The sequence below is a fragment of the Podarcis vaucheri genome (assembly GCF_965113315.1).
Source record: "Podarcis vaucheri genome assembly, chromosome: 14".
NCBI classification, from domain to species: Eukaryota; Metazoa; Chordata; class Lepidosauria; order Squamata; family Lacertidae; genus Podarcis; species Podarcis vaucheri.
Window position 1 is genome coordinate 19,636,256 of NC_138752.1, and position 60,948 is coordinate 19,697,203.

The 60,948-nt window shown below is 45.4% G+C and overlaps 1 protein-coding gene and 2 long non-coding RNA genes across 9 annotated transcripts; 1 reads left to right on the forward strand and 2 right to left on the reverse strand.

Annotated features, from left to right (window-relative positions):
- Positions 1 to 24,303: 24,303 nt before the first annotated feature.
- On the reverse strand, positions 24,304 to 32,932 carry LOC309518604. The gene is made up of 3 exons (XR_014213547.1): positions 32,415 to 32,932; positions 27,176 to 27,322; positions 24,304 to 24,671 (listed from the first exon to the last, which is right to left on the reverse strand). It is a non-coding gene; the product is annotated as an uncharacterized lncRNA (long non-coding RNA).
- DET1 (DET1 partner of COP1 E3 ubiquitin ligase) lies at positions 32,011 to 56,527 on the forward strand. Of its 7 annotated transcripts, none has more exons than XM_082198546.1 (5): positions 32,011 to 32,263; positions 36,010 to 37,184; positions 42,323 to 42,513; positions 46,766 to 46,957; positions 50,857 to 51,220. In XM_082198546.1, exons 2-5 carry the CDS (start codon positions 36,102 to 36,104, stop codon positions 51,077 to 51,079), a joined length of 1,689 nt encoding a protein of 562 aa, XP_082054672.1. In that variant the 5' UTR covers positions 32,011 to 32,263; positions 36,010 to 36,101; the 3' UTR covers positions 51,080 to 51,220. The 7 variants fall into 7 exon arrangements, with proteins under 7 accessions (XP_082054672.1, XP_082054671.1, XP_082054670.1 ...); XM_082198545.1 differs by lacking the exon at positions 32,011 to 32,263 and adding an exon at positions 33,746 to 33,904; XM_082198544.1 differs by lacking the exon at positions 32,011 to 32,263 and adding an exon at positions 33,962 to 34,048.
- Positions 51,066 to 53,376, reverse strand: LOC309518611. Its single transcript, XR_014213554.1, has 2 exons — positions 53,247 to 53,376; positions 51,066 to 52,546 (listed from the first exon to the last, which is right to left on the reverse strand). It is a non-coding gene; the product is annotated as an uncharacterized lncRNA (long non-coding RNA).
- Positions 56,528 to 60,948: the final 4,421 nt, after the last annotated feature.

A 60,948-nucleotide genomic window follows, 5' to 3' on the forward strand; every position in this document is an offset into this window, starting at 1 on the left:
TCCAATACTCTAGATTCTTATGGTCCGTGCACACTTGCACCTTCTGTTGTGCACCAATTAGTAGGTGCCTCCATCTCCGGAAGGCCTCATAAATTGCAAGAAGTTCCCGGTCGTACACCGTGTAGTTCCTCTCAGACTTGTTCAGCTTTCGCGAAAAGAAGGCACACGGTCGCCACTCTGACCCCTCCTTCCCCGGCTGCAGAAGAAGCACCGCCCCTATGGCTCTGTCCGACGCGTCTGTTTCGACCCTCAGCTTTTTTTGTAAATCCACATGTAGAAGTTGTTCGTCAGAGGCGAAGGCCCTTTTCAGTTCCTCAAACGCTCGCTCCGCCTCCCCCGTCCAAACAAACTTCTTTTTGCTGCTGAGACAGTCCGTGATGGGCGCCGTCAGGTGGGCGAAGTTTCGGATGAACTTACGATAAAAGTTTCCAAACCCTAGGAACCTCTGCACATCCTTCTTGGTCTTGGGTGTTTTCCATTCCAGCACCGCTTGAACCTTGCCGGGGTCCATGGCCAACCCCTTATCTGACAAGCGGTACCCCAGGAATTCCACCTCCTTGGTATGAAACTGACACTTCTCCAGTTTCACCCACAGTCTGTTGGCTTGCAGCCTGCTCAACACTTCTCTGACGTCTCTCACATGTTGCTCCTCATTCTCCGAATACACCAACACGTCATCTAAGAAGGCCACGCAATTCTTGTAGAGCAAAGGCCCCAGTACGTGGTTCATGAAAGCTTGAAAACACGCGGAGCCTGTTTGTAATCCAAAAGGCATAACTAAGTATTCAAATGCCCCCAAAGGGGTGAACATGGTGGTCTTCCATTCATCCCCTTTCCTTATACGTATCAGGTTGTACGCCCCCCTTAGGTCCAGCTTTGTAAAAATCTTTCCCTTCCGCACCCTGGTCAAAATATCATCAATCCTGGGCATAGGAAAAGCCGCCGGCTCGGTCACTGCATTTAAGGCCCGAAAGTCACATACCAGCCTCGGCTTGTCCGTGTGTTTTTTGTCCACAAAAAACACTGGGCTACCCCCCGCTGCCTTGGACTCTCTGATGAAGCCTCTCTTCAGGTTCTTGTCAATGAACGCTCGCAACTCCTGCATTTCCCTGTCTGACATGGCATACAACTTGCCTACAGGAAGCTGTGCTCCAGGGAGTAAATTGATCTGGCAATCAAAGGGCCTATGCGGGGGTAGTTGGTCAGCTTCCTTCTCGCTGAACACGTCGCTGAGATCAGCATACTGTGGTGGCACCTTCCCCTTCTCCATTACTTCAGTCCCTGCCAGGGTGGCTTGGGCCCCTGCTGACCCCTTTTCCCCCCTGCAGTGTTCTAAGCAATGTGCGGAACCGAAGGAAACCACTCTTTGATGCCAGCCCACCAGCGGATCATGTAGGGCTAGCCAGCTCATTCCCAAAATAATGGGAGCACCTCCCAAGGTGGCCACATTAAACGCTATCAGTTCTGTGTGCCTTGCCACCCTCATTATCATTGGGATGGTCTGCAAGCTGACTCCTCCTCCCAACAGTTCCCTGCCATCGATCGTGGTCACCTGCAGGGGGTTGCTTAAAGGGATAGTCTGTATCTGGTGTTCAGCAGCAAACTCCTTGCTCATAAAATTGCAGGAGCTGCCTGAGTCCAACAGTGCCTTTATTTTTAGGGGGTGTCCATTTTGCAGCTTTAGCGACACTTCAATCACTAGAGCAGGTCGCGGAGCTTCTGGCACTGGCACTTGGGGAAGGGGCACTTTCACTGCTCTTTGGCCTGGCTGCAGTGCCCTGATGGCAACCAGGCGTTGGCTTTTACCTGCTCCGTTTCTCCCTGCTCTTCCCCCTCAACAGCTCCCACCATTCCTTGCCATTCCTTCCTCTGGGGGCAGACTCTGGCAAAGTGGCCTGGCTGTTGGCAGAGATAGCATTTCCGGGCTCCCTTTCCCTCCTTCTTCGCCCCCTCACTGGGCTTTGAAACTGCGCGCGCGCGGGCTGTTCCGATTTCCATCGGCTCTGCCGGCGGGAAAGCTGGCTCAGGAATGTCTGGAATGCGTAACTCCTTCCAACGTTCCCCTCTCCCTTCCCGCCTCTCCAAGGCTCTTGCCTCCTGGCGCGCTCCAATGGTCAGCGCAGATTTGGTCAGCTGATCCATAGACACCGCCCTGGGGCTCCTGGCCAGCTCGTCTTTCACAGCTGAAGAAAGACCTTCTTCAAATAGCATCTGAATGGGTGCTGCCGATAAATCCCACCCCAATCTGTGAATCAGCATGGTAAATTCAGTCCAGTACTCACGGACAGATCTGCTTCCCTGCTTGCAAGCCATTAACTGTCTGCGCACCACCCCTTCCTCAATGTCGCTGGAAAACATGATATCCATTGCACGAAAGAATTTCATAGTGTCCTTTAGGATATCGTTGTGCGTTGCCATCAGGGGTCGAACCCAGTCTCGCGCGCCCTTCTCCAGATGCCCAATTACAAAAGCAACTCGAGATTCCTCATCAGGGAACTCATCAAACTGGACATTCAGGGCATATTGCATTTCAGTCCTAAAGGCATGGTAATCCTTGGGGTCCCCCCCAAACTTCTGCACCAATCCTGGTACCTTTCTGGGGAACTGAGTGGTTCTCCCCTTCTTGTCTGCATCTTGAGCCCTCCTCTCCTCGAGCCTCGCCGTCTGCAGCGCCAGTTGGACCTCCAATGCTCGGTATCTTTCTTCCAAGCTTGGATCAGCTCCTCCCCCTGCTACTCCGGCTCCGGCTGGGTCGCTCATGATGCTTTCTCCTGCACAGGCAGCGTACAGAGACTGTCGGACTGCTATCAGGGGATGATTAGCTGCTTGTGCTTAAAATGGTGCCCCTTCAGAGTTTGTGCGGCCCCACAAACCTCTGTGTGTGACAGAGCTCCTCAGACATGTCTGCTCTAGTCACTATTAGAGTCCGACAGTGGCTGTTTGCGGAAACGCCTCCAACAAAGAAGTTCCTTAACGGAAACACGTCTCCTGGACTCACGACGTGACAGCTTCCGACGAAGCATGGGTCTCCCTGCAGTTGCTTCTGACACCTCCCCACTATTTTCGCTGGACGTGTCTCTCACCCCTTTCTCTCCCCTGCTTCCTGCCTGCGTTGCTGCGTCTCTCTCAGTATTACTGAGATCCTCCTCCAGAGACCCCGCGCTCCCCCTGCTGGTCCCTGCTTTGGCTGTTGAGTCTCTCCCCGTCTCTGGGAGCCCTATCACCTCCTTTCCCTCTGATGTCAGTTCCCTGACAGTAATGTAATAACAGAATACTATGCAATATGGAAAGGATTTGCTGCGATAATTATTAACCAGGATACAAAAAAGGGGGGGAGGAGGAGTAGGTCAAAGAAAGAAGGTAATGAGAGTTGAGGATTTGAAAAAGATGGCTTTATTTTTGTCTGTTTGCAGTGTATTTTTGTTTTTTGAATTTGTATTGTTTGATGTGGTGTTTTTGTTCTTTTTCTTTTTCTGCTTTGATTTTTCTCTGTAATTCAAAAATTTTCTTTTTTTAAAAAAATGCATTTTTATTAAAGTTATACACAAAAAACAGACATATATGAAAATACAGAGAAAAAATTACAAAAAAGAAAAAAAAGAAAAACCACACATCCGAAAAAACAACAACACACAATCTGAACTTCCCTCCATCCTTTTGATAAGTATCAAATATCTCCTTCCATTACGTATTTGATTTTCAATCTATAGTCTTAAATTCACTCGCTGGTTGTATTGTTCTAACCCCGTCAATTCACTTTAAGCATTTATTCCAATATATTTCCAAAATTTACTCCAATTTTTCAGAAATTTCTGTTCATCCTGATCTCTTATTTTACATGTTAGTTTGTCAAGCTCAGCATAGTTTACCATTCTAATCTGCCAGTCCTTTATGTTGGGGATGGTTTCCACTTTCCAATATTGTGCCAACATAATTCTCGCTGCTGTGGTGGCGTAGAGGAATATCATCCTATCTTCCTTTTTAATTTCTTTATCCATCATTCCCAACAGGAAGGCTTCAGGCCTTTTGGGAAAGGTATACTTAAATATTTTTTTAAGTTCATTATAAATTAATTCCCAAAAGCCTTTCACCTTTTTACATGTCCACCATAAATGATATAGGTCACCCTCCACCTCGCCACATTTCCAGCATCTCTTATCTTTTAATCTATACATTTTGGCCAATTTCACAGGAGTGTGGTACCATCTATATAGCATTTTCCAGATGTTTTCTCTCAATGCCATACATGCTGTGAACTTTATGTTACAATTCCAAACTTCTATCCACCTTTCAAAATCAATATTATAACCAAAGTCAATTGCCCATTTAATCATTGCCTCCTTCACCTCCTCATCTTTTGTGTACCACTCTAGTAATATATCATAAATTCTAGACAGGGTTTTATTATTGCCTTCTATTACTTCTATATTAAATTTTGATTTTTTATCATCAAAACCCGCCTTCCTCTTATCCTCTTTTAACAAATCATTCACCTGGTGGTATTGCAGCCAACCAGTGAATAATTTTTTTATTTCTTCATAAGGTCTGAGTTTGGGCCCTTGGTCAGTTTTTCTTAACATTTCTTCATAGGTGGCGTTTATCTCCTCCATATTTATTTTCTTAATCGTTAAGACCTCTATTGGTGAAATCCACCATGGGGTTTTTCTTTCAAGGAGGTTTTTGTTCCTTTCCCATGCTTGATATAATGGTCCCCTAAAAATATGGTCTAAGAAACTCTTATGAACTTTCACTTTCCCATACCAAAGGTACGAATGCCATCCGTACCAATTATTAAAGCCTTCCAGATCCAGTAGCTCTCTATTCTCCAGTTTTATCCAATATTTTACCCAATATATACAAGCCGCTTCATAGTATAAGCTTAGGTCCGGGAGAGAAAAACCCCCTCTTTCTTTTTTGTCTATCAAAATTTTCATTTTTATCCGTGGCCTTTTCCCCTGCCAGATATACTTTGCCAAGGCTCTCTGCCACTCTTTACATTGTTTTAGGCCTTTAAGTATGGGGATGGTTTGGAATAAGAATAACATTCTAGGCAGAATGTTCATTTTAACAACAGCTATCCTCCCCAAAAAGGAGAGTTTCATCCTCCTCCAAATTTCCATGTCTTTCTTTATACTCCTCCAGGTGGCATCGTAATTATCCTTGTATAAATTTATGTTCTTAGCTGTAACCCAGATCCCAAGATATTTCACTTTCTTAGCTACCGCAATTTTGGTCTTTCTTTCTAGATCTATCACTTCTTCCTTTGTTAAATTTTTAACTAACATTTTGGTTTTGTTTTTATTTACCTTAAGTCCTGCCACGGCTCCAAATTTGTCAATTTTTTGTAAAGCTTCTTTTACGCTGTTTTTTGGGTCTTCTAAGGTTAGTACAATGTCATCTGCGAAGGCCTTGATTTTGTATTCCCTCTTTCCTACCCTGACTCCTGTGACTTCTGTTGCCCCCCTCAGTCTCTCGTTTAATATTTCTAATACTGTTATAAACAATAGAGGGGACAGGGGGCAGCCTTGTCTAGTTCCTTTATATATACTAAAATATTCTGTTGTGGTGTTGTTTATTACCAATTTTGCCTTCTGTTCCTTATATATAGCTTCTATACCTTTTCTAAATTTCTCTCCCATTCCCATCATTTCCAAACTTTTCTTCAAGAAATCCCACGAGATGTTATCAAACGCTTTCTCAGCATCAATGAATACCAAGGCTGCTTGTCTATCTATGCTCATATCCAAATATTCAATAATGTCTATCAGGTTCCTTACATTGTCCCTTAGTTGTCTCCCTGGGAGGAAGCCCGTTTGATCTTTATGTATTCTGTTGTTCAAAACCTTTTTTAATCTTTCTGCCATTATATCTGCAAATAGCTTATAATCATTATTTAGTAGTGAAATTGGCCTATAGTTTTTCACTTCTAAAGTATCTGCCTCTTTTTTGGGAATCAAAGTAATATATGCTTCCTTCCAGGTATTCGGGATCCTTCCTTCCTTTAATATATTATTCATCACTTCACCTAACACTGGGGATATTTGGTTACTTAGTGTTTTATAATATTTGGCTGAGAGCCCATCTGGGCCTGGCACTTTCCCGTTTTTCATCTTTTTAATAGCCTTCTTTATCTCTTCTTGGGTAATTTCCTGGTCTAATATCTCTTTTTCTTCTTTTGGGATTTGTTTTAAATGATGTTCTTGCAAAAACTGCTCTATTTCTTGTTTTGTTTCATTTCCTCTTTTATATAAGTCCTTATAATATTTTTGAAATATCTTCCTTATTTCTTTTGGCTCTTCCACAATCCTTTCTCCTTCCCTTATCTTACTAATCGTGTTTTGTTTTCTTCTTTCTCTTATTTGCCACACCAAATATTTGCCTATCTTGTTTGCGGATTCAAATGTCCTCTGGTTCATCATTTTAATTTTCCATTCTACCTCTTGATCAATTATTGTAGAAAGTTTAGCTTGTAATATCTTTATGTTCTGTTTTGCAATCTCCTCACTGGGGTTGATGGTTAATTTTTTTTCATTTTCCATAATCTGTGTTAGGATCTGTTCCTTCTTTGACTCTTTTTCTTTTCTTACTTGGCTATTTTTCTGTATTAAAAAGCCCCTCATAACTGCCTTTCCTGCGTCCCACACCGTCTCTATAGCAGTTTCCCCGTTTAAATTCCATTTAAGGTAATCTTCTATTGTCTCTATTGCCTTATTTACGATCTTCTGATCATTAAATAGAAATTCATTCATTCTCCATCTAGTTGTTTTAATATCCTTGCCTTTCAGCTCACTGTAAACCGCATTATGGTCAGATATAATTCTTGGGAGAATTTCTGATTTAATTAAATTCTGAGTTAATTCCTTCGAGATCCAAATGCTATCTATTCGCCCCCAGCTCTGATTTGGGTTTGAGAAATAAGTGAATTGTTTTGTAGTGGGGTTTTTGAGTCTCCATGCATCAATTAATCCCAGATTATTTACCATGTCAAAAAAAGATCGTGGTAATTTACCTTCCTTCTTTTCTTGTTTTTTTGTTAGCTTATCTAAATTTGGAGACACCACCCCATTAAAGTCACCCATTAAAATCATTTTTTGATCCATCCATTCCATCAATTTATCTCTTAATTCAGAATAGAAGGCAGATTTTTTATCGTTTGGAGCATATATTCCAATGACGATTATTTTTTCTCCCTGAAACACCATCTGAACAATGATTACTCTCCCTTGATCATCTTTATATAATAGTTGTGGCTCATATTTTTCCTTAATATATAGTACCACCCCTCTTTTCTTCACTCTATCTGATGTCACAAAGTCTACTCCCAGTCTCTTATTGCATAATAGTCTCTTATGCTTATTTATTATATGCGTCTCTTGGAGGCATATTAAGTCATAATTCTTTTTCAATAATACATGTGTAATCTGGTTCCTTTTGTTTTTATTGTTCAGTCCATTCACATTCCAATTTAGTATTTTTAATGTCATCTGTTCTGTAATATAAATTAACTTATCAAACCTATGCGCAATCTACTGTTCTTTGTCTCCTTTCTCTAGTTCTTCTCCTTCTCCTTTTGAGCTCTCCTCTCTTTCTTCTTCTTCACTCCCCCCATTTTCTTCCCCCTGCTGGGGGAAATTTTCAATAAATATCATATTTTAAAAAAAGAACTTTGCTTCAGGATGAGAACAGAAATTGTGCTCCGGTGGTAGCAGGAGGCCCCCATTAGCGAAAGTGGTGCTTCGGGTTAAGAACAGATCTCCGGAATGAATTAAGTACTTAACCCAAGGTACCACTATATATGACATAAGTTGTGGGGGCAGGGGCTGGCCTGTCTGATTTATTTATTGCATTTGTAGCCCACCTTTTTCTCCAAGGAGCTCAAGGTGGAGCACATAATTCTCCACTACCCATGCATAGCGTATGGCTCAGTTGGTTGGAGTGTGGTGCTGTTAACGCCAAGGTTGCAGGTTCGATCCCCGTATGGGAGAGATGCATATTCCTGCATTGCAAGGGGGTAAACTGGATTACCCTTGTGATCCCTTCCAACTCTTCAGTTTTATGATTCTGGGTCAAGTGGGGATTTGAATCCTGCTCTCCCAGGTCCTAGCATGACACCCTAACCCATGGGTAGGCAAACTAAGGCCTGGGGGCTGGATCTGGCCCAATCGCCTTCTCAGTCCGGTCCACTGACGGTCCAGGATTCAGCGTGTTTTTACATGAGTAGAATGTGCCCTTTTATTTAAAATGCATCTCTGGGTTATTTGTGGGGCATAGGAATTCGTTCATTATTTTTTCCAAAATATAGTCCAGCCCCCCACAAGATCTGAGGGACAGTGGACCGGCCCCCTGCTGAAAAAGTTTGCTAACCCCTGCCCTAACCAGTACACACACTGGTACCCTTGGGATCACTGCTGTGATCACACCCGCTGCTGTGATTCTTGGCTCTTAAGTTGTCCTTGAGTAGAGATAGTGGTATGGGTTATCTGGAGGCAATGCTTCTAATGGCCTGTAGGTGTTGTATTTTTAATGATTGATAACCCTTGACATTCAAACAATGTGTCTCAATAGGAGCTAAGGTACCCCAAGAAAAGCAGAGCAGATGAACAGAGATGACTTATTCCCCTACGCCCAGCAGCTAGTGGGAGGGCCAGCCTGGAAGCTATGGAACAGAGTGCAAAGCAGACAGCCCACAATTGTTTCAAAGCAGGTGTGGAGAAACCTGTGACCCTCTCGATGTGTTTTAAATGGACTGTGAATGTAGCTGAGTTCTGTTACTGAAAGCAATTTCCTAGGCTTAGCATGTGCTCAGAGCCTCTGTTCTTCAAATCTATCAGTGTCTCTCTCGCTTGTAGTTTCTGGAGTTCTAATAAAACCCAAAGCAGGGCCATGTTTGCACCTTACATTTAAAGCAGTAAGATGCCATTTTAACAGTCATGGCTTGCCCCAAAGCATCCTGGGAGCTGTAGCTTCTATAGGGTGCTGAGAGTTGTTCGGAGACCCCTCCCCCCCTCCCAAAGCTACAATTTTCAGATTGGTTTAATGATCAATCCCTCCTCACAAGGAACTCTGAATTGTACCTCTGAGGTTATCTGAAGCCTCTTGAGATCTAGAGCCCTTTCTCTCTCTTGGGTCCTGCAGCCTTCCTGATGAGTGGAGAGCCTTAAAAGGGCAGCCCGTCCAAGTCTGGAGCCAAACACTCCATCCTCCCTCTGTTAGCATCTGCTCTGGGCCCTGCCTGTACTGGCAAGCAGGCCCTGGAGTCCCCAGATTCTTTGAAGGGGTGGAATGTGTGCCTAAGGCTCAAGGGACTCTTGCCTAGCAGGCTCAGTGTTGGGTGAGGCACTTTGCAACCCCATGGCTTGCACCTCCAGATCCAGGGCTTATCCATACTTCCTCTTGATCTATTGCTTTCCTGTGGGGAAAACAGCTCTTTAGCACTCAATCAGAGCAATCAGCAATGTGCTTTTTCTCCAGATTGATGTTTGCTCCAATTTAGCACTAAAGAGCAGGTTTTCCCTGGGAAAGGAGCAGGGCAGGTGGGACACCCAGACCCTCCAGGTGTCCCTATTTTCCAGGGACAGAAGACATCCCAGTTTCTGATTGGATCCTGGAAGGTCCCGTTTTCCCTTAGGACATCCCTATTTTCAATGGAGAAATATTGGATGGTATATGGAGTTACATGACCCCCAAACCAAGGAGATAAGTAGCTATACAACTTCTAGAAGACATCTGAAGGCAGCCCTGAATAGAGAAGTTTGTTTAATGTTTAATGTTTTATATATAAAAAAATATTTGTTGAAAGCTGCCCAGAGTGACTGGGGCAACCCAGTAAGATGGATAAAAGGTAAAAGTAAAGAACCCCTGGATGGTTACGTCCAATCAAAGGTGACTAGGGGGTTGTAGCGCTCATCTCACTTTCAGGTCAAGGGAACCAGCGTTTGTCCACAGACAGTTTTCCGGGTCATGTGGCCAGCATGACTAAACTGCTTCTGGCACGACAGAACACTGTGATGGAAGCCAAAGCTCATGGAAACACCATTTACCATCCAGCCGCAGCCGTACCTATTTATCTACTTGCACTGGCTTGCTTTTGAAATGCTAGGCTGGCAGGAGTTGGGACAGAGCAACAGGAGCGGTGATTCGAACCAATGACCTTCCAATCGACAAGCCCAAGAGGCTCAGTGGTTTAGACCACAGCACCACCCAAGTAAGATGGGAGGGGAATGATGATGATGATGATGATGATGATGATGATGATAAATAAAAAATAGGATGCCCCTATTTCCATTGGAGAAATGTTGGAGGATATGCTGATCAAGAGGAAAACCATTCAGACCCTGCTTGTGTTGGAGTCCTGGTTGCTGCTTCAGGTCACGATCATAGGGGCCAAGGAAGCTGCTTTATATTGAATCAGAGCATTGGTCCATCAAGCTCACTATTCTGGCAGTGGCTTTGTGGTGTCATAGGCAGGCAACATCCCTGGCCCTGCCTGAAGATGCTGGGAATGGAAGCTGAGGCCTTGTGCGTAGAAAGCAGCTGCTGTACCACTCAGCTACATCCTTTCTTGAGAGGGATGCATGCCATGTATGCTATGCTACCTGTGGGACCACCTGCACTTCTGCAACTTGCCTGGGTAAAGAAAGGATGTGACAGAACAGAATGGCAGATGACTCAGTAGGCAGAGGAATCAAAAGTTTTCATAAGCCTGTTGGGCACTCCTTCAGGTGGTTAAGATCTGCAGCATCTGGCAGAAATGTAATTTAGAAAGCTGAGCCCTGTTCTGAGAATTTGATCCTTGGGAGGCAGACGGCCTAAGATTTTGGCAAGGAAACTGCCATTTCCCCAATGAAGTGATCTCAGCTGCTTGATGGTGTTTGTCCAAACGTCTTTCTGGGCAAATCTCAGTGAAAGCTATATTTTCTCTGCTACGGTGCGGAAGACACACTCAATGCTTTTGTCGAAACAAAACAAAAAAATTCCTCCCAGTAGCACCTTAGAGACCAACAAAGTTAGTTACAGGTAGGTAGCTGTGTTGGTCTGCCGTAGTTGAAACAAACAAACAAAAATCCTTCCAGTAGCTCCTTAGAGACCAACTAAGTTGCTACTGGAAGGATTTTTTTTTTCTGACTACAGCAGACAAACACAGCTACCTACCTGTAACTAGATCAGTGCTTTTGTGGCATTCTGAAGTCCTTGCTCTTGCCTGGTAGGTTTTGATTATCTGTGCAGTATATTTCTGACTAGAGAAAGGGTGTTGGGAGTCTAACAGTAAAGAGCAATGCCTGATTCTGTGGGCACATCTTCACGACCAGCTTCTATCAGTTTTTCATTAGTTTAACTGCCATGGCTTCTTTCCCACCCCTCAGTAATGCTGGGAAATATAGTTCACTGAAGGTGCTAAGAACTGTAGTTAGACCTCCCTGAGTGGCCTCAAGAGTTCTCTGTGGAGAAGGAATGTTAAACAACATTCACTCTGTGGTGTAGCTGTGCCCTGTGGATAGGAATATTTAGGTATTCTATCAGAAAACTAAAGCACTTTGAGGAAAGCTGCTTTGATTTCTGTGGTTTATTCTAGATCCACTTTTCTTTTCCGGGGGGAGAACATTTCAGAGGACTGCTTTGGATAAGTAACACCTATGATGAAGAAGACATGCATCTGAAAGCAGCAATGTACTCACTGAAGCTACCATAAAATGATCGCCCCAAAATCAGAGGCTTGTTTCTAGGGAGTCCAAAACAAAGGATTAAGGTTGGCTTCATAACTACTTCTGCACCACCATCACCTGCAGGAAAGGAGATTTTTTGATTGAGATTTCAGGAAGTTTACCTTGCTAGTTCTACCTGAAGATGCTGGGGCTTGAAGCTGAGAACTTCTGCTTGTTCTACCACCACCTTCCCCAGTTCTCTGGTCAAAGCAACTCTGAGTGCTCACTGGAAGGACAAATCCTGAAGCTGAGACTCCAATACTTTGGCCACCTCATGAGAAGAGAAGACTCCCTGGAAAAGACCCTGATGTTGGGAAAGATGGAGGGCACAAGGAGAAGGGGACGACAAAGAACGAGATGGATAGACAGTGTTCTCGAAGCTACCAGCATGACTTTGACCAAACTGTGGGAGGCAGTGGAAGACAGGAGTGCCTGGTGTGCTCTGGTCCATGGGGTCACAAAGAGTCGGACACGACTAAACAACAACAACGCTTACCTTTTCCTTCACATTTCTAGACACAGGTCCGTGCTTTCCTGGCATTGGCGAGACTAAATGTGTGAACTATTCAGCCTAGGTTCAGAAAGTTAAGACTAGGTTCTCTTTGTGAACCTTGCTAAAGCTCGTGAGTCCATGTGCTCTCTCTTCATTCATTTCCCTCTTTTCCTCTCTAAACCTGGCAGTGATTGTTTGTTTTCCATCCACATACTATGCATTTAGCAGATGCTCTTCAGTAGTTAAACTGATATCGCTAAGGTGGATCCCAATTAATTACGAGGAAGAAAACGGGAACGCAAGGCCCGTTTGTCTTAATTCTGTCATCAGGTTGCAACTGCTGTGCTGGGAAAATCTCTCAAGCCCTGAGGTGTCCCAGGTTAATACATCAGCTTCTGAATCCATTACCAGAGAAATCAAGTACTGGTTAAAGGGAGGGGTAGGTGCATGCGGCGATTTCATTTTTCCATTTATTTTTAGGATTATGAAACTGATTCTTTTAGTGCCTGGTGGTTTCTGTTGTGTTTTATAAGAGTTAAACAACTATATAAATTTCCGTAGACATCTGAAGGCAGCCCTGTTTTGGGAAGCTTTTAATGTGTGATGGTTTGTTTGTTTTTTGCTTTGTTTTATTTGTATTTTTGTTGGAAGCAAAATCCTGTTGTTGTGGTGGTGGTTGTTATTATTGACTTGTATGTCTGTTTTATTGTAAAGCACTTTGGGGAACAATTGCCTGACAAGAAGTAGCGAAATCTTTTACATAAATGAAATAATCACCAGTGTTTCCCCTCCTCTTTTCCATTGTTAAAGTGCAACCTCTTGGCATGTTCACTCATGAGTAAGTCCAGACTTAAATTTGTCAAGACTTACTCTGCTATAACAGTTTAGCCTCAGTTAATTATTGCATTTTGTTTATTTCCTACGACACGAAATTCTTGACTGTAAGGCTTGCATCCATTGTAAGTGTGGGGCAGACAGCTTTAAGGCAGAGAATAGGCGCCAACTCCTAAGCCTCAAAGCCCCCTCACCACTCCATAAAATATTTGAGGGGCCTGCCCCTCCCCAAGTTGATGGGCATTGCCATTCAAATGGTGTGTATGCACCATGTCATGTTATCAACCTCATATTTTATTCCTGTTGGTGCGCCTGAGGCAGAGTCCGGTCCATTAGGGCAAATGGGAACCACTTGCTTCAGCCAATGACCGTAGCCAGCACCACCTTCCCACTCCTTAGGCCAATTCTGGGAGCTGAGAGTTATTAGGAGACTCCCTCACAGAGCTACAATTCCTAGAGTGGTTCAACAGTCTATCCCTGCTTGTATGTGGTTCTGGGAACTGTAGCATTGGGAGCAGGATAAGGGCATCCTGGCAACTCTTAGCACCCTTAAAGTACAGCTCCCCAAATTCTTGGTGAGGGGGGAGCCATGACCGTTTAAAGTGGTACCATAGTGCTTTAAATGCATAGTGTGACTGTGGCTTTTAGCCTCCTTTTTTGCCCTAGACAGTGGTGAGGATGGGGACAACACTAGAATTAGTTATCCCTGCCTGTCATTGGCCGTAGCTCCATCTAACCGCTGGCCTCTCTTCCTTCCACCTACTAGTCTCAATGGGCAACGGCCACTGCTGCTTTAAGGATAGTCGTGGTTTTTAATCATTCATGATACGTTCTCCCTGCCAGTCACGACATATGCAAAACCAGACCATCAAACTATCCATCTTTCAGTCATGGGAGGCTGGTACAATGGAACTCTCTCTCTCTTTCTTTTTCTTTCTAACCAAATGTGCTCAATTTTCTTGCATTTAATGTTTGATTGCCATATGGTTTGTTTGGCTATTTATTTTGGAGCTCTGTGTCATTTGTTCTTCCTTTCTATCTCTCTCTCTTCTTCTTTTTATACCCTGCTGTGCATCTTTCCAAATGAAACTTTGTTATAACCGATGGCTAAAACAAATAAAATTTGATTTAATAATTAATAGCCCTAGATGATGAACAGTGTCTCCTCCTCTCTCTTTACCAATATATTCTCCCTCCCTCCCTCCCTCCCTCCCTCTCTCTCTCTCTCTCTCTCTCTCACACACACACACACACACACACACACACAGGCTATAACAACAATTGAGCCAGGCAGACATCATCCAACCTGAAGCACTGATTGACACCATCTTAGGATTTCTTGGAAAACAAGCTTTTACATTTGTGAGTTGACAGCTTCCATTTACAGAATGAAATCTTGTTTTTTTAGGAGAGGAACATTTCTGTTGAAGTATTGCCCATGGTCTCTTGATACGCATCTGTGGTTGAATATGAATCACACTGCTGTGATTGGCTGCAGATTGAAGGACAGAAAAATGAGCTCCGTTGCATCAGACCCAAGTTCCTTATGCCTCACCTCAAAAAGGAAACTGCAGAGTTGGAAAAAGGCATCAGAAAAGGGCAACCAAAGTGATCAAGGCGATGGAGCGACTCCTGTACACGGAAAGATTGCAGCACTTCAGAATTTTTAGTTTACAGGAAAGGCGAGTGAGAGGTTGCATGCTAGAAGCTTATGAAATTGGTGCAGGACATGAAGAAAGCCAATAGAGAAAAGTTTTTCTCCAACTCTTTTAATACTAGAACTCATGGACATCCAATGAAACTGAACGTCGGACGATTTAGGACTGTGGAACTCACTCCCACAAGAGGCAGTGATGGCCACTAGCTTGGACGGCTTTAAAATATATTGCAAGATGGCTGCTACAGGCAGTGGCAGCCTTTGGGCTCTCAAATTTCAGCAGTGACATGTGCGACACTGAAATTTGGTGCATGCACACACCTGCCTCTTGTGCTCCATTTGACATCACTGTTGCAGTATCCCCTGTGGCACTGGCCAACTGGTCCCTCTACCCTAAAACCGCCTCTGCTACAGGCCTCCTTGAGCAAATGTCACCCCACACGTTCCAGCAACTCTCCCCTATCGCTTTCCTAACTGCAAGAAAGCTGGTGTGTTGTTGTTTTTCTGAAGCACTTTGGTAAGCAAGAATCCACTTTAATTGTACCACTTGAACCTGCTGGTAGGCAACTGAACCTCACCTGCAAAATGATGACTGTCTGGCAATGCCCAAGGGCAGGAGAAAGTTATGACTTTTGATGAGTTTATGGCATGAGGAGACCCCTGTTTGATAGCCTGCAGAGCTGCTTCCAGCCAGTGTCAACAGCACTGCACTAAATGGACTGATTGTCTGGTCTTGTCAGCTCCCTGTGTTTCTAATGGAGCTATGGGGCTGCACTATCTCCTCAGATCTTCTTCTTCTTCTTCTTCTTCTTCTTCTTCTTCTTCTTCTTCTTCTTCTTCTCCTTCTCCTTCTCCTTCTCCTTCTCCTTCTCCTTCTTCTTCCCTGCCCACTCTGAGCAGCTTTCAGCATATACAGAAACATAATAAAACATCAAACATTAAAAACTTCCCAGTACAGGGCTGCCTTCAGATGTCTTCTAAAGGTTGTATAGTTTCTTATTTCCTTGACATCTTCCGGGAGGGCGTTCCACAGGGTGGGTGCCGCTACCGAGAAGGCCCTCTACCTGGTTCCCTGTAACTTCAAATCTCACAGTGAGGCCCTTGGAGTTTGACCACAGTGTCCGGGCTGAACGATGGGGGTGGAGACGCTCCTTCAGGTATACAGGTCCAAGCCTGTTTAGAGCTTTAAAGGTCAGCACCAACACTTTGAATTGTGCTCAGGAATGTATAGGTCTTCAGCCAGTGTAGGTCTTCAGCAAACAGCTCCCTACTTTGGCAGCAAAGGAAGGTCCTCAGTGGTGGAGCAGAAGTTCCCAGTTCCAGTTCCCAGCATCTTCAAGTAGGGGAGTTTGGAAATGAGACACAATAGTCAGGGCAGAGAAGAGAGCCACTCTTTTCCCTCCACTTGCCCCCTGAACACTGGAAGTAGAGGGAAATGACTCTCTTCTCTTCTCTGCCCTGACTATTGTGTTCCATTTCCAAACTCCCCTCGGCTCTTTGCACCTTAACCGGAAAGACCTGCTGCTCTCGCTGGCAACATCCTTCTCTTTGGGAAACTGAGGCTGGAAGAGTCTCATGCGTTTCAAGCATGCAAGGCCCACCGTTTCCAACCTCCCCCTTTTCCTCCCCGCTCCCCCCACCGCTCTGAGGCTGCCCTTAACTTTTCCTGCCCCAAATGAGTGTCAACAGAGGTGTGACGCCAGCCCCACAATGGCAGCCCTTTTCTCCTTCTCTCTCCCCAGCCCCAGCAGAGGTAGCGGCTGGGTAGCTTTATTTAATGGTGCCAGGCCTCATTAAACCCAGTTCGAGCGAGCGAAGCCTGCACGGCTCCCCCTCCTTGCTGCGAAAAAAAGTTCAAAGGTGGTGCTAACAGATGTCCCCTATCAGCATCAGAGCACCCGAGGCTGCCTCGGTGTTGTTTGTTTAACAGCGTCATCAGTAACTGATTATTGGCACAGGCAGGGAACATCTGTTCAATTTACAGAAATGGCTGCACAGCCCCCTTCTCTCACCTGACATCCTCCCTGGGTTTTATTGAATCTTCAGGCCTCACAATTACCTCTAATTTCATTGCTGGCCTTGTGTGAAGAAAAGCACTTTCCCCCCGGAGCCCCGGCAAGGCACAAGCGTTGATGGCCAATTCCCTTCCTCCTCTGCCCTTTATTGGACACGCAAGGCAACAGACGCAGCCAAGGCGTCTCCCCGGCATTTGTCTCAAAGCCCGGCTGTGGTCTGTGTCTTCCGGGCACCCTTAAGAGGGACCCAAAGATCTTCCTCTACAAAGGCTCCTGTGTCATGAAGGACCAACGCCAACTACAAGAGGATGAGACCGATTCATGCAGGAGAAAGCCACTAGTGGTGAAGACCATTAGTCAAGGCAGCTATGCTAGACCTCCTCACTCAGAGACAGTGGGCTTCTGAAGGCTCATCCAGACACGGCATCAAAGTGCACATTAAATTTTTTATTTATTGCACAGAAGGGACCTGCAACTAGCTGGAAACACCCTATCCCCCCTGTTAAATAGTGGGTAGATATAGCAGATGACGCAGCGATTTCTCCAAAGCAGCTCTTTATTCGTAAGCTGGAACAGAACTGAACAGCAAACAGCTCAGCCGGCCTGCTTTTATAAGCAGCCGGCTGTCAACATTGTAGCAACAACAACCCAGGGTTTCCCACCTAAAGTAACTGACGTGGACCTGAGTGAAAACTATATGCACAATACTCCTGGTGGCCAGGGTGAGAACTTCAATACATAACACCCCCCTTGGTATCCACTCTGGAGAACAGAGCGTGCCATACCCTCCAATATTTCTCCCATGAAAATAGGGGCGGCCTAATCCATAATAGTAATGTTACTATTTATACCCCCCCCCCATCTGACTGGGTTGCCGCAGCCACTCTGGGTGCCTTCCAACATATATAAAAACAATAAATTGAAAAACTTCCCTATACAGGGCTGCCTTCAGAGGGGGCTGCCTTCAGTATTTCTAAGATGAAAATAGGGACGTCCTAAGGAAAAGGGGGACATTCTGGGATCACATCAGAAACCAGGGCAGCTTATGTAAAGGAAAATAGGGACACTTGGAGGATATAGCATTTTAGAGCTAGTTATCTCACCAAACTCTTACCAGCTTCCTCAAGAAAGGCTTTTACTGAGCTGCATTCCCAAGTGATGGCCACTGCAGTCTTGAATGGCTGCTATGCTAATGCCCTAGTAGCATTCTGAATTGTGGTCCTGCGTTGAACAGTTGGGTTGAATTAGATCAGGAAGGAGGAACCTTTGGACCTCTGGAGTTTTGCTCTACTGCAAACTCTTGTCAGCCCTAGCAAACATGAGGTGATGGGGGTTGTAGTTCAGTGACAACTGGAGGGCCCAAGGTTCCCTTGCTTGAACTAGATGATCTTCAAGGTATCAACTCTGTGATAGGAACCTTGATGGATCAGGTCAAAGGTCCACCTAGGTCACAGTCACACCATGGATTGAAAGCACAATACCACTTCAAATAGTCACCCTCAACAAACTACCGTGCCCAGAATGCTTTGAGGAACCTGTGACTGTTTAAAGTAGCATCACAGAGCTTAAGCATACAGTGTGGGCAGTGGTATAGCATGGGGTGGGGTCACAGGGGCAGTTTCCCTGGGCACAAAATTGTTAGGGGCGCATAATTTCAACACTAGTGCTGACTCAATACAGCTGCATAGTTCCATTGCTAGGCTCTGTTGAAAACAGCTTCTCCATGTGAACCAGGAAGTGACCTCTACAGACAATGGAACAACTCTTCTTTTCTTATCTCTGCGGATGCGATCTCTTGTGTGACACGGACACCGTTAGGCAGTTGAATATGCATGCATACTCCATCCATTTCCCTTCCTCTTACCCCCTGCCCTCCACACAGCCCTGGGTGTTGGCAACCCATGCTATGCCACTGGGTGTGGATGTGGTCCTAGTGCTTCCCACAGTGGCCAATCAGATACCTCCAGGAAGCCCCATACCCAAGCTGGATGTGAAAACAGTAGCCCATCCCTCCTGCCCAGGCAGCTGATTTCCAAAAGTTGATGTCCTCTGGACATGATGGAGCTCACCTTAAGTGGTCAGATTTCTCTTCTGAAAGCCATGAGCCATCACCTATGGTGGTGAAGATCTATACGCACAGCGATATCTCCCTCGCACCATCCTCCGAAGAGGGAGCAGGCACTCCAGTCCCACTTACCAGTCAATAAAAATAATTAAATAAAATCCAATCCTTGGATTTTTCTCCCCGCACCACAACGCCGCCGGCCCCCATCTCTTTTGTATTTACTCCACTTATAAAGGAGCATTGAGTGCCTGGATGGCTGGTGCTGGGAATGCATAATAAGCCACTCGAGCCTGGGAGAGAAAATGGACAGGCCAGCAGCCAGTAAATGGAACTCGAGAGACCCCTGACATTCTCCCTTTTAAAGGGGGGAAGAGGGAGAAAGGAGGAACTGAAGGGGAGATGGCGAGCACCTCTGTCTCCAGCACCCCTCTTGGCTCCCATTTCTCTCTCTCCTCCCTCTCTCTACTACGTTGTTAATGCAAAAGGACGGAGGAGAAAGTGCAGCTAAAAGCCCTGCTGCATGCCAGCTCTGGATTTCCGGGCAAATCTGAAAAGAGCTTTCCAAACTCACCCGCTATGAAATGCGCTCATTGCTCCCTCATGCCCATCCCTTTCTGCACAGGGCAAACCCAACTGTCTTTCTGCATGGAAAGGACATGTTCAGAGGCAGCAGGACTGGGAACACTGGCTCTCAAAAGATCTGGCTGTGTCCTACGGAACAGAAGGTATGAGCCATCAGAACAGAGAGGCCTTGAGGAGGGGCCTTGAAGTTGCCCATCCACAATTAGGGGTCAGCAGAGCCCAGTCAAATGGCCAGAGTCACATTTTCGTTTGGCTGGAGAAAATGATAATAATAATATATTGATACCCCACCCATCTGGCTGGGTTTCCCCAGCCACTCTGGGCAGCTCCCAACAGAATTAAAGCACAATAAAACATCAAACATTAAAAACTTCCTGAAACAGGGCTGCCTTCAGTGGTCTTCTAAAAGTCAGATACAGTGGTACCTCATGTTATGGATGGGATCCGTTCCGGAGGCCCATCCGTAACATGAAAAGCCCACAACTCAAAGCGCCACATCTGCACAGGTGCACAGCGTGATTTGGTGCTTCTGCACATGCGTGAGCGGCGAAACCCAGAAGTAACCTATTCCAGTACTTCCAGGTTGCCACCGGACATAAGATGAAAACACGCAACCTGAAGTGGATGTAACATGAGGTATGACTGTAGTTGTTTATTTCTTTGACATCTGGTGGGAGGGCATTCCACAGGGCGGGCGCCACTACCAAGAAAGCCCTCTGCCTGGTTCCCTGTAGCTTCACTTCTCGCAGGGAGGGAACCGGCAGAAGCCTCTTGGAGCTGGACCTCAGTGTCCAGACTGGATGATGGGGGTATACTGGGCCAAGGCCATTTAGAGCTTTAAAGGTCAGCACCAAAACTTTGAAGTGTGTTCAGAAACGTACTGGGAGGCAATGGAGGTCTTTCAGGACCAGTGTTATATGGTGTTGGCAGCCACTCCCAGTCACCAGTATAGGTGCTGCATTTTGGATTAGTTGAAGTTTCCGGGACACCTTCAAAGGTAGCCCTACAAAATTCAGACAAGTGCAAATTTCTAAGGAGGGCTGCATTTCAAGTCTCACATTTTTCAGAAAATGTGATTTGGATAGCTTCACCTTTCAATGTGAACTGAATCAAATTTCTTCCTGTCCCTAATCAAGAGTGGAAAAATGGGAGATGCACTTGGAATTTAAAACTATCTCAAATACCTTTGTGTATCTTTAGATGTTAATATATTTGACTGAAACCTGGGGGAAGCGAATGGGGTAGTGGGGGGAAATTTGGAGGAACATCCCCTGCCCCTTGCTCCCTTTCTCACTAATCCCTGAAGCAACTTCTGTCTCCTCCTTTTTTCTTCTTGTTGTTTCCCCTTTCTGTTGCCATAGTTTCACACATTTCTCTGTTTATAGTGGGTGAAGGCAGAGCAGTTCCATCTGCCATATTTTTCTGTCAAGGGTCATCAACCTTTCTGGGCACATCTGCAACCTGGAGAGGATGTTGGGGGTACCATGCAGAGGCTGCAACCATGCACATGTGCCCTGCCACAGTGCACATGCATGCACACTCAGACACAGCTGCGGCTGTGACCTCCGTACAGTAGGTAAGGGCTCTCCCAGATGACCTGTTTACTGAGCATTCATCCTGATATGCTTGCACGAAGCTTTAGCGGTGGTTAGACTAGGACTACAACAAACCTAGACAGCATCTTAAAAAGCAGAGACATCACCTTGCCGACAAAGGTCCGTACAGTTAAAGCTATGGTTTTCCCAGCAGTGATGTATGGAAGTGAGAGCTGGACCATAAAGAAGGCTGATCGCTGAAGAATGGATGCTTTTGAATTATGGTGCTGGAGGAGACTCCTGAGAGCCCCATGGACTGCAAGAAAACCTATCCATTCTTAAGGAAATCAGCCCTGAGTGCTCACTGGAAGGACAGATCCTGAAGCTGAGGCTCCAAGACTTTGGCCACCTCATGAGAAGAGAAGACTCCCTGGAAAAGACCCTGATGTTGGGAAAGATGGAGGGCACAAGCAGAAGGGGACAACAGAGGACAAGATGGTTGGATAGTGTTCTCGAAGCTACCAGCATGAGTTTGACCAAACTGCGGGAGGCAGTGGAAGACAGGAGTGCCTGGCATGCTCTGGTCCATGGGGTCACGAAGAGTCAGACACGACTAAACGACTAAACAACAAAGACTAGGGCTACATTCACACAATACACGTAAATAACTGTGGTACCACTTTAAACAGTTGTGGCTTCCCCCAAATAATTCTGTGAGCTGCAGCTTGATAAAGATGCTGAGAGTTCTTATGAGACACTATTCCAGTCTCAAGTTCAATTCATCCCAATCTCCACCTCTGTTTGTGAATGTTTTTTTCTTTTTTTTAAGTCCTCAGCATTTTCATACAAATTTCTCCTAACATACACATTTTCGTATGCAGTTTTGGCTAATATGCACATTTTTGCACAAAGAAACATTTCTTAAGGAGTTTTTCATGTACGCATAGCAGACCCTACAAGTATCCTTATTTTCCATGGACAGCCCTGGATTTACTGAAGCCATTCCAGTTTCTGATTTGATCCTGGGATGTCCTGCTTTTCCTTAGGATGTCCCGATTTTCTTCAGAGAAATGTTGGAGGATATACTTTACCCTAGCACATGAATCTTGTGTATACATTATACAGCTGTAGAATTGCTTTGCAAAATTCAGAGAAGTGCAGATTTCAAAGGCTGGCTGAGTTTGGGCTCATGTGTAGTTTGGAAAAGGCTAAATTATGTAAGTTTGTCTTTAAAAGCAAACTGAATCGAACCTCTCCCCCATCCCTAGGTACTGGGATGGGAAAGGTCCCAAGGGCCTGACAGAGAGGCATAGGGGGCCTCATTCTGTCCCCTAAGCCCAAGGTTCCCCATTGCCATTTTATAGCTATAAGAACAGGATGCAAGGCATTAGAGGAACATTCTTTGTGCTTAATGCTGATCGTTCTCATTGCTATTCCAGGAGGAGGGAATTGAGCCAAGGAGCATTATCTTAAAAATAATAACTACTGTATTTGATGAAGCCATTTGTGGGCTTAGAAAACTATTAAGAATGAGAAGGTGCCTTCCTAGAACAATTCTGTGACAATGGAGGACCCGCAGGTCGCGCTCATCTGGAAAAGATTCTGACGAAAAGCACGGCTTGCAATGGAATATGGATGCACTAGAGACAGACAATCAGAGAGGCAAGAAAGGGACCTTTGGTGGTATAATATCAGTTGCCACAGGGCCAGGAATATATCTCCCTCTGTGACAAATTCATCCCAGTCTGCGGCTCATTGTTTCATGCACCTGTTCTAACAACACGGCTTACGCTGCCCTAACTCCCACTGATGCTATTGACTCACAGGACTTGAGCCAACAGACACGTTGTTAGCCAAACACAATTTAGTGGCCTTGATATTGTAACAATTGGAAGCAATTCAATTGCCTACATTACACAAGGCACAAGACCTGACGCGCCTAGTGGTCCCTTCTGACCTTCAAAGTGCATGCGTCGGTGAAATGGTACGGAGAACTTTTAATGGACGGATCAACGGAGTTGGACCCTTACGTGTGCTAACGATTAGGACTGCCTTGGGCTTTTTAATTACTGTCTGATCTACTGAGGGCTCGGGTGCCAAAGCAAAGCAAAAACAACACAGGGTGAGTTGCTAAGGACACACAAGCCAAACCTGGGACTCAGCTACACAGCTGCAAATTAAATGTTTTAAGCGTGTTGTAGAGTGAATTATGCAAACGTGGCACTAGATGGCGATGGTGAGCTATGGCGAATTCAATATATTTTTCAAAACGTTTTTTTAAAAAGCATTTTCGCAATTTTTTTTTATATGTGTGTAGATTCCACCGTGGATGTTGCTTGGCAGGGCATCCACAGTTGTGCCATGAACAGCAGCCTGGGCTAAGGAGAAATCACTGTACCAGGCCCAAGTCAGGCCCAACCCCATAATGTGACATCCCAGGACAATCTAGCCCCCAACCCCAACTCGGCACAGAGAAGGTTTGGAGTGCACCTTAATGCTGGACGTTGTTGTTGTTGTTACACGTTGTTCCAATCTCTGCATGGTAAGAGACTCCAGGGATTCTAAGCACTTTCTCCAGGCTTTCAGTTTTCTATCTATCTATCTATCTATCTATCTATCTATCTATCTATCTATTGGTTTTTCCATATATTTTCCAAACAGAACAAATCATCTCATCTTATACATCATTTTTGCTATTTTAGCCTGAGACTTCCATCAACCACATCTTACGATTTTCAAACCTCCTCACTTAATCTTTGTTATCATAACTATTTGTTATCATAACTATTACTTTTAATAATCATTTGTTATGTAACATTTGTTATCATAACTATTACTTTTAATAATCAGTAACTTAAAATCCATTCTCATAAGTCTTTTCTGCAATATTTCATATAGTTCTCCTTACAAAACTTCTTGTAATCCTACAAGTAGTCAATTGATTACAATTGTCTTTCAAATAACTCGCATATTTACTCCAATTTTTCAAGAATTTCTGGTCCCACTGGTTTCGAATTCTCCCTGTCATCTTATCCAATTCTGCATAGTCCATTAATTTCGTCTGCTATTCCTCTTTCATTGGTATTTCTTCCTGCTTCCATTTCTGTACCAAAAATGCTCTTGCTGCAGTTATCGCATATAAAAACAATTTTTTAATCTTGTCTATTAATGTCAGTGCCTACAATACCAAGTAGAAATGCTTCTGGTTTGTTTTTTTTACAAATGTATATTTCAACATCTTTTTCATCTCATTATAAATCATTTCCCAGAAGCATTTCACTTTCTTACATTCCTGGCTTTCAGTTTCCTTGGAATGAGGGTCAGAGGAGACTGTGGTGTCTTTCACATGAATGGCTTTCTTTACACATATATTATACAACTTGACGACAGGGGAGGGGGGCTCACAGCATGAACCCCACAACATTTTGCTTCTCCATTCGGATTCCAGGCAAGCCCCCGAGTCACAGCTTTGGATCCAGCAAGGAGCAGACTGTGTCTCCTGCTTCTATAATCAGACCAGCTCAGTGTCAAACTGCAACTACACATGCAACAGATGGAAATGAAGTGCTAGAGCCCTGGAGTGGTAAATCAGGCTGTGTCCCGTGTAGGCTGGGGCTGGCGGCAGCTGCAGTCTGAAACCTCAGAGTTGTGCCAGGTTGACAAAGACTCCTCTAAGCACATGTTTTGAGGAGAGGCTGTTGACGGTGGCTAGATGGAATCCATTGTAGCTTTTACCCTCAGCTCTCCACACTAAGAGAACGGAGACTCTCAGTGCCTGTTTTGATTTACTGAAGGACGCAAAAAAAAGAGAGACTGGGGTTGAGTTGCGTCAAAAGGCAGCTGCAGCTTCTTACAGCCAAACAAAGAATCTGCTCTATTATCTATGGAGAAATAAAACTCCGGCATGAGGAACCAAAGCTCTTTGAGTAAGGCTCAGCTCTTAAATTAGGCCCTGGCTACTCCTGGCCGTGGAAGCTTTGAAAACTCAGCATCTACCAACAATAGGTTGGGAATGAACAAGTGCTTCAGGAGCTCATCTTGAGCAGCAGCTCAGACACTAGCTCTGAACCACATGAGGAAAAGCTGCTTCTGCTCAAGGTCAGGATGGGATGGAGTCCAGCTTGAATCTCCTACTGTGGTTCCTGTTTCCCCCATTTTTGAAATTAAGGTGGTTGTATAAGGAGGTTCTTTATATTCACAGCTGCTATATAGCCTTTGTGGTGTAGTGGTTAGAGAGTTAGGTTCAAATCCCCATTCAGCCACAAAGCTTACTCGGAGACCTTGGACCAGCCACAGTCTCTCAGCCTGACCTACCTCACAGAGTTATTGTGAGGAGACAAAGACATGTCCTCCAACATTTCTCTGATGAAAATAGGGACGTCAATAATTAAAAACAACAACAACAATTTATTTGTACCCTTCCCATCTGATTGAGTTGCCCCAGTCACTCTGGGTGGCTTCCAACATATATAAAAACATTGCAAAACATTAAACACTAAAGAAACTTCTGCTGCCTTCAGATGTCTTCTAAAGGTTGTATAGTTACTTGTCTCCTTGGCTTGGGGGTTGCATAACTCCATACCTTCCAACATTTCTCTGATGGAAATAGGGATGTCCAAAGGAAAAGCCAGGAACGCGGGTGGCACTGTGGGTTAAACCACAGGGCCTAGGACTTGCCGATCAGAAAGTCGGCGGTTCGAATCCCCACGACGGGGTGAGTTCCTGTTGCTTGGTCCCTGCTCCTGCCACCCTAACAGTTTGAAAGCACATCAAAGTGCAAGTAGATAAATAGGTATCACTCCAGCAGGAAGGTAAACGGTGTTTCCGTGCGCTGCTCTGGTTCACGAGAAGCGGCTTAGTCATGCTGGCCACATGACTGGAAGCTGTCTGCGGACAAACGCCAGCTCCCTTGGTCAATAAAGCGAGATGAGCGCCGCAACCCCAGAGTCGGTCACGACTGGACCTAATGGTCAGGGGTCCCTTTACCTTTAAGGAAAAGCCGGACATTCCAGGATCAAATCAGAGACTGGGACAGCTTCTTTAAATCTGGGGCTGTCCCTGGAAAATAGGGACACTTGGAGGGTCTGCAAAGGGGAGCAGAGGAAACATGTGCACCACCTTGAATGCCTTGGAGGAAAAGCAGAATATAATTGCAATGAATAAAGCACTCCTCCAGTCCAGTGCTAATCCATATACAACTTCTCCCTGCCCCCCTCCCACCCCACAAGCTCATAATGTCTCACCTGGAGTACTGCAAGATGGCATAAGCTTTAGTCTAGCTTGCAGCAGCCTTATAATTGGGGGTGGCTGAACAAAAGACAGGTCAGACCCTCATAATGATTGCGATAGAAATTGGCTGGGAGCTGCATTGCTTTGCATGGACCCTCTCTCCCAGTGCCAGAGATGGCAGAGGAGGAAGAAAATTGTCAGAGGTGTGAGAGGCCTGACCTTTTGCTGCTTGTTTGTCCCTGAGCCTGCCACATCTGTTTGAGGAAAGAACCCTTTCCCCCTTTTTCATAGCTCTCGGGTATCATTTGTTGGGGAGCTGGCTGTTGTTTCCATTCCTGAAAAACCCTTTTTTGAACAAGAGAGATTGAGTTGACGACGAAACCAGGCCCTCTTACCATCAGGCCACAGAACCTGGGGAATAATATATCTGTTGCTGGGTGAATTCCTCAGTAACAGGGGCCCTGGGCTGGTTTTCACCCTCTCACTCTGCTCTCATGTAAGAAGCTTGCTTTGGTAGGGGACAGAAAAGCAGCTTCAAACAAGCATGGCACACCCTGTGGCTTACGGCATGAGGGTAGCGCATGTCAGGGTAAATGAGCGAGGTCAACTGCAGCTATACTAGAGAAGTACTTCACTGTCCTTGGTTGAGCAGTGCATGAATAGCAGAATGAAATGAAGCCGCAGACGGGCGAGGAATAGTGTTTCCTCCGCCTGCAACATCTTCCACATGGATATTTACAGGCCTTCCGACATTGATGCTACAGTGGTACCTCGGGTTACATACGCTTCAGGTTACATACGCTTCAAGTTACAGACTCCGCTAACCCAGAAATAGTACCTCGGGTTAAGAACTTTGCTTCAGGATGAGAACAGAAATAATGTTGTGGCAGTGCAGCAGCAGCAGGAGGCCCCATTAGCTAAAGTGGTGCTTCAGGTTAAGAACAGTTTCAGGTTAAGAACGGACCTCCGGAACAAATTAAGTACATAACCAGAGGTACCACTGTATTTCATAAAGGCTTTGCTTATGATCTCCCCACATCATCTCCCTTCCGCAAAATCTCACATCTCTCCATCATTTCCTTTGGCACTGAGGGCTGGTGTTCTTTGTTTCAAGGTATTCTGGCAGTCGTTTATCAAGAGTGCTTGTCTCTTATTTCAAAATTCAGGGGGGAACAGATGTCTGTGGATCTACTGTAACTGAAGATACTATCTGGAGTAACAAAGAGGGGGAAATTTGATTCAGCTGACATTTGAAGGTGAATCTACCAAATTAGCAAATGGGGAAGGGGATTAACTGAAACACAGGTGCCCTTCAAAATGTGCAATTATCAGAATTTTCAGATACAGATCTCTAACGAATGCTTTCAAAAAATTATACATTAAGGGAAATTGTGAACAACCATGAATATATTTGTGAAATATAACACACTATACCATTAGAAATGCTAATGGTGAAGCAATATAAAAACGCCTTGAATAAATAATTGGGGAAATTGCTTGCAAAAATGTGTACAGTAGTCAAAACTGCCTACAGAAATATGTTTAGTATCAGACATTTGCACTAAAATACTGATTCTCATATGTATTTTTACAAAATAATAAATCACTACAGAAATATGGATAACTGAATTTAATGCTGGGAAAACTGAGAGAACCGAATTAACAGATCCATCCATTCAGTGCTATTTTTCTAGAAAAAGAGGTGCCGGAGCTCACTGTCAGTGCCTTTCTTGTTCTCTTATAATGGCAATGGCGCCCATCTGAGAGTTGCTGGAACTGAGTTCTAGTGAGTTACATCTGAAAATACACCCTGTGTCAATTCTTAATCAGCTGCCCCCCTGCCCCCCTGGCTACGCCCATGGCAACGTGAGTTCCTCTTTGCTACCCATGAATATCTGAAAATAAGCACATAATACAGATTCACAATGAGATTCTAACTCGAATAAGCTCACCCTGCAGCCACTCAAGGATGCAGAGAGCTGTGAAACTGTCGTAAGACGGTATTGTTTGTTTCCAAGCATCAACTCTATTCTGTTCAAAACATCCAACATTTTTGTTACAAATGGACAAATCAACAATATGAGGCAGCGATGGGGAACTGCAGTCCTGGGGCGGACTCTCCCCTCAGTCTGGACCTTGGGACTCTCCCCAGAACACACCTTTTCTACCGCTACACCAATGGCTTCACACATTTTTCCAGGCTGGAATGTGTCCTTGAATACTGATACTTTTCCTTGTCTTGAAGGTGGACAGTGTCTCTCTCTCTGTGTGTGTTTGGAAATTAACCTGTTGTACAAAAGCAGAATTAGCATTTATTTCTGCACCCACCTTTCAATGCAGCCCCAATACGGTACAATGTGATCAAATTAAAAGCCACCCTCAAAGCCTGCTGCAATAAACGTTTTCACTGCCCAATGAAAAGGAAGATCTCGGGTGTTCTACATCCTTGGTGCCACAACAGAAAATTACATCTTCCTCCTGCCCGCTTGCTGAACTGAAAACAGCTTTCTTCTTTCCAAGGTCAGCACTCTGCACTGACACACACAACTGAGAATAGGAATCCTAACAAGAAGATATGGTTGTATGTGTGCAGATGTAGGAAATCTCATTTCATGTCAACAACGCTAGGCATGAGGTCAAGAGTAAATAGGCCTCCCACCAATAATTGAAAAGGCTTGGGAGGAATGGGATGGGATGGAGAAAAGTTTTCTGGTTATTTACTGTGACAGCAAGGCAGATCTCGAACTGGTTGTTCCTAGGGTTGCTAACACCATACTGGGTCCCATGGTTGTCTTATTTCATAACATTCCAAAAATGGAACTCTTTGATTTCAGCTACTTTCAGTCAATGCAGGGGAACCCATGGAGTTTTAAGTTAGATCCGAACACTCAGTAAACAGCAGGGATATTGATTTGTCTAACCTCCCACTAAAACATATTTCCCAAGCACTGAAAGAAGAATTCAAGTTGCAACACTTATTCCCAAACTTATGAAAATCTCGATCTGTTGACAGAACAGACAGCGAGGTGGCTTTTGCTGTTCTGTTTTCACGAGGCATGAAATCCCAATAGTCTACAAAGTGGGCCCTACATGAATCACAAACATTAAAAATTTTGGAGACCTTGGTAAGTCCAAATCACATCACTTTTAAAATGGCCCAAATATTACAGCGAAGCATTTCTTGGAGAGCTTTAGACCAGCAACGATTAACCTTTTCTAGCCAGTTGTCCAGATCCTTAACACACGCACCCAAGTGTTGTATATCATTTTGAATTTTTGACCAATGAAGACATTGTGGCTTCAGCTCCAAGTCAGCCTCCAAACCACACCCCTGCAAGCGTGCCTCTTCTGCTTTGTGTAACATGCAGTCTGTTGAAGAGTTCTGGTGTGCCCTGGGAAGTGATGTTACTGGCTCCCCATTAAATAGTGGTGTTCCATTTGTGCCCAACCCTGTCCCACTGCAACAGTGCAGCAGAACATAATGCCTTGTTGGAAGAGTTTGGAGCACAGCCTGGATTTGACTGGGAAGGGCTGTGTCTCTGCTTGGCTCTGCTCTCTGTGGGAGAGACCACAGTCTGAAATCTTGGAGAGCTGCTGCCAGTCAGAGTGGACAATACTGAGCTAGATGGACCAATGGCCCAACAGTACAAGGCAGCTTCCTATGTTCCTATCACACATATTACCACTGTTTTGGGTCCTTCACGGCAGAACTGCCTGAGTGGTAAGGATATGCAGGTGTAACATTCAGCTGCTTTATTTCTGAAATTGCGCTGGTGTATTTTCCCTACTAGAGGCATATCTCTGGACATACCAGAGTAGTAGCTTCTTCCAGATTGAAATATACTCAGAGTCGCAAAGTGATTTCATGCTCTTTATTCAGCTCATAGTGGTGAGGAGGAATGAATGAAAGTCCCCTCAAAATATCTGCTTTATATACATTATTTACACAATGGGCTGCACATGATTGGTTAATTCTGGAATTCTACTGTAAGCCAATCAGGTTGTGGATTCACTTATATCTGGAGCATGATTGGGTGGTTCCTGCCAACCAATCATACTGCTGCATTGTTCTTGGACCAATCAGACTGCTGCATTCTGAATCCTATTGTTCTAGGACCAATCAGACTGCTGCAATTTGGATCCTATTGTTCTAGGACCAATCAGACTGCTGCAGTTTGGATCCTATTCAACTCAGTACATAACACAGATCCTAAAGTTCCTCAGCTGCCATATCTGGAGCATAGGACTGTACCCTAAACACCATATCCCGATCCTTCGGTTCAGCATGCTTATTTGAACAACAGTCTTTTTTCCTGCAATTTGTCTAACTAGACAAATCATGAAAGGAATATTTTCCTAGGTGGATGGTGCTTGATTCTGGGGAATATATGCCTATTTAAAAGCACAGAATCAGAGATACTTCTTTTCTCACCTTCTGCAAGTGTTTATTGACCACTTACATAGAAAGGTATCCAAAATTATATCATGCACGTGTAGTAGCTCTTATATTCCATTAACTGCATGTGCAGGGGTGGAACAGTTTGCAAGAACTGTTTGTAAAAGCCTTTGTAGCCTATGCAATGCTTGGGGAACCTTTTATTTTCTGCTGAGGGCCACATTCCCTTGGGGATACTTTTTTTTTTGGGGGGGAGGGCACATGCAGTAGGTAGGGCCAGAGCCAAAAGTGGGCAGAATTTACAAGACTGCATAAAACTCTGTGTGTGTGTGTGTGTGTGCGCGCGCGCGCGCGCCACACCATTCTCCCTGAGTGATTTTGATTTGTGTCCTTGAAATAGGACTCATTATAGCCTTTATTTCCCTAACATGCTGGATTAAGAAGAAAATCAGACAGATAAAAGACTAGCAGATGAACTTGAGGCTCCGTTAATCAAGAGCATGTGGCCATCTTTGATTGAGGAGTGTTGGGTCATGTTGGTTGCAAAAGCCATCAAGAAAGTCCTTAGCAGCTTTTGAGAGGGTAACTGATCCATTGTGATGCTTCATATGCATGATATTAGGGAGGACTTCAAAAGAAAGACTTCAGAATTATGCTTTTGATAGGAAGCCTTTAAAAATGATATTGGAAAGATACCAGCTATGGGAAAGGCTTCCAGCGAAAGTACTTGTGGGGTAAATTAAGGATATAGATGATGAAATAGTTGGGATGGGTCAGGTCAACTGAAGCATGGCCATTTATGAGCAGATGACAGCAGGAAACAGGAAAGATGTTAGGGCTGCTAGTGGAAAGATATGTAGAAGGGTGATAGAAAAACAAATTAAATAGTAAAAAAACAAGTTTAGTCATACATTTAGTCAAAACAAGATAGTATGAAGACTTGACACATTGGGGAAAACACAAGTTGGGCACAAGTCTCTTGTATGCCATATGGTAGCGAAAGGGTGGGAGATTCCCAGAGCAAGAATGGTTGGAGCAAACCTCTAAAATGACAAGTATTGGGGCTTTTGGGAGCATTCAGTCACAACTGACCATTTACGAGGAGACTTTATTGCATCTGATCACACAACACCTTCTGGCTTGGTAAGACTCTTCCTACCTATTAGTCGACTTCAGCAACCAAATAGTCTAGATTTCTGCTGTGCTGGGATACTATACTGCTTGCTTAATGTGTTGGATTATTTTTAGCATAGGTTGTGTACATTGAAGTAATGTATTCCATATGAGAACTGTATTAATCATAGTGTGAATAAAGCATTGAAAACGCATTCTATGTCCTTGTCTCTTGTTACCAATACTGGTGGTAACTGACAACTGGATAAACATACCATTTTAGTTCAGTCAGGCATTTCAACCACAAAAATTTCTAAAAATATATAAAAAACAGTAATTGGTAATCAGTAACCTGTTTGGCTAACACTCACTGTGCCATCATATTTTCTCTCTGCTCCTCTTTGTGTCACCATCTGGCAGACCACAGGCTCTCTATCATGGATATAATGTATTGCTTACATTGCCAATTACTATATGCCTTTGGCATGGGTGCTGTTTGTTAAGGCCTAAAATTTGGCCATGGCCAAGGCTATTTCATTCTTTTAAGAACTGGAAGATGTTCAGCTGATAGAACTGAAGCTATGTTTCCCATCACAAAGCCGCAGCGACGACAAAAGAGGCAACTGCCCAACAACTCAAATGGTTAGTAAAAACTGAGATCTATCCAGAAGCAAGGGTCAACACGGTTTTCAAACTGTGTTCCACTTCCAGGAACCCTGAAGTTCCCAGAAAACTAAACAAGGACTTCTCAAGATAACATTGGTCATGACAGGGAAGTGAAAAGGCAGCTTACCATCCTCAGCTTACAATTTCCCTGTGATGCACAGTGTTGGGTATGTCCCAGGGTACAAACAGGTGGAACAATAACGGGGCCCAAGAGGTCAGGTCAATGCCCCATGTGAAGGCAATGTGCACACCTTAGAAGAGGGATGGGGAACCTGTTTCGGTTTGAGGGCTACATTTCCTGCAGTGCAGCCTTCTGGATGGGGGGCCCATACCAGTGGCAGGTGTGGCCAGAGGCAAAAGTAGCCAAAGCAATGTGTGGGCACGTTACAGTAAGCCAGTTTCTACACTCCCCTTTCTCCTTCCATCTAGGAAAGAGGCATTAGCTGAGTTCAAGGACATAGTCCAGCCAGCAGAAAAAACACCTGAGGAGCATGCAAAGCAGGACCGGCGAAAGGTGTGGCTAGGGAGAGGGCCAGATATTCAAGCCCCGAGGGCCGCATTTGGCCCTGGGCCTGAAGTTGCCCACTCTTGCCTTAGAACAAGCCCCCCAAAATTTTGCAGTGCAAAGAGTATTTGTTTAGGAGTTTCCTCAGTGGAAAATAGAAGTTGCCCACTCTTGCCTTAGAACAAGCCCCAAAATTTTTTGCAGCGCAAAGAGTATTTGTTTAGGAGTTTCCTCAGTGGAAAATAGAATAGTCTGTGTATTATCTCAAGCTTCAAAGCCTGGGGCCTCTCAGAAGATATGTAAGTAAGTATTTTTTTCATCCTGAGGGAGAAAATCAGTTTTTGTACTGTTCCCACAGGGACGACGTTTGGACATCAGAATTTTTTCCTGACATGCATGCTGATGCTTTTCTGGGGAAACAAGTTGTCACAGTGCCTGGAGGCTCCCACTGGTTTAGTAGTAGTTCCACTGTGCGTCTGGGGTGTCCCAGTGCCTTTTTTGGGGTGCGGTAGAGTCATTGTTGCCCTCATGACCTGTTTGTGGAGATGTGTGTGCTTTGTGGTTGGTTGTGGGGAGAGACGTTGCCATGGTACCTAAGGTTGCCATGGCACCCTACTAGGCTGTGGCAAGGCACCCAACTGGTGAGAGCAGTTGGCATGGCAACCTTGGGGGGGGATAGGCATCAGGCTTCCTCCTCCCCATGCTGCACTGGGAGGTGGGGCAGAAATGGCCCCCCAGAGGCTCCTTTATGGGGCGGGTACCGCACGCAGCCCCAGCTCTGATGGTGGCCACGTCAGTGGAGAACATGGTGGTGCTCATGCCCCCTGCCAGGGTATGGCGGAGGCAGGCGTTACTAAGTCGCCTTAGGGAGGAGAGAGGGATGCTCCACGTTAGCCCTCCCTCCTAGGAAGCTGGTTGCCATGGCGCTGCCTTAGGCGAGGATGCGATTGCCATGGCAGCCAAGCGGGAGGCAGCGGGGTACCGAGGCGCCACCCTCGCGACCTCCGTCCGCCAGGGGCCGCTGCGGAAACACAGAGATCAGCCGCCGTCGAAAAGCAAACCAGGGCGGTCGACACTCTGTCCACTGACACTTGTCGCTCGGTGGTTTCCGGGTAAGTCGCCGCTTTACCGCGGCTACGCTCCTTCCGCTCGCAGTGCGGTCAGCTATGGGGGACTCGTTGGTAGTGCTTGACGTCACTCACCCTCTCCTCCTCCTCCTCTTTCTTCGGCGGAAACATGGCGGCGGCCTCCGCGGAGTGAGTTGTGGAGGCGGGCTGCTGTTCTTCCCCGGTCAGGGGAGGCCTGGGTGGGAAGCGGCGAGGCGGGACCTCTCCCTGCTCGACCCTTCCGTCGCACGCGCGGAAGCCCGAGTTTGGGGGCGGGAAGGGTTGGCTGGGAGGGGAGAGTTCACGCTGCTCCCCTCGCCCCTCTCCGTGGCCTCGGGTCCGCACCTGCCCAAAATAGCAAGGAAGCTGAAACGTTCAGTGACTACCCGGGAAGCAGCACCTAGAAATCCCCTTGAAAGACGCATCTTTGAGCAATTTAGCCAGTGTTTTGTGTCGAGGGTGCCTCCCCCCCCGCCCGCCTTTTAAAACAATGCATACATAAATCTGATGGTTGAAAGTTCCCAGAAGTCACACAGCTATCCGTGGAGGAGGAGGATGCCCACTGTCTCTGTGCAGGCTTGGCTGTCCTCAGCCCGTGTTTCCTTCGAACCAGCATCTGCTGCTTGCCCATGTCTGCTTCACAATATAGAGATGCGCAGAACCACCCATCCTTAGAGGAGGCTGCTTGCTACATCTGTGCAGGAGTAGCTGTGCCTTCCTTCCCTCCTTCCAATCCTTTGGCTGGCCTGGAACAGTGACTTTTTGTAGAAACCAAGGTGGGTTGAGCGTCATTGAGGGTGGCTGATTACCTAGGAAGGTGCCTTATACTGAGTCAAACCATTGGTTCGCCAAGGTTGCAGACAGATCTTTCCAAACCTATCTTAAGATGTGACTGTTTGAGTCCGGGACTCTTGGAATTCAAAGTATGTGCACTGCCATGGTGCTATGGCTATTTTCATAAATGCTACACACACACACACAAGTTTAGTTCTACCAAGGCACACTTTTCTGACAGATCTTTGGGGAACACTAGATAAGAGTATTTGGACTTGGACCCAGGTGACCAGGATTTAAATCCCCATTGAACCCTGAATCTGGCTGGGTGACCTTGGGCCACTCGCTAGACTCTGCCTAATCCTTTCTCTAATGGCCAGTGCAAAGATAAAGTTGTAAAAGAGGGAGCCCTGGACTCTGAAAAGCATTGGAAATCCATGCTTCTGCAGTTTTGCTGTCATCTCTAACCTCAGCATCTCTTGTATGGCACCATGAAGATATTTTTTTGTTAAAGCTTGCTTCTAGTATAATATGTTAGAATGATGTAATTTGGTTCTGTGCTTCTGTTGTTTCTAGAGTACTTTTTGTTGTATAATAGCAGGCATTCATTTTCATGATACATACATGTCACTCCAGAGAATCTTCATGTTTCATTTCAGCTCATATTTCCTGAGACACTGTATTAATAGATATAGCTGCCTAGCTGTTCTGTTGGGCCGGATCATCTGTTACTTTACTGCAAGAGTGCATAGAAATATTGAAGTGGGAAGAAGTTTTCTTACTCGCCAATTCCTTCTTGCAAAATTATAAATGTTTGTAGCAAATGTATTATTACAATTCTGGCTTTCCCACAAAGAATAAGGCAATGCTCAGTTCTCATATGTGTTTTGTTAAAGCCCAGGTATCCCTTTCAGGCTTTGTATATTGAATACATGTAAACAGCTGCTGGCCAGTGGGTAGGCAGACATTCCTTTGGCACTCAATACAAAGAACTGGGCAGAACATTGATAGGGAACTTTGAGATGTGGCTACAAATCCCATTATCCCAGACCATTGGCTGTGCTTGCTGGAACTGATGAGAGTTGGAATCCAGCAACATCTCAAGAGCCATAGGTTTTCCATCCATAGGACAGAGTGTTGTGCCACCTTTAAGCTAACAGAAATATTGTTGCATAAGCTTTCATGGGCCAGAGTCCTACCTCACCCCATTTGACATACTAGATAGTATTTGTTGTTGTTATATGAACCATGATATATTTATTCTTAAAGAGATGCTATGTGTGAATCTAACACTGACTTCTATTTCCTTTGATCTCTCTACAATTTGATTCTCACAGCAACCACACCCTTCTTTTCTTGGACAGCATGATATGCCTTTTGACTCTGTCAGATTCTAGCCACCCTGGGACTTTTTCCACTTGAAGATATTATGGATCATGAGGCCCCAACTATCAGGCCTCGTCGGATCCAGAACCAGAACGTCATCTACCGTCTAGAACGTCGAAGGATCACCTCTGGCAAGACTGGCACCCACTGGCACCAGGTGCGCATCTTCCACCAAAATGTCTTCCCCAATTTTACCGTGGTCAATGTTGAAAAACCACCCTGCTTCTTACGGAAGTTCTCCCCTGATGGAAGGTACTTCATTGCCTTCTCCTCAGATCAGACTTCACTGGAGATCTATGAGTATCAAGGGTGCCAGGCAGCAGAGGACCTCCTCCAGGGCTACGATGGGGAGATCTTGGCTAATGGCAATGACCAGCGGTCCATCAACATCCGTGGTCGACTCTTTGAACGTTTCTTTGTCCTCCTTCACATTACCAATGTGGCCTCTAATGGCGAGCACTTGAACCGTGAATGTAGCTTGTTCACAGATGATTGTCGCTATGTCATTGTTGGCTCTGCTGCCTATTTGCCTGAGGAACCCCACCCTCCCTTTTTTGAGGTTTACCGCAACAGTGAATCAGTGACACCTAACCCCAGGTCACCTTTGGAAGATTACTCTTTGCACATCATAGACCTTCACACAGGCAGGCTTTGTGATACCAGGACGTTCAAATGTGACAAAGTCATATTGTCCCACAACCAAGGGCTCTACCTATATAAAAATATCCTGGCCATTCTGTCTGTACAGCAGCAAACCATCCATGTATTTCAGGTAACACCTGAGGGCACCTTTATTGATGTACGAACCATAGGCCGCTTTTGCTATGAAGATGACCTCCTCACTCTCTCTGCTGTCTATCCAGAGGTTCAGCGGGATTCTCAGACAGGCATGGCGAACCCATACAAAGAACCGTTCATAAATTCTTTGAAGCACAGACTGCTGGTCTACTTGTGGCGAAGGGCAGAACAGGATGGGAGTGCTATAGCTAAAAGGAGGTTCTTCCAGTATTTTGACCAGCTGAGGCAGCTTCGCATGTGGAAAATGCAGCTCTTGGATGAGAACCATCTCTTCATCAAATACACAAGTGAAGATGTGGTCACATTACGGGTGACAGACCCTTCACAGGTATGGAGCTTGCCTTTGTGGGAGCTATTCTGGCAGGATATTGAAACTCTGATATTGTTATTAGAAATCCCGTCGACCAGGCTGTTTTGAGTTTTTGTGTGTGAGTAACAAGGAGAGAGACGCGGGTGGCGCTGTGGGTTAAACCACAGAGCCTAGGACTTGCCAATCAGAAGCTCGGCGGTTCAAATCCCCACGACGGGGTGAGCCCCCATTGCTCGGTCCCTGCTCCTGCCAACCTAGCAGTTCGAAAGCACGTCAAAGTGCAAGTAGATAAATAGGTACCGCTCCAGCAGGAAGATAAACGGCATTTCCGTGCACTGCTCTGGTTCACCAGAAGAGGCTTAGTCATGCTGGCCACATGACCCGGAAGCTGTACGCCGGCTCCCTCAGCCAATAAAGCGAGATGAGCCCCACAACTCCAGAGTCGGACATGACTGGACCTAATGGTCAGGGGTCCCTTTATCTTTACCTAACAAGGAGAGAGCTCCTGGATCAGGTTGAGGGTCATTCTATTCTACCATCCTCTTTCCAATAGTAGCTGGCAAGATGCTTCTGGAAAGCATTCAGGGATAAAGGCAATAGCCCTCCCATGTTGCTTATCCCTCCAGCCATTGTATTTTATATAGTCAAGTTCCTAGTCAGGTTCCTAACCCTTAGAACCAGTCCAGGATATTTGAAATAAAAATGACATTTCTCCTTCCTGCTGTTACAAGAATTTATATTAAAGTTGTCATTTAACCTGCACTCAATATAATTCATACTTCTGGAGCCCTGTTCCTATTGCATCTCTTCACTTTGCTTCAATGGCAGTGTTGTGTGTTTGTGTATTTATATTTACCATTGTGTCCCTGAACGCTCATTGAACAAAGGTTCTAGAACCATATAAACTTCAATCCTATATGGACCAAGTGATACCGTTTGGCTGCTGGAACTAAAGGAAATAGTGTCCTCAAATGTAAAATTCACTAGTCTCTGAAAAGGGGAAAAACCTGCAATCGTATATATTATTTAGTGAAAACATTTGTACCTGCTTTTTAGCCAAAAAGGCTACCTATAAAAATGTGGCTTCTCATTGCAACCACTCAGCTAGGGAGCCTATGCTGTAGCATTCTGATGGTGACTCTTTCACAACTGTCTCTTATGAAATCTGCAGCAGCTTCCTTTCCAAAATGGAGCAATAGCCCTGTACTATTAAACAGAGTGGGAAACAGCTGAAGAAAGGAGGCATGCATGTTCATGCTGCTGGGTTGGGCTGCTTTTAGTTTCTTTCTTTTCCTTCCTGTTTGTGATGTTGATTGGTGTAGAAAGGTTAAAATTTTGATTCCCCCCCCTTGCTCCTTTATTATCATTACTTTAAATCACCCCAGCCAATTGTGAGTCATGCCTCTCCTTCCATTAGGCAAGATTGATGGCCTGTTACTTTGGTTCATCTGGAGCTCTTTTTTCCCTTCCCAGGCAATCCAAGAATAGGTTGAAACAGTGCTTCACAGAAACATCCAAAGCTACTTATGCCAAGTCTGACCATTGGCCCATCTAACGCAGTATTATCTACACTGACTGGCAGAGGCTGGTTTCTAGCAGGAGTCTCTACCAGTTCTACCTGGTGAGGCTGGGGAATGAACCTTGGACCTTCTGTATCCAAAGCACATACTATGCCACTGAATTACAGTCCTTCCTGGCTACTCCAGTCTTTGCTGCCTGTTGGAATAGTTGCACGCGGGTCCTTTTTCCATTTCCAAGCACAAATCAAAGTGCTGGAGCTTGTGTTTCAAGCCCTACACGACCTGGGACCCTGGTGTCCGGGAATGGGGTCTGTTTCCCCACATCAACCTGCACAGCATTGATACTATCTTCAGAACCCTTTCTTCATACCCTGACCCATGCACAATGAGCGATGAGGGATACAACATGAAACAGAACTGCAGTAGGTTGCAAAGTGGAAAGATGTCAGTGGAGCTAAGAAGCTCTTATTAGCTGCAAGTCAAATGGCAGCATTAATGTTCTAATATAGGGCATGATCTGAGGGCACATGGGGCCACCACCTTGCAGAAGCTATAAAGGTCTGGGTTTGTGCAGTGGTAGGTGCATGACCACCTGTGAGCCACATGTATGCTGCCTTGGGTCCCACGATGGATGGAAGGTGGGGTATAAATGTAAGAAAAAAACCACAGAACAGAATTGCACTATGTGGTTGTTTGCCACTGAGACTTAATACTTTTTTTAAAAAAATAATATCTTGGGGTCCCCACCATCCCTGACCATTGGTTAAGCTGGCTGGGCATGATTTGATTTGGAAGCTAGCAACATCTGGGGACCTAAGGTTGAGGAACACTGTCTTCTTGTCAACCTAACATCTGGTAGGCTGGGCCATGGCCTTGTGGCACCCCACTTGTGCAATTCATTTTCCAGGGAGGCTGGTTTAGCACCAGCACTGTTCTATCTGTAATCTCTGGTGGGTTTAAACTCCTGCTAAAATGGTTTTAAAGTGTTGCCTGTAACAGTTGCTTCATTGATTACCATGATTCTATTATTTTACGATCTGTTGTAAGGGCTTAGGAGTTTAGGTTCATTAGTCATTAGTTTGGTTGTGACTCACTCAGTTGTGCAATGGGTCCCAGCAGATAGACCACAATTTTCTTTTCTTTTTTTACTGAAGTGTTTTTAAGAGACAGGGAGAGGAGAAGGGCAGCGAGTGAGAGAGGAAGAAGAAAAGTGGACACAGGGACCCATGGACATTGAAAGTAGGCCTGTGTTGCAGGTTAGACTTAAAAATGGGTCAGGGGATTGAAAAGGTTGATCTTTGTGCTGGTTGATCAATTTGGGTTGTTATCTTGCAGTCAGTCACCTTGCTCTTCAGTCGCTAAATTTGACCGTTGAGTCCATTGATTGACCTTTTCAGATAAATGACTGGTGTAAGAGTTTCCATGAATGACAACCATACAGTCTGATTTTGTCCACCTTTACCTGGAAGTAAGTGCTATGCGGCTTGCTCCCTGGTAATGTGTGCGTAGGCCTGCAAGATGAATGCAAGTTAGTAGTGTGGCAATGGGTCACAAAAGGCCCACAGTTCTTTGTATACAAATGTTTCTCTTAGGGAGAGGGCTGGTACGGTGCAGTGGTCAGGGTTAGGCTGAGACATGGGTTCAAATGCGTCTTTAGCCACAACGCTTCGTGTGGACTTGTCACTTTCTTTTTTCAACCTACAACTCTACTGAGATCAATTAATATCTCTGCTGCTGTGTATAGTACTGGTTGACAGGACTGGCTTTGTGTAGGGATTCATAGGAATATTGCAAGAATGAGACAAAGTCTAGTATGCAAGCTGTGGGGGATGGGTGGGTGGAAAGGACATAAAAGGGTCTGGATATATGTAACCTGGATACCAGATTAAAATTGCTAATGGAAGCGCATGCTGATTAAAGTTAACATATATGTTGGAAAGGCTATTGGAGAATGTGAGCTCTGTTATACACAGGACAAGAAGCAACTTATGGGTAGGCTCAATGTTGGGATGTAACGGCCTTTAGAATCAATGGAATAAGCTGTCTGAAAAAATTGTGTTTTTCCAGGAAAGAAGGGAGAGGTATTTATTGGGGCTTCTTCTGCACTCCCCAGAATCCTGCCTTTTTGAGGTCAATAAGCTGCATCTGTAAGACACTGGGTTGGACCTAGCACTTCCCTGCAAGATTAGAGTTTTCCCAAGGGGAAATCAATAGGGTCCTTGGGCACTTCCAGACACATTTTGTTGAGTAATGAATGTGAAGTGTTGGTCTTAGTTGTTGTGTGGGATCCATTAGTGGTCTTTCACATTTATTATGATAAAGAGTGCTAAGTGAAATTTGGTTGTCCAAAAGTTGCAAGCACCTATTGTAAGGGTGGGGAATCTTTGAGCCTTCAGGTGTTGATGAAGTACAACTCCCATCCGCCATATCAGGCATGGCCAGAGACTTATCAGTGTTTCAGTTCAGCAGTATCTAGAGGGTCAAAGGTTCCCCATACCTGATCTGTTGGAGACAGATCTGTTGGAGACAGACATCTGATATGTCACTGGTTCCACTAAAGGTTGAATACGCAGGTCCAGGAAAGCTAGATGGTGCTTTCAGGATTTCACTCTCCACCTCCCTGCAAAAAAACTCCATGTTTGACAGTGATTGGAGTAGCAGAGAAACAGCAAGAGAGAATGTGGAGGGTAGGGCTTAGATTGCCAGTAGCAGGCAATTGACCCTGGCATGGTGGCTATAACAACAAGCTGCATTCCTTCCCCCCTCCATGACTTTTCATGGACTTGAAACTTTTCCTTTATAAAAAGAAAAGGGGATGCAAGGATTCTGGAGATGCCAAACTCAGTACAGACTTGAGTAATCGGTCTGTAGACATGCAGAAATAAACATAGACCTGATCTTTTGTCCATAGCATGTTACCTAGGGAAAGATTTCTTCACAAGCACCTAGGTGACTGATTGCAAAACCAAAATGCAGCTTTTGGACATTCTTGGATAAGAACGCAAGTAATTCAAAAGAAATAGTTAATGGCGCTCAGTCTTTCATTTCCCCAGCAGCGGGGGACCCTGAAGGGTACACCATTTACAGGCAACAGTGGAACACAATGCGCTTTAAAAGGTTCCTCTCGGCATGTTGGAAATATTAAGACAGGAAAAGAAAATAAGTGTCCCCCCCAGCCCCTCCCCAAATAAAGCCTACCAACTCTCACCTTTCTGCATATACAGGGGAAAATAATTCATTGCCAGCCACCACCTGGCTTAAAAATCACTTCGCAGCAGGAGCTAAAATTAAATCTGCCACTCTGAAAAAACATTTCATGTTTGGCAGAGAAAGGAAACAGCAACATTGATGTGTCCAGTTTGAAATAAACAAAACAAGAATTGGAGGAATTTCACATTGCTTTGTTAATAATTTGACGGTAGTTAATAGCATAGTTAATCTGTCGCCCATTGCGATGGCTGGAAGTTACAATGAACTTGGCAGGTGAAATGCAGAATCCTCCCATCCAGCCACAAAACAGCATCGTATCTTGGTTGGTTTAATGGCTTGGTGGTGCAAGTTGCTCACTTAACGTGGCCTTTGTGTCTTCCACCTGGGCTCAGCTGGCTGACGTCAATTCTGCTTCCTCCTGCTCAGCCTTCGTTTTTTGTTGTGTACAACATGGTGACCACCGAGGTGATTGCTGTATTTGAGAACACGTCGGACGAGCTGCTGGAACTCTTCGAGAACTTCTGCGACCTTTTCCGGAATGCCACACTGCACAGCGAGGCGGTCCAGTTCCCCTGCTCGGCCTCAAGCAACAATTTCGCCAGGCAAATCCAACGCCGGTGAGCCCTTTGGACCGTGCATGGTTGCCCAGTCAGTTTGCAAAGCCAGTGAAGCTGGAGAGGCTAAAAACTGGCTTCGGTTTATGTTCTCTGGCTCAACTAAATTTATTGCTATAGTGCCATTGGGTATAATAGGAATGATGATGATGACAGCAAGCATTTATGTAGTGCTGGGATAACCAACCTGGTGCCCCCCCAGATGTTGTTGGACTTCAGCTCCCATTACCCCAATTAATGTGGCCAGTGGTCAGGGATAATGGGAGTTGTAGTCTGTCAGCACTTTAGATACCCTCAATGCAGTGCTTTGACATGTTCCAAGTGCTTTACATACATTATCAGTCATCCTTAAACAGCCTTATAGGGTAAGCCAGTAGTTTTGTCCTCATATTGCGGGAAGTGAGGCTGGGGGATGCTGGGTTACCTAAGGCCAGCTTGTAAGTTCATGGCAGAGGCAAGGGTTTGTTCATTGTTGCTTTTTACTAGACTGAGGTCCCTCAACCAGAACCATAGTGTGTACAACGGGAGTGGAGCCATGGGCAAACGGTGGCCTAGGTTGGAGCTGATTACCTCCTGTACCCCAAGAGGCAAATATTGGGATAACATGCATATGCAACTGAAAATTACTTACTAATTACTTATTAATTGTAGCACAAAAACACTGTTTCATGCTGCAGTAGCCACCTGACTGGATAACTTTAACATACACTACTTGGGACTGTTCTTGAAGACTGTCTGGAAACTGCAGCTCATCCAGAATGTGGCTGGCTGAGTGGCACAACCCATTGGGACCACACAGCACTAGTTGCAAAGAACCTGATCAGGTTGCCTGTGTGTTTCTGATCCCAGTTCACAGTGTTAACAATGACTCTGGACCCCCTGAATGACTTGGGCCACAAATACCTTTATCTGTACCAACCTGTCCAGGCTTAAAGGTCAGCGTGGCAGGCCCTCTTGTGGTTGCACTGCCAGGTGAAGTGCAAGGTGTGGTGATGTAGGAAATGGTCTTCTCTGTGGTGCATCCCTGCCTCTGGAATGCCCTCCCCACGAAGATGCATCTGGTGCCAACTCTACCTGGCTTTAGTGCCAGTTTAAGATTAATCTTTTTATTCACGCTTTTGGATGAGTTGTGGCCTGTTGCTGATTATATGTTTCACCTGCTGCCTTTTACATTGTATATGAATTACTTTTAAAAGGTTCGTTTTATGCTTAGAATTGCTTTATGATAATTGCTTAACATGACTGGTGTTGACCTGTTTTGTTATTTTATAGCAACTCTGTAGATTTGAGGGGGGATGGATTAGAATAAAATCAGACAGCAGAACTACACAAAGATGAGATCAAAGGGAACCAATTAAGACTCCTGTTTTACAAGTGAGGAACACTGAGGCTGAGACAGAAGCAATTAGCAAACGGCCAGCCATGCCATACACAAACACACACACTATTGTTCAACTATTGGGAGTGAGAAACTCCTGCTGTCCTACAGATCGCCCAGAGGACTAGCAGATCTACTTTCTGCTAGCCTCTGCTCTAACCACTGCATTATTATGGCCCTTTGTCTGGCTTGAGGAAGAATGGGGCATACCAAAGGGATTCTGGAAGAGAGATGTTCTAGCTGGGAGTCTAAATAAGAGGGGTGGGTGGCATGAGAGCCAGCAAAGTCCATGCATAAGGCACAACAAGGCAAATAATGATTATTTGTGAATTGTACACTTGAGTCCAGTGACGAGAGCATAACACACTCTTCTATCTCCAAGGCAAGAAAACTACTTTAGACTGTGTACCGGAAAGCATTTTCTAGGCAGCTCAACAAGAACAAGGTCTTCTTTGCCTCCACCTGCCTGTCCCTCACCTTTACATAATCTAAACAACATCTGAGGATGGATTTCCCCATCATCCTTCGACCTTGGAGGAGCCATCTGTAGCTCTTAGAGAAAACTTGTATTAATTTGATGGATTCCTAATCCATCTCTTTCCTCCCACCTTTCTAGTTTCTGCTGTATTATGTAGCTTAGGGGCTCTTGAACCTAGGAAGGAGCCAATCTGTATCCGTTAAATTCAAGGCTACCTCCAGAAAGCAAACTATGAGTGCTGTTTAAGGGGAATAAGGCATCCAGTTCATTATAAAGGCTTTTAATTATTGCAAGGCTGAAATCTTTGACTGTTAGATTAATCAACTAAAGCTTCAGTTGATTAATTGGTGGGAGTCAGTGTTGATCAGTAAAGCTGTGGGTTGATGACAGGTCTTTGACCTCATGCTCATCAGAGTGGAGCATACTAGCAAGGGTTAACTCTTCTTCTAGAGGCAGGATCAAACTTTTTTTGGGGGGGTGCAGTAATGATGGCCAGTCAGAAGGGGAGTGAACCTTCCTCAAGTATCCAAACTTGACTCTGCCTTCAGCAAGACTGCAGAGTAATCCTCTGACTCTTGTATGTTACCATCATAGGTGCAGGGCCCCATTTTTGCTAGCTCTTAGGATTTCTTTAAAAACTGCTTTGGGTTGCATGTGTTACTTTAATGGAATCTGCAAAAGAATATATTAAAGGTTGCTTCTCCTTTCAACAATGTGCAGTGGCTGTGCTGCTTTTTTATGTGCTTTTATCTCGTTGTGAAGAAGCAAAATAAAAAGGCACCTAAATTGAATGCATATGCATTTAATTGATTGGCTCATGCGGTAGCATCAGGACACCTCCTTCCACATTGATTTTATCTGTTGAGGTCCCTCCCTGGAGACATCTGTTTTGACATGGAACCTCAGGTCTGTTGCAGAGGATTTTGGACAGTGCTCTAGGACTCCCACTCAGTTTGTTTGGCGTCCTGCCTGAACATGTTGAGTCTTATTGTTGCCCTGTGTAAAGTGAGTCTGCACCTTAGAACTTGGCCAGAGTAGTACACCTGTGGCTAGCTGTTGCAGGGGAACGATCCGTAAGGATAGGCTCACTGTCTTTCAGGGAAGCTTCTCCTCCATCACTCATCTTCTCACTGAGGACCCCATAATGTGCTTCCAGCAAACGAGCACACTTCGAACACAGTTGCACCAAACAATTGCTGCTTAAAATGCATATGGTTTGTCAGCAAAAAAATACTGTGTAACTCTGGAGTGGGGAATCCTTGGCTCGCCAGATGTTGGATTACATCTTCCATCATCCCTGACCATTGGCTTTGCTGACTGGGACTTGGGAGTCTAATAGCATCTAGAGGGTCACAGGGTCCCCAACTCCTGCTATACAGTCGTACCTTTGTTCTCGAACGGCTTAGTTGCCGAACAAATTGGCTCCCGAACACCGCAAACCTGGAAGTAAGTGTTCCGGTTTGCAAACATTTTTTGGAAGCTGAACGTCTGGCGCATCTTCCACTTGAGTGCAAGACACTTCTGCAGCCAATTGGAAGCTGCGCCTTGGTTTTTGAACCATTTCGGGAGTCGAACAGACTCCCAGAATGGATTCAGTTCAACAACCAAGGTACCACTGTAACTGGCATATGAAACTGCTAGCTTTTCACACCCCCCCCCCCCCCCGCCAAAAAGGAAACCCTTGAAATTGCAGTAGCCCTTGAAATTGCAGTAGAAGTGCTGGTAATTGTGGCTCAGCAAGGCTCTTCTATAAACTAAGCCAGTGGTCAGCAACCTAAGGGCCATAGGCCAGAAGTGGCCCACGGAGGTCGTTTGACTGGCCCCGAGCCGCCTCTGAACCGAGCTGCCTGCTCATGTGCTGCACTAAAGCAGCACGGCGCAGGAACTCACTTCTGCGGCAACCAAAATTGCGTCTGCACAGACGCAGATGCCAAAAATTGCATCTGTGCACATGCAGACACTGAAAATCATGTGCGTGCGATCTGGCCCACAGAGGGATCTCCGCGGGACCGATCCGGTCCAGGCAAGATAAACCTTGCCGACCCCTGCTCTAAGCACTCTGAAGAAACTGCAGTCCCCAGGATTCTTTGGGGGAAGCCAGGGCTGTCAAAGGGGCATCATATTTCTTTAAATGTATGGTTTGGATGCGACAGTGCTCTGTACAGCAACAGGCAGCAACTTTCTAATGCCTTGGGCAGAGTTTCTTCCCATTGCTGCTTCCTCAGATATTTTTAGCTTGACGTGGCAGGGATGTGCTCCATCGAAACATGGATCCCTCCCTTCCTTTTGCATCTTTCTATCTCTGCTTCTTCCAAGGCTAAGACTTAGCGTTGTGGGTGGTGGTGATTTTTGTTTCGTGCCTTTCATCTCTATACCGCCAACCTGCCTGTTGCCTTCAGATTCAAGGACACCATTGTGAATGCAAAGTACGGTGGGCACACGGAAGCCGTGCGGCGGCTGCTGGGGCAGCTTCCCATCAGCGCTCAGTCCTACAGTGGCAGCCCCTACCTCGACCTCTCCCTCTTCAGTTACGACGACAAGTGGGTGTCTGTCATGGAGCGCCCCAAGACGTGTGGGGACCACCCTATCAGGTATGTGGCGTGCCCCCGTGATGGTCCATGTTTAGGTCTAGTACACAAGACCTTTGTATATCTAGCACATTGTGAAGGGGAAGGCTGGCTGCTGGCTTACATGAGCCTTAGTCTGATCTAGCTTTCACTGTTCTTACATTCGGATGTTGCTTGTTGTGATGCTGCTAGGTGTCTTCTAAGAACCATTGTTACCCATCCCAGCATTGATTCCCTCCTCTTACCCAGACACTCTTGGGTGGGTAGGATAATGTTTTTGGGGGCTACGTTACCATGGTGGAAAGTTGCCCGGGGCCACATTCCCAAAGTGAGCAGGGTCAAACCCACACATAAACACTCCCTTAACACACACAGAATTATGCACCAACATACCTGCAAAGCTATTTCCCATGGAAACAGAGGCATTCTTAGAAAAGCCACTCATTTCACCTTCCATTTTTCTTCATAGATTTTATTTTTTTTATAATGCTTGAAAAGAAAGTTTTCCAGCACCCTCTGTGCGAAAGGAAAATCAGCAACCACCACTCAGTCATCTCAGCAGAAGCGTGTAAATAAGGTCAACATGCAGCTGAACTGCAAGCTCTGCCTTGCAGCTCCTTAAATTTTCATATTTTAAAAATGCAATTGTACCCCTAAAACTTCATTCATGCAGTTGCAAAATGCATAGGCTACCTTTTGCATATTTGTTGGGAACACAAGTCTACAGTGGTACCTCGGGTTACATATGCTTCAGTTTACATACGCTTCAGGTTACAGACTCTGCTAACCCAGAAATAGTGCTTCAGGTTAAGAACTTTGCTTCAGGATAAGAACAGAAATCGTGCTCCGGCGGCAGCAGCAGCAGGAGGCCTCATTAGCTAAAGTGGTGCTTCAGGTTAAGAACAGTTTCAGGTTAAGAATGTACTTCCAGAAGGAATTAAGTACTTAACCCGAGGTACCACTGTACTGAGACATTTCCCACTCAAATGCCTTGCAGAGGACATCAGAGCCCTTTCTGCTCCCCTGGAGAACTGGGCCCCCCAGAGGGCAATATGAAATTTTGGCCAGATGTGACCTGCATACAGGAGTCTCTCTCCCCCGCCCCCCAACCACACTCTGTGATCTGGAGAGGTGGATAGTAGTTTGAAAGCCATCCAATGAATTTTTGGGGAATTTTTATCAAATTGATTTCCTTCCTGCTCACGATATGGTAGTGCCTCCTTTGCTCTCTCTGCAGTTTTGGCTTGTTTTTCTGCTGCTGTCCTTGATGCTATAGGAAGGCTCCACTGGGCTGTAGGTGGCAACATATTTTTTCTCCCGACAAAATGCAGATATTCTCACTAATGAGCTTCTGTAAACAAAGCAGTTAGCCATTTTCACGTAGTTTGTCAGCTGGTGTTGTATAGGGCTAGAGGCAATATGTAGCATTTTGGAGCTCTTGAGTGGTTCTTGTGTCTTTGGGAGTTGCTGACCACACAGAAGAACCTTCAGATGGAGGGGCGGAGAGGGGACAGAAAAATGCACCCTCAATCTTTGAGAGACTTGCCTAACCAAGCTAGTTTGTTGCTTGAGACAGAGTTTACAGATGGGGTGCTCTCAGTAGTAATGATCAATTGCTATGTAATTGGTTGGTATTGCTGCCCTTTCACGGTACCCCAAAATCAGCTGACTTGGCTGATGCCTCTAAATTAGGAGGATTTGCTTGTGGATTTCCCTTAAATTAACACCTGTGAACACATGACAGATCCAGCTAGCCCAGAATAGTCTGCACAGACTGAGAATGGCTCTCCAGACGTCTCTCGCAGAGGTCTTTCCTACCTTTGTAACCTGGAGATGCTGGCGATCGAACTTGAGAAGCCTGTCTGCTACTCCTGAGCTGTGGAGTTGCTTTAGTCTCACCTAGTCCAGTACTGCCTGTTCTTACTGGCTTCAGCTCTCCCGAGATCCCGGAGGTGCTGCAAAAGAAACATTTCAACTATAGAGATTCTAGAGATTAAACCTGGGACCTTCTGGTCCTCAGGGAGTTATACAGGCAGGAAGAGCGACTTGCCAAACTGAAGGGGATGTATAATACTTCTCAAGGCATTCCTCTTTGGAGGGACGACCCCAAATGAAACATGTTTGCAAAGAGGATGAATTCCACCCTTTCAGCTTTAACTTGAGAATAAAGGATGTGCATTCTAATGGAGCTTCAAAGGGGTGACGAAAATTCCAGACGCAGGCATAGGAAGAGCCCAGCTGCATCACACCAAAGGTCATCTCAGCAGGCATTCTGTCCCCCCCCCCCCGGAGGCCAACCAAATGCGTCCTGGGAACCAGAAAAGTAGGGCCCAAAAGCAACAGCAGACATCAGGGGAGTCTTCAGGGGAGCTACTGTTGTGCTCTTGAGTGGGTGAGAAACTGACATAAAAAGAGCCCTGCTGAATTGGGCCAAAGCCCAGTCCGGTTCAGCACCCAGTTCTCACAGTGGCCAACCAGAAGCCCATGGGAAGCCCACAAGCAGGATCTGACCATCACAGCACTTTCCCCACCTATGATTCCTCGCAGCTCAGGGACATTCTGCCTCCCACAGCAGAGGGAGAACAAAGCCATCGTGGCTAGTGGACATTTATAGCCTTGTCCTCCATGGATTTGTCCAATTTTCTTTTAAGGCCATCCAAGTTGATGGCCATCATTTGTTCTTGTGGGAACAAATTCCTTAGTTTTAACTATGCTGTATGTGTAAAACACCAAACCCCACTTTCTTTCACCTGACCTGCATATGCCAGCATTCACTTTTGTTGGATATCGCCGAGATCTAGTTATGAGAGAGAGAGAAACTTATCCCTAACCACTTTCAGCTTGCCTGAATCTACTCTTTTTTCTTTTGCACGCTCTTGATGCTGGTGGACTGTGATGACAACATTGTCATTGTGCCAACGTCAACCTTTTGCCTTCAGCAGTGCCATCTCGGCCCCTTCACAGGGGCCAGTTAATCAAATTAACAGGCTGGCAGCTTTGTACCCTCTCCCATCACACACTCTCCTCCTGCCTGTCTCCCCCCCCCCACTTTTTCCTCCACAAAGAGAATTGCTGGTGTTCTTGCTCTTTTGCATTGTGGGATTGCTCCATGCCACGCGTCCTCTGCGCCTTTGGTTTCTCCTCCTGCCCTCCCACGACCACACAGTGTTTCTCTTATACCAGGCTGCAGCTGGCAGAACGACCACTTTTTTCTTCTTCTAATACCTGTGCCAGGTGGTGGGATGACTGGGGAGATTTTGGTCCCTCCCAGACTGCCCCACTTGAAGTGTTGTTTTCCAGGAGTTCCCTAGCTCAAGGATGAGGCTTTGAGTTGGGGGGGGGGGCACGGAGGGAATAGGGGAACAAGCAACGGTGTGGCTTCCCCGTCTTCAGCCACTGTCGCCGTTAGAAAGCTTTGGGAGACGTAAAGGAAAGTTTAATAGGCAACCTACTTGGGAGAATTTCTTTTAAGAAGCAAAACAACTTTCCATTTTCATAACAATTGGCTTGGGGGTGGGGTGGGGGAGATGCTCAATATTACTGTTCTTATTGACACGCATCTTGCATTTCAGCATCTAATTTAACCACCGCATGTGAGTCTGTGGAAATGGCCTCTGATTGCAGAGCACTCTTCAAAAAGAGATTTAAAAATACGGAGCCCATCTTGGAGATTACAGGGCGTTCTTCTTGAGTATGGTAAATTGCCCTGAATTGGAATGAGAGGAGCAGGCAGCAGACCCATGCTTTACATGGGAGGGGGGTGGAAATAACACTAGCTCCACTTCCTTTTCTCTTCTCCCTCACCCCCTCTCTCCCCGCCACCCCCAGTTCAGAAGGCTGCTCCTGTGGAGGAGGAAACCCTTTAGAAAGCCAGCTATCAAGATTGTTGCTCTTCCACCCAGTCTGTTTCCTTTAATTGTCAGGCTAGCTGGGGCTTTCAAGAAGAGACACAGAGAGAACGAACAATGGCAATGCAGAGAGAATGTGAGGAATTCAGCTGGCTGCCTTATCCAGACCTGGAGGGGTGTCTACCTATTGAAAGAGCATCCTTGGTCCCATTCAGTAGCTGAAGTGGTTGGCCCAGGAGCCAACATCCTGCTGGGGGAAGCACATGGCGTCCGCTTCTGTAGGAGGGAGACATGTTGAGCTGAAAGCAGGGAGAGAAGCAACTCGTTGCAGTTGCAGCTGCAACTCCCCCAGGACACGGTTGGCCTGTGCCTTTTGCTTATATTGTGCAGCTGCAATTTTCAAACTTTCTACCTTTGGGGAGCACTTTCTGCACTGATTTCATCTGCTGAGGAATAAACCGCAGCGTCTGCCACAGAAACCCAGCTCTTCCTTTCTTTGGTTTCTTTTATGAATTGCTTCCCGTAATGTGCCTCGCAGTTTCACAGTAGAAAACAGCAACAATTAAAACAATTCCATACATGGCCCGTGGGGCAGGGCGGGGTGGGACAAATCCAATGCAGATACAGCCTGGGATAAAGACACCCACTTTGAAGATTTGTTGAGAAAGGAAGATCTCCACTAGGGGCCAAAAAGGCAGCTGAGATGGGTGCCTGCCTGCTTTGTAGCAGGAGGCAGTTCTAGAGGTTAGGTGTCACCATACTGAAGACCTAATTCCTACAAGGTATGGAATGGACCGCCTTATGAGACTCTATCTGCAGGAGCCTCTCTTCTGCATGTAACAGCAATTGTTTGGTAATATAAGGGCAGAGATGACCCTTTAAGAGCATTATTTTATAGAGCATTCTTGGGCATGTTCTAGGGGCAGGCTTCTCCTTCTCCAGGAATCTTGTTTCATCAATCCTGCTTCAAAAGCAATTCTCATAGAATTGGAGGAAGCTGCCTTATCCAACCAGACAATTTAGCTCAGCATAGCCTATGGCACTGACCAGCAGTGGTTCTCCAGGGTTTCAGGCTGGGACTTGAACCTAGGACTCTCTCTGTGCTTTGCCACCCTTCCCATTGTAGTTATTGCCGCATCTTCTGGCATAATAAAAAGTGGGACCTTCTACAGCATGTTTCAGTGTAGAGTGCCATGCCTTTTTCTAGATTCCTCCACCCACTCGCTCTGGTTTTCTGTCCCATCCTGCCTCTCACCCTCACAACCCCAAATCAGGCAGCATTCTGTGTCTACTGAGTTTGCTCAGTTCTTATTGAGTCGTTTCAAGGTTCTGCTTGTACGTTTCCCGTGGGCATCAGGTTGGCAAGATGGGCCTCTTAATGCTGCTCTCATTTCAAACATGTTTGAATGCCTGGCAACCAAGCAGCAAAGACTGTTACGCTCTGGAGACCAAGGAGCAAAAGGATACAGAACTTCTAGCTGTCGGGAGGGGAGCATCACTCTGCGCTCGCTCTGCTGCAGCCCGTCTTTATGGTCTCATTCATCATAGGTTTCCACCATTTCATGGGCCGTTCACTAGCTAACCCATAATGTGCTTTAGGCCCCTTACAGTTCATTTTCTGAAAAGCTGGCCTTGACTTCTTCCGAACTGCATTTATGAGAACTTTCTTGCAATTCTGGCGTACTGCCCGCTTTTTCCTTTTATCACTAGTCAAAATAACGTGGCATCTTTCTTTGCCTGCTCAGTCACAGTAGATTTCCTCTTACTCAGTTTCATGTACAGTGGTGCCTCGCAAGACGAAATTAATTCGTTCCGCAAGTCTCTTCGTCTTGCGAGTTTTTCGTCTTGTGATGCACGGTTTCCCATAGGAATGCATTGAAAATCAATTAATGCGTTCCTAGGGAAACCGCCTTCAGACCAGGTCCGGGGACAGTCTGTCCCCGGACCTCTTCTGAAGGCTGGGGGGGGGGGGACAAGGGCTTTTCTTCCCACCCCCAGCATTTTAAAAAACCCCGGGACAGCGGAGGACTTCTCCGCTGTCCGGGCGATCTTAAAATGCTGGCGGGCGGCATTTTAAAATCGCCCCGGGACAGCGGAGGACTTCTCCGCTGTCCGGGGCGATTTAAAAGCCCCTGGGAAGGCAGGCAGGGGGGACAAAGACTTTCGCCCCCCGCCCGCCTTCAGAAGGTGTTCCCGCCCCCCCGCCCGGCTTCGGAGCAGCGTTCCGAAGCCCGGCGGCGGCGGGAGGAGGCGTTCCCGCCCCACCGTCCGGCTTCGGAGGAGGTCCGAGGACAGTGGGGAAGACGCGCTGCGCTTCCCCGCTGTCCCGGATATTTCCCTATGGGCTGTCGTCTTGCGAAGCAAGCCCATAGGGGAATTCGTCTTGCGAAGCGCCTCCAAAACGGAAAACCCTTTCGTCTAGCGGGTTTTCCGTCTTGCGAGGCGTTCGTCTTGCGAGGTACCACTGTAGTTAAGACTGGCCTACGAGCATCATTTGTCTGTCTGTCTGTCTCCCTTGCAGGTTCTATGCCCGAGATTCCGGGCTTCTAAAGTTTGAAATCCAAGCGGGACTCCTGGGCCGGCCCATCAATCACACCGTCCGACGCCTGGTTGCATTCACCTTCCACCCTTTCGAGCCCTTTGCTATTTCGGTGCAGCGGACTAATGCAGAATATGTTGTAAACTTCCATATGAGACACAGCTGCACGTAGTACGCTTTCCCCTTATGGTCGCCATGGGCACTGAGTGTACGCATTTTGTCAGAGGCACACCAAAGCTGAACATTCATGCTCTAGAAAACCAAACAGCTTTAGAGGAGTGATGTGCATCTCATCTAACAGTGTGCGGCTTTGATGCGTTGCCTGAGTACAGATGAAGTCATCGTAGTTTTCCTCATGTTTCTCAGACTTCCAGCCCTTCTGCCATTCTCAATAAGAAACAGATTATATTGTAAATTACTTCTGCTCCAATAATGCCTCGCATTGTTTTGTTTTTTAAAAGGATTGGCATTGCTACGTGAGCAAAATACAACAGAGGAACCATTTCCTTTTAACACCAAAGATTTTAGTCTTTCCTTCTCTCCCTCTTTCCGCACTGCAGTCTTATGACAGTGGGATCAGAGTTCTGCGCTTCAGAGTAGAGGTGTAAAATTTATGGAAATGTTAAAGCTCTGGAAAAATGTAATGTGTGTGTTGTTTTTCAGGGAGAGGGTGGCGTAATTTTTGAGGACATTTGAAATATATGCAATATTTATTTTCTTATGAAACCTAAATGTATTTTTACTGCTTTAACAACATAAAATGCATAATTCGCAACTTGGCACACAAAGCTATATCATGTGGCGTATTTATGAAATTGATAGGACAGCCCTATGCATATTTACTCAGAAGTATATGTCCCACTCTTTAGTGATGCTAACTCCCAGGTAAACAAAGCATAGGATCGCAGACTCAAAAGTATAAAAATGCCTTAGTTTTGTGCAAGCAAAGTTGCAAGTATACCCAATTCTAGAGAGAGATGCAAACTGCTGTACATGTATCTTACTTTTTTGCCACCTGAGAAGTGTGTGGGGGGGGAAATAAAAGTTGAAAATAAGAACCACAAATTTTGTAGTAAAGTAAACAAAATAAAGTGTATGCTCCTCTCATGAAGATAGCAGCACCCTCTAGGTGCAGAAATGCTTAAGGATTTGAGTGTTGTCATTTATCACTACAGTATATGTTAGGTTTGGACTACAACTCCCATCAACCCTGACCATTGCCAGTGCCAGCTAGGGGTGCCAGCTGAGAGTCTGAAGGCCCACAAATTTCCCATCCCTGCTGTAGATTGGCTTACACATAAATATTTAAAACCTTTTCCTTAAAAAGCATTTCATTAATTTTTTTAAAAAAACACATTTCAATGGAGCTGCTTTTCAGGGTTCCTCAAAATGTCCATTTCTTCTGTGTGAAAAAATAAGTTATCAAGGGAGAAAAAATCCCTGTTCCCCTTCTTCCCATCCCACTCCAATATTTCCATTCTCCCCCTTGTTTTTCCTCAGTCTTCACATCTCTAGGGTCTTTCTACTCTAGTCAAGAATTTATTTGTTTTTCAGAAAGAAAAAGAGAAAGAAGTTTGCTTTTTATCTTCCTGCTACCCACGTTCTGTTCTCCCTTTGCCATAATGCTGCCTAAATCTGCCCATCCAAAGGGAGTAAACAAGGAGTATTCTCTTTGCAAGCCAGTTTGTGGTATTCCCCCCACAATTAAATAGTATATAATCTTTTTGGAAATAAAACATTAAAGGAGAGGGACATGCCTTGCGGTGCTGAGGTGGGATTTAATTTTGCAAATAACTGAAAACGCAAAAGGTAGGCCTTCCATGTTGTTTCAGCTGCATAGTGGCTGCCCGTGTCTATCACAGGCACAAAGGGATGGCCTTGTTAACTTGCACTGGTCACTGGAGACCACAGTACAGACATGGTCCCGCCTGATCCATTGGTTAAGATGAAGAGCCATCTTCCCTCCAGCCACATTGAATGACCAGCACATTTTTGGACACCCAACCAAAATTCACAGCTCCGTAATTTAGGTCTCGGTCCAGCTGTCTGATTGTATCTTGCCAGTTCTCATCAGGAAGCAAAGCCTTGAACGGAGTATCTTTGGGGGGGCATTCCCACTGGAGGGGAAAGCACTGTGCATCTCACTCTCTCATTGCACTTTCCCACTGCTGTGAATAGGTTCAACAACTCTGCACATTTGGACCTTGGGAGGTCTGGGTGAATTCCCATGAGATCTAAATGAGCGCCACTGAGCAATGTCTTAACTCTGACCTAGGAACCTGCCTTGTACCAAGTCAGACCATTGGTCCAACTAGCCAAGTATTGTCTACAGTGACAGGCAGTGGTTCTGCTTGGTGTCAGGCAGGGTTCTCTCCCAGGCTGACCTGGATATGCTTTCAATTGAACCTGGGACCTTCTGTATGCAAAGCTGACGCTCTGCCACTGAGCTATGACCCTTATTTGCAATAGGTAACTTGGTCTTGGTCCTGGAAGGTCCTTTTGAGCAGGGTCACCTGCCTCGTTCACTGTTCATTCAGTCTCACTCTGTTCACTTCACCCCAAAAGCTGCTTAGCTTTAGAAGATCCTCTTTGCTTCTGGGGAACAAAGTGTCTTGCAATCGACATCCTTGGGCCTTTGTTTCCGGAGACAAAGAATGAATGTGTCTAGCACTCCTGTTTTCAGAAGCCCACAAGCAGGACCTGAGCACAACAGCACTTGGCAGTATTCAGAGGCATACTGTCTCCAGCGGTGGAGGTAGAACATAACCATTTTGGCTAGCAATCATTGATAGATTTATCTTACTGAAAAGTGCTGCGAATAAGACCTGGCATAGCTCAGTTGGTAGATCATGAGACTCTTAATCTCAAGGTCATGGGTTTGAACCCCACATTGAGCAAAAGATTCCTGCATCACCAGGGGTTCGACTAGATGACCCTTGTGGTGCCTTCCAACTCTATGATCCTGTGTTCACAGCTATGAAGTATTGGGAGTGTGTGCTAAAGGGAGGTGGGCATCACAGTGCAGCAGGGCAGAGCCTATCACTGTATTATCTGCAACAATGTATGTTCTTGCTCCCCTTTGATGTCTTTAGGAAACCCAAATGGATAATATTTACACCTGATATTTTTGTTTCCACCAGGGATAGGGTGTGAATTTGTTACCTGCGCGACGTTAAAAGCAAAATAAACTGGAATTCTATTTTTTAATACGGCTTTGTGTTCTCTTTGCTTTTACATACATTTTGCAGAACAGACATAGGCAAACTCAGCCCTCCAGATTTTTTGGGACTACAATTCCCATCATCCCTAGCTAACAGGACCAGTGGTCAGGGATGATGGGAATTGTAGTCTCAAAACATCTAGAGGGCCAAGTTTACCTATGCCTGTTCCAGAACCTTTTGCAGAGGTGTTTTTCCATAACATCCAAACACATGAAGTCTAAGGGTGAAGCTGGATATAAGTTTCTTTAGTCACAACTCTGTCCTGCTTGCATCTAAGCAGGGTCAGCATCTATTTTCATAAGAAAAGTTCAGGTTAGGCTGGAGAGAATGACTGACCAAAGATCCCTTGTCAGTCTTCATAGCATCAACTCATCATGCCTTAAGACCATTTGAACTCTGATTTCGTTGGTCCTAGTCTGAAATTTTTAACCAATACCATGCTGACTCCCAAGTGCTCCAAAAAGCACATGACTGACATGCGACAGGATTATGTGTTCACAAATGTATGTCACTTGATTTCTCTACACTTGCCTGCTGTTATCTTAAAGGCTAGCTGCAGAATGAATGTACAGTGGTACCTTGGTTCCTGATCAGCTTGGCTCCTGAACACTGCAAACCTGGAAGTAAGTGTTCCGGTTTGCAAACATTTTTTGGAAGCCGAACGTCCATTTCGGCTGTCGGCATTGTTTCCGGGGCCAATCAGAAGCTGCGCCTTGGTTTGCAAACGTTGTGGAAGTTGAACGGACGTCCAGAACGGATTGAGTTCAGTTCATGAACCAAGGTACCACCGTATAAATTGAAAAGCATCATGAAATGACATCCAAGTGCCTCGCCTGTGGGAGCCCATTCTCCCATGCCCATTCACACACACCAGGATGCTGCAGTCGGCCAAGGGATGAACCTTCATGTGTGAACTAGCTCTTGATGACTAGCAGCTGAAGGCAGCCAGTTAGCCCACTGTGGGGGAGGCAATGCCAGCAGGGAGGAGCATCATTGTCAGAGTGGACCCGCCAGACAGCACTTTGCAAGGGCTCCAGGGCTGGTCTGACACAAGGTCAAGATGGTGCCCCCCCTCACCTCCACAATTGCATGTACATAATCTGACCAAACTAGCAGTTGATTCTTTCTCCAGCGCTGGTGATAAGCCAACAGCTTCCCATAGCCATGGGCACCTCTTAGAAGATTTGCGGGGATGGTGGGGCAGCTGCCTCCCATTATATAATAGTATGGCCACAACAGCTACAAGAGTATTGTTAGCCCAGAAATGGAAGCAAGAAGAAATTCCGACGGAAGAATGGCAGACAAAATTAATGGACTACACAGAATTAGACAAAATGACAGGAAGGATTCGAAACCTGCGGGACCAGAGATTTACAGAAGATTGGAAGAAATATACGAATGATTTGAAGAGCAACTGTAATCAACAAATTACACTGGTAGGACTACAAGAAGTTTTGTAAGGAGAAATATATGAAATGTTGCAAAGTAGAGAAAGAATAGAGATATTAGTTATGAGATTTGAAGGTAATAGTGAAAGTAAGAAATATATATTAAGTGAATAGATTTTTCAGATGTGATTGATGGAAGTCAAAAAAATTGTATAAGATGGAAAAGTATATTACTGTTGAAAATGATATGTTAAAAACCAATATATATAAATATATATATATATATATATATATATATATATATATATATATATATATATAAAATAGTAGGGCCCGACCTGGATGGTTGCTACTTGCGTGTCCTTGCCAAGCATAGTCTTCAATTTATTTGTTTTTTTAAAAGATCCATTGCGTCGCCTTATCAGGTCACAAAGCCCTTGATCCATACAAGGGAATGGAAGAGTCGCTGCCCTTTTGCATGCATAGAGTGGACAAACAACCACTCTTTTCAACTCGGAGCTGCACTGGGAACATTCCGTGTAGGGGGCTGCCTCTCCTGGTTGCCATGGTGACTGTGATCAGCAAGAGCTCCATCCTGGCGTGGCAGTGGGAGGGAGAAGGGCAAACTCTCCCTATCCCCTCAAGTGCTCTCCAAGGGCAACAGGTACACATAATCCTGGCGTTGCTGCGTTTTCAAGTCCCCGGCGAGCATCTAAGAGCTACTAAACGGCCAACTCTAAGCTTTGCACCTGTTGTACCAGGAAGGCTCAGCACATGGCTTCTTCTCTGATTAACGCTTTAAATTAAATCTCGGGGAGGGAATTGCTGGATGTGTTCCAAGACACCTCCGTTTGCTGCTTTGGCTCAGTTCCAGTCAGGGAAAACCCTTCCTTTCCTGCCAGACGTTGCCTTCCTTCTCTTGAAAATCTGCTGGAAGAGCAGCCGGAAGGATAACCACCAGCCCCAACTAGCCCATTTTCAGACGTTCAGTTCTACGGAGAGCTGAAGCTTCAAAGCTTGTTCAGCCTTGCGGGCCCATTGCTTGGAGGCCACAGCATCAAGTGGAAGAAGAAGAAGAGAAGAGTTTGGATTTGATATCTTGCTTTATCACTACCCGAAGGAGTCTCAAAGCGGCTAACATTCTCCTTTCCCTTCCTCCCTCACAACAAACACTTTGTGAGGTGAGTGGGGCTGAGAGACTTCAGAGAAGTGTGACTAGCCCAAGGTCACCCAGCAGCTGCATGTGGAGGAGCGGGAAAGCGAACCCGATTCACCAGATTACAAATCCACTGCTCTTAACCACTACACCACACTGTGTAAACAAATCGTGGTAGATCAGGGACCCACAGGCAAGGCCTTCAGATTCTCTTTGGAGCTCCCATACTATGCTTCTTTTTCCACAAACGCAACCAGGGAACATGCGAACATAGGAAACTGCCTTACATTGAATTCAGATCCTTGGTCCATACAGCTTAGTATTGTCTGCATTGCCTGGCACTGACTCTGTGGGATTTTAAGCAGGAGTCTTTCGCCAGCCCTACCTGGAGATGCCAAGGATTGAACCGGGAACCTTCTGAATGCAAAGCAGATGCTCCACCACTGAGCTATGGCCCTTCCTTGGGTTTGGCTCCTGGCAAGGATGACCCTACCATTGCAGAGAAGGAACCAGCTGCCTCAGGCAGCAGATACTGAGGGATGGGGAGAGGACAGGGCCAGGCAGCTTACCTTGCGCCCCCTAAACTAGCCTGCCTGCAAATCACCCAGCTCTGCCCAATCAGTTGCAGATGTTTCTTTTGAAATAAACAAATAAAAATTCAAATCTTAAAGATGCCTAGCAGAGAAATCGTACAATTATTTGCCTGTAATCTGGCAGGCTTTTTAAAAAATATTTTATTAGCTTTTATCAATAAAAAAGTTGGGAAAAACAAAAAATACAAATACAAAACAAATACAAAATACAAGAATACAAAATACAAACATTAAACACAAAAAAGAAAAAGAAAAAACACATATAAAAGAAAAACAAAAATTCCCTCTTTCTTATCTCCACTTTGGTTAACTTATTTTCCTGACTTCCTCACGTCTCCCATTTTTGTATCCCTTTTTGAATTTAGTTCAGCAAATTCATATTCTATTAATTTATCTATTATTAATCCCCTCATACTTTTAGCCTTGTTGCTAGAGCCCCTTCAATTCATTTCAATGTCATCAGCATTCAAAAATTTTACAGTGTTTCTGCAAATAGATTTTAAATTTCCTCCAGTCTTCTTCCACCGACTCCTCTCCCTGGTCTCGGATTCTGCCAGTCATTTCCGCCATCTTAATCTGGCAGGCTTTATCCACCTTTGCTGCCTGTCGCTGATGGGAGTTGTCCAAAACATCTGAAATCACCTGTATCAGGAGTTTTAATGTTTAATTTTTTAAATGTTTTTATATGTGTTGGAAGCCACCCAGATGACTGGGACAACCCAGCCAGATGGGCAGGGTATTATTATTATTATTATTATTATTATTATTATTAGGGTTAGTGAAAGCTGGTCTATTTCAATTCCAGCTTCTTGCTATAGTAGAGGATGAAAAACAAACAAACACCTGTTCAATGAAGATGGCCTTTCCTTCTGCCAAGGCATGGCAGATTGTCATTTAATGTACACTTCCACCAGCATCTCAAAAAGGTACCTACAACCACGGATTTGCTAATATGCAAACTTCACGAATCCCTTAGCTCATTGCAATGGGAGGCTGTGTACACATTGCAAGCTTAAAATGTTCTCCTCCCCTCTCAGCTCAGATTGAAGCTGCTTTATAGAAAACACATCCAGAGGCATTATTTCATGAGAAATGACAGAATACATGTGCTGCAGCATGGGTGCTGGTAAGAGTGAGCGCCTGTCAGCATATAACACCTCTGCTAAGAGATCTGCCCTGGTTGCTCCTGGGTTAAGTTCAAGGGGCTACTGTTGGTATATATAGGGTTGCCATATGTCTGGGAAATCCTGGACATGTCCTGTTTTCTTGG

What these genes read in the sequence shown, in the direction of transcription:
- DET1 (XM_082198546.1), top strand. Translation starts at nt 36,102, where the DNA reads ATGGATCATGAGGCCCCAACTATCAGGCCTCGTCGGATCCAGAACCAG. An exon ending in GGGTGACAGACCCTTCACAG is followed by an intron (nt 37,185 to 42,322) that starts GTATGGAGCTTG and finishes CCTCCTGCTCAG; the next exon opens with CCTTCGTTTTTTGTTGTGTA. An exon ending in GCCAGGCAAATCCAACGCCG is followed by an intron (nt 42,514 to 46,765) that starts GTGAGCCCTTTG and finishes TGTTGCCTTCAG; the next exon opens with ATTCAAGGACACCATTGTGA.